At 42.1% G+C, this 56,285-nt stretch overlaps 1 protein-coding gene, 1 long non-coding RNA gene and 2 other non-coding genes across 4 annotated transcripts; 1 reads left to right on the top strand and 3 right to left on the bottom strand.

The window, feature by feature from the left end:
• Positions 1–12,833: 12,833 nt before the first annotated feature.
• HSPA9 (heat shock protein family A (Hsp70) member 9) lies at positions 12,834–29,368 on the bottom strand. Its single transcript, XM_036312973.1, has 17 exons — positions 29,184–29,368; positions 28,120–28,178; positions 27,801–27,888; positions 27,013–27,194; positions 25,973–26,097; positions 25,343–25,416; positions 25,157–25,263; positions 24,523–24,685; positions 24,009–24,101; positions 19,937–20,146; positions 18,390–18,617; positions 17,565–17,669; positions 16,222–16,339; positions 15,456–15,550; positions 15,021–15,113; positions 14,696–14,836; positions 12,834–14,397 (listed from the first exon to the last, which is right to left on the bottom strand). Exons 1-17 carry the CDS (start codon positions 29,262–29,264, stop codon positions 14,320–14,322), a joined length of 2,040 nt encoding a protein of 679 aa, XP_036168866.1. The 5' UTR covers positions 29,265–29,368; the 3' UTR covers positions 12,834–14,319.
• LOC118659449 lies at positions 17,995–18,063 on the bottom strand. Its single transcript, XR_004968567.1, has one exon. It is a non-coding gene; the product is annotated as a small nucleolar RNA SNORD63 (small nucleolar RNA).
• LOC118659448 lies at positions 19,319–19,393 on the bottom strand. The gene has a single exon (XR_004968566.1). It is a non-coding gene; the product is annotated as a small nucleolar RNA SNORD63 (small nucleolar RNA).
• Positions 29,369–29,393: 25 nt separating the features above from the next.
• On the top strand, positions 29,394–53,094 carry LOC118658065. The gene is made up of 3 exons (XR_004968194.1): positions 29,394–29,541; positions 39,583–39,705; positions 52,632–53,094. It is a non-coding gene; the product is annotated as an uncharacterized LOC118658065 (long non-coding RNA).
• Positions 53,095–56,285: the final 3,191 nt, after the last annotated feature.

Raw genomic sequence — 56,285 nt, 5'->3', positions numbered from 1 at the left:
CCATTCTGACAGGTGTGAGATGGTACCTCATTGTCGTTTTTGTTTTTTTTTTAAATATATTTTTATTGCCCTAGCCAGTTTGGCTTAGTGGATAGAGCTTCGGCCTGTGGACTCAAGGGTCCCAGGTTCGATTCTGGCGAAGGGCACATGCCTGGGTTGCGGGCTCGATCCCCAATAGAGGGCGTGCAGGAGGCAGCCAATCAATGATTCTCTCTCATCATTGATGTCTCCCCTGACCCCTCTGAAATCAATAAATATATATATTGATGTTTCTATCTATCCCTCTCCCTTCCTCTCTAAAATCAATAAAAATATATTAAAAAAAAATATATAAAATATATATATTTATTGATTTCAGAGGGGTCGGGGGAGACATCAATGATGAGAGAGAATCATTGATCGGCTGCCTCCTGCACACCCCCTACTGGGTATCCAGCCCACAAGCCTGAGACCCTTCAGTCCCCACGCCAAACCTGTCCACTGAGCCAAACCAGCGAGAGCCCTCATTGTCGCTTTGATTTGCATCTCTCGAATGTTAGCGACTTTGAGCATTTTTTTCATATGTCTCTTGGCCTTCTGTATGTCCACTTTTGAAGTGTCTATTTAGGTCAGTGATGGCGAACCTATGACACGCGTGTCAGAAGTGACACGCGAACTCGTTTGGTTGATTTTTCTTTGTTAAATAGCATTTAAATATATAAAATAAATATCAAAAATATAAGTCTTTGTTTTACTATGGTTGCAAATATCAAAAAATTTCTATATGTGACACGGCACCAGAGTTAAGTTAGGGTTTTTCAAAATGCTGACACGCTGAGCTCAAAAGGTTCGCCATCACTGATTTAGGTCCTTTGCCCATTTTTTTATTGGAGTGTTTAGCTTCCTTTTAAGTTGTATAAGTTCCCTATAACTTTTGGAGATTAAACCCTTATTGTAACATTGGCAAATATGTTCTTCCATGCAGTGGGCTCTCTTGTTTTGTTGCTGGTTTTTTTTGCTGTGCAGAAGCTTTTTATTTTGAAGTAGTCCCATTTGTTTATTTTCTCCTTAGTTTCCACTATCCTAGGAGATGTATCGGTAAAGATATTGCTACGAGATATGTCTGATATTTTGCTTCCTCTGGGTTCTTCTAAGATTTTTATGGTTTCCTGTCTTATGTCCATTTTGAGTTGATTTCTGTGTATGATGTAAGTTGGTAAAGAGGAGCCTTTTTAAATGGGACTATGACCATTCAGTGTCCAGGAGGAAACTCCTATGATATAAGGGTAATTTTTTAAATGCCATACGGCGAGAATAGAATATATAACCTCTCAAGGCACAGTCCTCTGAAAAATGAAGGATTTGTACTTGATGACCTCAGAATTTCTTCCCTAGCTCTAATGTTAGGTAATAAACCTAAATACTGTTTTGGGTATAGATGACATTCCTATTCGGTGGGGGTGGGAAGAAAGGAGAGGGATGGATTATTTTGATGTTGAAAACAATCAATAGCAGCTTGAGAATACAGTGCTGTTAGGTACAGAGATATTTAATTGCTAATGTGAAGGCCAGTTTGAGTAGCCAAGATGAAAAAGACAGGGAAGGGATGGTTGTGGGAACTTCAAAAACGCCAGTGTGCTGGAGCAAAGCCAGGAATGGGGAAAGTGGCTTGAGAAGGAGGCAGGAGGACAGATTGTATAAGGCCTTGAAAGCTAGATTTAGGTTGGCCTGAGGTTGGCCTCTTAAGAACAATGCACAGCTGAACAAAGGGTTTAGAGATGGGAGGTGACATGGTTCCCAAACTGTCCCACCTCCAAGGTATAGTCAAAGGCTATACCCTTTGGCTCTTCTGTAATTTGGTGGGGTTGTTAAGGAAAGACCTCTGGAACTACAGCTAAGTCACATCTTAAATCTCTCAGAATCTGAATTTTCTTATCTGTAAAATGGGAATGCTGCCTATTTTGTGGAACTATTGTTGGATAAATAACTTGCGTAGTGCCTAGTATCATTTACAGCAAGCATATGTCATCAGTGAATGTTTTCTTTATAGTTTCTCCTAGTTTGTTCTGTCCTCTAGGACCTGTGCTACTTACCTCATCATTCTCCTGCAGAAAATAAAGTTGAGAGAGCAGAGCAGAGGGAGCCAGTAAAATAGGTCTTTGGGATCTTTTGCCCTGCTTCAATGGCTGGTGTGTTAGAAATTTGGAATTTTTCAGAGTTGAAATTAAAATATTGGGTGTTTTTATACCCAAACTATATTAGTAAAATAGTAGTGATGTGTGGGTTTTCCCTGTCCCTGATCCATTAATCAAAGAATTTCATATAATATTTAAGAAAGAAAAAATGTTTCTGTGCCTAGAAAAAGAAATAATTTGAAAAATCTGAAGTGCTTACAATTTCACAAAGTAAATTACGATCACTAAAGGAATGGGCAGTCTGCCCTGAAGTTCCTGCTGTTCTTAAGCATATGAATGTGAGGAATGTAGTTCTTTTTTAAAAATTCTATTTTTTTAAAATTTTATTCTTTAAAAAAAATGTGGTTTTATTGATTTTAGGAAGGGGAGGGGGGAGAAACATCAAAGTGAAAGGGAAACATTGATTGGTTGCCTCACTTACACACCTGACTGGGGATCAGGCATGTGCTCAGTTGGTGTGGCTCAGTTGGTTGAGCATCATCCCCGTGCACTGAAAGGTTGCTGGTTTGCTTCCTGGTCAGGGAACATATGCCTGGGTTGTGGGCTCAGTCACTGGTGGAGGGCATGCAAGGAGGCAGCCGATTGATGTTTTGCTCTCACATGGATGTTTCTCCTCTCCTTCCTTTCTCCCTAAGAAATCAATGAAAAGTCTTTGGGAAAATTTTTGTGTAAGTTTTGTATAAAACACAGTTGCTTAACTTTGGAGGGCAATGTGTGTGAAAGTGATTTGAAATAGGCAAGTGTTAGTTAGCATTTACTCCCCTGTGGACACCCGGTGGTGAAATCTAACCCTTCAGTGGAATGGGAACTACAATTAAGGAATGTCTGCAGTTTCCTCTATGATCAAACATCTTTTAGAATAATTAGCCGGGTGAGACTGAGCCAGGCCCTTGCAATATCTGGGGAGAAAGTGAATGCTTAATGTTTTCAGTGGTACCTTTTTGACTCGAGAGATAGTCACAGAATACCTAGACAGATGCTAATCTTTTAGTTCAATTCCATAAATATTTATTGTGTACCATTCTTCTGCCTAGCACTGGAATGAAAATGCCAAAAAGGTTTAGAAGTAGTACAGTCCTTAAATTTACAGTCTTTTTTTAGAGGAAAAAAGGATGTAGGAAAGTTAAATAAATAGATGACAGTATAAAAGAAGTAGCTGTTTACAAGATTGAGGTAGAAATTAAGATGAGCCTGAAACACCTTGTTGTATCAGTAAGAAAGGAAATTAACAAATAGATGAAGTATTTTTTTTACTGTACTTTTATTACCCTGATAGACATTTTTTTATTGAGGTATAACTTTAAAAAAATATATATTTCAGATGTACAACATAATGATTTGATATTTGTATATAGTGAAATAATCACAATAAGTCTAGTTAACATCTTGTGATGAGAACTTTTCAGATCTACTCTCAGTAACTTTCAAATATGCAATACAGTATTATTAACTGCTGGAGGCCCGGTGCACGAAATTCGCGCATGGGGAGGGGGGGTCCCTCAGCCCAGCCTGCACCCTCTCCAATCCGAAACTCCTTGGGGGATGTCCGACTGCCTCTCGCAATCCGGGACCACTAGCTCCTAACCGCTTGCCTGCCTGTCTGCCTGATTGACCCTAAGCCCTCTGCCTGCCTGCGTGATCGCCCCTAACCATCTCTGTCTGCCTGCCTGATCGCCCCTAACCACCTCTGTCTGCCTGCCTGATCGCCCCTAACCGCCTCTGCCTCGCCCTGCACCCGGGACCCAGGATTCCCTCCTCTAGCTGGTCGCAGGCACCCAGGACCTGGGCTTCCTTCCCTCTGGCTAGCCGCAGGCACCCAGGACCCGGGCTGCCTTCGCCCGGGCTGGCCGCAGCTGCAGGGGACCGTGGGTGGGTGGCTTTGCCTGGCTGCAGCTGCAGATGACCGGGACCCCGGGGCAGGTGGCTTGTCCCTCTTCCAGGCTGCAGGTGCAGGCGCAGCCATTGGTTCCCCAGGACCACAGAGCAGGCGGCTTATCCTTCTCCCATGCCGCAGCCCCAGCTGCTGGCGCCCGGGACCGTGGGGCATGCAGCTTGTCCCTCTCCCGGGAGCAGGCGCAGCTGCTGGCACCCGGGACCGCAGGGCGGGCGGCTTATCCTTCTCCCATGCCGTAGCCCCAGCCACTGGTGCCCGGGACTGCGGGGCGGGCGTGCGGCTTATCCCTCTCCCAGGCCACAGGTGCAGCCGCTGGCGCCCAGGACTGAGGGGCGGGCAGCTTGTCCCTCTCCTGGGTCACAGCCTGGCTGGTCCCCATTCCTCTGTTGTGAGCTCATTTGTGCCTGGCTGATCCCCATTCCTCTCTCCCCACCCCAGTGTTGAGTGTCTGAGCCGTTATGGCATGAGGGTGTGATGACCATTTGCATATTAGCTCTTTATTATATAGGATAGGTTATTATGCTGTACATTACATCCCGAGGACTTCAGTTTATAACTAAGCTTGTACCTTTTGACCCCCTTCACTTATTTTGCCACCCCCACTCCCCATCCTCCCCCCCCCCCCCCACTTCTGGCAACCAAATCTCTGAATCAATGAGCTTTATTTTTTTATTTTTTAAAATTGCAAATGAGTGAGATAGTAAGGTATTTATCTTTCTCTGTCTGATTTATTTCACTTAGCATTATGCCCTCAAAAGTCCATCCATGTTATCATGGATGGCAAGATTTCATTCTTTTTTATGGCTGAATAGTATTCCATTAGTATGTGTGTGTATCACATTTTCTTTATCCAAGCATTCATCCATGGGTACTTCAATTGTTTCCATATCTGGGCTCTTGTAAATAATGCTGCAATGAACATTCCCACCAATAGTGCTAAAGTTCCATTTTCTCCACATTCATTTTTTTTTTTTTAATGTATTTCTTTATTGATTTCAGAGAGAAAGGAAGGGGGGGGGGAGAGAGAGAAGCATCAATGATAAGACTCATTGATCGGCTGCCTCCAGCAGGTCCCCCACTGGGGATCGAGCTCGCAACCCAGGCACGTGTCCTTGACCGGAATCGAACCTGGGACCCTTCATTCCGCAGGCCAACGCTCTATCCACTGAGGCAAACCAGCTAGGGCTTTCTCCACATTCTTGGCAGCACTTGTTATTTCTTGTCTTTTTATAATGGCCATTCTAGCCAGTGTGAGGTAATATCCCATTGTGGTGTTTTTTTTAAAAATATATTTTATTGATTTTTTTTTTACAGAGAGGAAGGGAGAGGGACAAAGAATTAGAAACATCGATGAGAGAGAAACATCGATCAGGTGCCTCCTGCACACCCCCCACTGGGGATATGCCCGCAACCAAGGTACATGCCCTTGACCGGAATCGAACCCGGGACCCTTTAGTCCCTAGGCCGACGCTTTATCCACTGAGCCAAACCGGTCAGGGCTCCCATTGTGGTTTTGCTTTGCATTTCCCTTACAATAGCCATTATGAGCACCTTTTCATGGACCTGTTGACTAATCTGTATGTCTTCTTTGGAAAAATGTCTATTCATATCCTCTGCCCATTTTTTTTTATTAGATTGTTTGTTTATTGAGTTGTATGAGTTCTTTATATATTTTGGATATTAACCCCATCAGATATATGATTTGCAAATGTTTTCTTCCATTTCATAGGTTGCCTTTTTATTTTGTTGATTTCCTTTGCTATGCAGCTTTTTAGTTTGAGGTAATCCCATTTGTTTATTTTTGCTTTTGTTGCCTTTGCTTTAGATGTCAAATCCAGAAAATTTATTGCCAAGACTAGCTCATTCTAAAGACAAGTATATAAAGAAGCCTTCCCCATATGAACTGTACCTTAGGATAACTATATACTTATGAGGGGACTTTTTCACTATAAATTTCAACTAAAAAATGAAGAAATGATAGTAGACTACTGTACCTTTAAAAAAAATCAATTTTTATTGATTTTAGCAAGGGAGAGGAAGATATAGAAACATCGATGAGAGAGAAACATCCATAGGCTCCCTCCTGCATGCCCCCTACTGGGCATTGAGCCAGCAACCCGGGCATGTGCCCTGACTGGTAATCGAACCAGTGACCTCTTGGTGCATGGGTTGACATTCAACCACAGCCACACCAGCCAGGCTATACTAGTATACCTTTTTATTTTTTTATTAAATATATTTGTATTGATTTCAGAAAGGAAAGGAGAGGGAGAGAGAGAGAAAAACATCCATGATGAGAGAGAATCACTGATTGGCTGCCTCCTGCACGTCCCACGCTGGGTATTGAGCCCACAACCTGGGCATGTGCCCTGACCAGGAATCGAACCAGCGACCTGGTTCATAGGTCAGTGCTCAACCACTGAGCCACGCTGGCCAGGCCCTTTTCAAAATATATATTTATTTATTTCAGAGAGGAAGGGAGAGGGAAATAGAAACATCAGTGATGAGAGAGAATCATTGATTGGCTGTTTTCGACACACCGATCAAGCCTGCAACCCGGGCATGTGCACTGACAGGGAATTGGACCGTAACCTGGTTCATAGATCGACGCTCAACCACTGATCCACATGGGCTGGGCTAGGCTAGTATACCTTCAATGAAGTTGGAGATCTAGGTAATGATCTGCTAACATTATAATAGAGCCAACCAGAATTACATACCTGCTGATACAGGCCACCTGTTCTTGTAAAACAGAACTTGAGCCCTGTCTGGTGTGTCCAGTGGTTGCAGGGGTCCTCAAACTACGGCGCACGGGCCACATGCGGCCCGCCAAAAACATTTATCCGGCCCGCTGGGTGTTTTTGTCACCGTTGTGTGCATAGGAATTTGTTCATAGTTTTTTTTTAAACTATAGTCCGGCCCTCCAGCGGTCTGAGGGACAGTGAACTGGCCCCATGTTTAAAAAGTTTGAGGACCCCTGGAGAGCGTCAGCCTGAGGACTGAAGGGTCTCAGGTTTGATTCCCAGTCAAGGGCACATACCTGGGTTGGGGTTGCAGGTTCAGTCTCTAGCCCTGGTTGGGATGTGTGCGGAGACAACTAATCAGTGTGTCTCTCACATTGATGTTTTTCTTTCTCGCTCCCCATCCACCCCTTCCTCTCTCTCTAAAATAATCAATGGGAAAAATATCCTCAGGTGAGGATTAACAACAAAAAGAACAAAACATCTGAACTTGAATCAGATCAAACAGGGATGGAAGAACATGTTAAATGACATTTACAAGAGTGTAGTCTGTGCAATATAGAATGTAGGAACTTATGGACCCAGTGGCCCATTTTCTTCAACAAATAAATTGCAAAGCTGGGGAAAAGAGGCGAGGAAACCTATACTTTGAGAGACTTAGGGGACATATCAACCAGTACAGGGTACGGCCTTTATTTGGTTCCTGAGTCTTTAATAGTTGAAAAAGTTATGAAACAATTTGTAAAATTTGAACATTCAAGTGTTTGCTATTAAGGAGTTACTACATTTTTTTTAGATGTGATCAAACTATATTTTATAGAAAAATCCTTTTAGAAGTACCTAATGAAATGTTAGAGTAAAATTATGATTTCTGTAATTTGCTTTAAAATAATCCAAGGGAAGGTGGGGAAAATAAGACCTACAAGAAGTTGCTGAATTGAACATTAAAAATTTGAAAAATACAAGTGTAAGAATTTGAGTGAAACAGCCAGTGTGGACTGAGGGATGAAGGCTTCATGGAAAAGGGTAGACCAAGAATTCTTAAGAAATGCAGAGGCAAGATTGAGGAGATGGCAAGGGGATGGGGACCAGGAGGGTATGACTTGAATTTAAGTCAGACCAGTAAGGTAGATAGATTTCCCTTTTAGGCAATCTATGGTTTTTAACCTGTTTTTTGTTTTGTTTGTTTGTCATAGATTCCTTCAAGAAATCAGTGGCCCATTTTCCCAGAAAAAATAATCTTGACCATTTTACATTTTATAGTTAGTGGTTTATGGGCCTCCTGAAGTCACTCATGTAGACTGCCCATCCCTCATCCCCATTGCCTTAAATCTCCACATTCTGGGTTAAGTGCTACAAGAACCTGTGACTTAGGTGGAACATTTTATTTCCTTGTTTCATGATCTCACTCAGACCAAAGTTGAAGCTTGTAATTATTAAAGGCTGGTTTGGCTGCAGCATTCTTTTTAGTGTAGATACTTTTGCTTCCTGACTTGCTCCTGCAAGTGGATTTGATGATGCACTGTATATGGCTTAACCATGTGGAATTGCTGATATTTAGTTGTTTTTGACTTATTGAAATGGCTGTTTCAGTGGTTTTCTGTATAATTGCTAAATTCTCTCTTTCATGCTGTTCACAGGTTCACAGGTTGAGTAATGTAGGTCACCCTGTAACACCTCTCTCTAGGGCTTTCACTTATTTTTTTAATATAAATTGATTTCAGAGAGGAAGGGAGAGGGAAAGAAACATCAATGAGGAGAATCATTGATCAGCTGCCTCCTGCATGCCCCCTACTGGGGATTGAGCCCACAACTTGGGCATGTGCTCTTGACCAGGAATCGAACCCAGGACCCTTCAGTCCACAGGCCAACGCTCTATCCACTGAACCAAACCAGCTAGGGCAACTTTCACTTATTTCGTTGTTCTGGTATTAGAGGGCAAGAAAGGAAGGTACATTGCCCTTACAAAGCAGCCTTAGGACTGGAGAATGCAGTTGCAGTGGTATCTGAAATACTGAAGGGTCTTTACTTGCAGCAGTTTATTTCCAAAATTTGAGTTGTCTCTTAATTCCCAATCTTGTCATGTGCCATCTGTAAGAACTTGCTTTTGTCTTTACTGCTCCTTGTTGCTATAGATAGAATCTCTAGTATAAGTGTTAAAATTAAGCCACTCTCACATATTACTTATTAAAGGATTCTTTGTAATGAAGAAGTGTGGAGCAAAGCATAGAACTGACATCTTATTTTCCCTGGTAACTCATGCATTGATAAAGACACATGCCTAGCCTTGGCTGGGTGGCTCAGTTGATCATCCCTTGCACCAAAAGGTTGCAGGTTTGATTTCCAATCAGGGCACATACCTAGATTGCGGGTTCAGTCCCGTCAGGGCAAGTATGGAGGCAACCAATTGCTGTTTCTTCTTTCATATTAATATTTCTCTGTCCCTCTCTCTCTTAATAAAAAAAGGCACAACACGTATGTGGTATTCCTACTAATGTATACCTGACTCTGAATGCAAGGCAATTATCATGTGAATCCAAACAAAGGGCCATCTGCAAAACAAATGGCCTGTAACCTTCAAAAATGTCAATGTAAAATAAAAAGGCAAAGGGGCTATTCTTAGATAAAACATAACTAAATCCCATGTGTGCTCTTTGAACCTTATATGAAAAATGTTAGAGGATAGTATTGAGACAATTAGGGAAATAAAAATATGGGTTACGTATTAGGTAATAGTATTATATCAGTGTCAAGTTTCCTGATGTTAATAGGTGTGGGGAGAAGCTTCTGTTTTTATGTGTGCTGAAATATTTTGGTCGAAGTGTCATGTTCAGAAAACAAACAGAAAAAGCACGCACAAGATCATGTGAGCCCTGGCCAGATAGTTCAGTTGATTAGAGCATCGTCTTGATACTCCAAGGTTGTGGGTTCGGTCCCTGGTCAGGGCACATACAAGAATCAAGGAATGCATAAATCAGTGAAATAAATCAGTTTCTCTAAAAACTCAATAAATAAAAAAAATTTAAATAAGTTTAAAAAAAAAGTTGAGGAAAAAGTTCATTTTACCTGTGCAAATCTATAATAATAAAAGCGTAATATGCTAATTAGGTGGGATGTCCTTCCGATGAAGCCGGGGCTTCGTGGGAAGCCCAGGTCCTGGGTGCCAGAGGGAAGCTGGTTCTGGCAGCCAGGGGAAGGCCTGCTCTTGCATGAATTTCGTGCATTGGGCCTCTAGTAGTAACGTAAGTTCCTTCAAGATCACATAGAATAAGTCTGCAACAAAACTGGACTCTTCATCTAGGAAGTATGAAAGGTTGCAAATTTATTCTGCTCACTCCTTTTACCTTACCCCCCACTCCCTTGCTGGCCCAGGAAAACTTAAGGCCTATCAACTTCTCCTTGGCTTTTTCTGATTAAAATTTTTTATCTTTTGCCAATTAAGTTTTAGATTCTGGATTTGGTATAAATTGCCTCTAGTATTCTTGACAGATAAGACATAAACTTAAAAAACAAAGGGACCTTAATCCACCCCGTTTTGGACAATGGGAGAGATCCACTAATTTGACAAAAGATTTGACTGCTTTTGTGTCAGCATTGTTCTAGGTGTTGGAAAATAGCAGTGAGCAAAAGTTTCTGACCTGTGGAGCTTGTGTGGTAACTGTCAGTCCTGGGATTTAACAAAATAGACTTGGGTAGCTTGTAAAGCAAAAATGTTTCTGGCAGTTTTGGAGGCTGGGAGTCTGACATCAGGGTGCCAGCATGGTCAGGTAAGGATCCTCTTCTAGGTCACATTCTGATTGTATCCTCACAAGTGGAAGGGGACAAGGGATCTCTGGAGCCCTTTTTATATAAAGGCACTACTCCCATTCCACCCTCAAGGCCTATCACTCCCCAAAGGCTCCATCTCCTAACACCATTGCCTTGAGGTTAAGATTTCAACACATGGATATGGGAGGTCGGAGGAATAACACAGATACTCAGATATCATAGTGGGGGGGGAGGGAAAACATTGGGTGGTAATAACTGCTAAGGAGAATAGGATAGAGCTGTGGTTGCCAAACTGCGGCTCGCGAGCCACATGCGGCTTTGGCCCCTTGAATGTGGCTCTTCCTAAGCTTTAGGAGTACCCTAATTAAGTTAATAATGTACCTACCTATATAGTTTAAGTTTAAAAAATTTGGCTCTCAATCATTGTACTGTTGATATTTGGCTCTCTTGATTAATGAGTTTGCTGACCACTGGGATAGAAGATGGGAAATGATAAGGACTTGAGAGGGAACTATTTTTTTTTAAATATATTTTTATTGATTTCAGAGTAAGGGAGAGACAGAGACAGAAATATTGACAGGAATCATTGATTAGCTGCCTCCTGCATGCCCTATGGTCAAGCCCACAACGTGGGCATGTGTCCCGACTGGGAATTGAACTGTGACCTCCTAGTTAATAAGTTGACGCTCAACCACTGTGCCAAGCCAGCTGGGCTGGGAGCTGCTATTTTATGAAATTTCAAAACCTTAGGAATAAAGTGAGTCAAGTGGAAAGCTAGAATTCCTGCAAGGGAGGACAAAAACCACAAAGTAAAATAGGAAGGTAGGGCGAAAGTAATGAAGGGCCTCATCACTGCTGTGGGGAAATAGCAAGGTGTGTAATTTTTTTAAATAGAAATTTGGATTGTTTCCCAAATATCCAACTTTTTTTAAATTTTAGATTATTTTATTTTTCTATATTTTATTGATTTTTTACTGAGAGGAAGGGAGAGGGGATAGAGTTAGGAACATCGATGAGAGAGAAACATCGATAAGCTGCCTCTTGCACACCTCCTACTGGGGATGTGCCCTCAACCAAGGTACATGCCCTTAGCCGGAATCGAACCTGGGACCTTTCAGTCCGCAGGCCGAGGCTCTATCCACTGAGCCAAACCGGTTAGGGCAAGGTGTGTAATTTTAAGGGGGGAAGACTACTTGTAATAATCCAAGTAGTAACTAATACTAAGTGGTAGAGTGGAGATGGTGATTCTGGATGCGCTTTGAAGTTTGCTAAGATTTGTTCATTCCAGGTTTGGGCAACCATAAAGCAGCACATTTACTGGAAAGACCACTTAGGAAAATCAGAAGTTCCTTTTGGGACCTATCAAGCACTTGTCACAAAAGGGAGACTATTTGAAGAATAAAAATCTTTTGGCCTTTCAAGACTGTTTGCACTAGTATCAGTTTTATTGGTCTGTATTGGGAATATTGCCATGTTCACTACACATGGGGAAGCTTGAGACAGTTGTGGGTATCTATCCAGGCAGCTCTTCTCCCTCCTTCCTAATATAACCCATATTGTTTCAGGGGATGTTTGGCTGCTCTCCGATACCAAGGATGGATCTTGAATCATATAAGATAGTTCTCAATTGGGTTGCTTTTGAAATCCTTGAAAGGCTTAGTTAACAATGATTAGGAGGTTCTAGAGGTGTTTAGTGGCCAAGGGCCAACCACAGGTGCTAAACATCTATCTATATACATAAAACCCTAATATGCAAATAGACTGAATGGCTAAACAACTGGTCACTATGATGTGCACTGACCACCAGGGGCACATGCAGAACATGGTGGGAGCCACAGTGGGATGGGCTGGGTGGGGGTATGGAGGATGGGCAGAGACCTACCCCTGTGCCCACTGCAGCCTTGTGGCCCAAAGTTCCTTTTAAGGTGCACGGATTCATGCACTGGGCCCCTAGTCCAGTGATGGCGAACCTTTTGAGCTTGGTGTGTCAGCATTTTGAAAAACCCTAACTTAACTCTGGTGCCGTGTCACATATAGAAAATTTTTTTGATATTTGCAACCATAGTAAAACAAAGACTTATATTTTTGATATTTATTTTATATATTTAAATGCCATTTAACAAAGAAAAATCAACCAAAAAAATGAGTTTGCGTGTCACCTCTGACATGCATGTCATAGGTTTGCCATCACTGCCCTAGTCTAACAATAACATGCCACAAAACAATCCTTCATAAATTATTGCACAGGGCCACTAGTTTCCCACCAAGTGTCCATCTGGCTGAGAACTTGAACCTAGAATTTATTTTTTACGAGAATCTCAAGAAAGTATTTACATGGCTGTCAATGACCAATTTTCCAGGAATGTAATTATCATGTAAACAATGTCCTTCACGTTACAGTACTGTATTAATTTTTAAAAAATGATTTGAGAGAGGAAGAGAGAAACATCAATTTGTTGTTCCACTTATTCATGCATTCATTGGATACTTCTTGTATAGACCCCAACTGTAATTTGAACCCACAACCTTGGCCTACTGGAAAGACACTTTAACCAACTGAGCCTACCCAGCCAGAGCCTCATTGTATTGAGTTTTAAATATTTATGAGTTACATTTCTAAATACCACCACAAAATAAAAGGCATGACCTCTGATGGGATCTAAGCCCTATGTTCTTAAGAATCCTACAGGCATGACATACAATAAATCTCTTGGGAGACTTTTGGGGAAAAATTCTTAACACTTAGATATAAGAAAGATGCAGTCACCTTTCTGCTTCTGAAGTTGTCAGCACGTGGTAATTAGAACTACATCATAATTTAAGATAAGACTAGCCATGTGCTGAGGGTGAAAGCAAATATGGTAATTACCAGTACCTAACATTGAGCCATTAAACTTGTAACTTAGGGTTTACTACTAGATTTATATACAGCTACTTAGAACTGAAAGCAACCTGAAAATAGTAGCCTGTTTTCATGCTAGATAGAGATCTAGACTTTTAACATTCCAAATGAAAGATGGAGCTAAAAGAAATCAACAAAAAAACCTCAAACCCAGAGTTGTACTTAGCCTCACCCCTCACAAACAAGAGATCAAGATGCTTTTCATATTTATTTTTTAAAAAAATCCAGAATGGATCAAAAAGAATAATCCAGGGTACATGTGCCAAAGGCCAGAAGGTAGCTATAAAAGTGTGCCATAGGAAAATTAGGGAGCCTTATTACCTTGTTTAAAAAGCTGTACCTAACATAAATAGCTTAGCTTCCCCTGCTCTACCTCTGAATGTGGGACAACAGGCTTGTCTTGCAAGGCCTCAGTTGAAGGATCCCATGTATACACACAGGCTGGTATGGCAGTACTTGTCTTATATCCCTAGTTGGTTTTATTCCAGGTCTGACTACCTTCGTTGTTGTGTGTGGGATGGTTTCACCCCTTGGAAATACAGGTATTTCAGCACAAAACAATGTTAAGTCTTTACAATCAATAAATCATCACCTTCCCTTTTCGTGCAGCTAAAAAATGATAGGCTAGGGACAGACAGAACATTGTGAGCTTTGTTACTGTTGGAATTACCACTCATTAAATGATCATTAGCTAAGTCACTAAATTTACATATTAAGGGAATTATATATAGAATACTGCAAAAACACAGTAAAAGACTGAAGTCTGCCCATTTCTGCTCAGGAAGTCCCTTCACTCCCAAGCATCATATGTTGTCCTTTTGGCTCCAAAGTTTACTGTTATTACTGTTTCTCTTCTTTTTGATCTTCCTTTTGTTCCCCAGCACTAGAACTTCCAGAGCCTTCTCGCTCAGAGGCCATCTGTTAAGAAAACATTTGACAGTCACTCATTTAATGTTAAGGCTGACAGCTTGCTTTCTGGAGCCATATCCCACCTATTTCACCCCCATCCTCCCACTACACTATTGGTGGTTTCTGTGACTCCTTCCCTTTGACCTCCCTCACAAAGTAGAGTCAAGAAGGAAGGATATTTTCAACATGCCCAGTTCTATAAAATGGCGATGTAGGGAGCCATCAGTGAGTCCTCAAGAGCAGTTACATCAAGATCAGATGAGAAGGAAAATAAGTCATTGAGCAAAACACCCTTCAGTCCTTGTACCTTTTTGTATGCCATTTCGAAGAGCTTCAATGATGCTTGCTGAAGGGAAGATGCTGCCTGCCTTATGTTTTCTCCAGTTTCACTATCTTTTCGAGCCAGGAGCTCTCTCATTTTGGAAATCTCCTCTTTTAGTTTGTTGCACTTAAAAACAAAATAAAACAAAGCCCTCACTTTTTGGGGTTTTCTTATCCTATTACATGAAACAGTAATATTCAGAAACATTTTTTAAAAACTAAATTCCAATCAGGACCCACACAAACTTCATTGACATTGGTGACAATGCCTCCCAACTTCTTGAACTATTGTATTATAAAAGAGGGCTCACCTCATCAGCAGGCAATTGGTCCTTGTATTCCTCCATCTTGCTTTCTGTATCATGGATGATTCCTTCAGCCATATTAACTGCTTCAACTCGTTCCTAAGAGACATTAGAAATTGAAGACTTCCCAAATGGTTGGCTGAAAGTCCTCACTGAGAAAGACAACATGCTGACTGCTACATATAGTTAGAGTAAAAACAGTAAGGGGGAGAAATCACTGTGGTTGGTGTGAGCTAGTCTGATGTCTGTGAAAGATTTTAGCTGAATTCCTATAACAAAAATCAATATAGGAAGACTTGGAATAAATAAAGGCATTCCACATAAGTTACAACAAAGGGGTAAAGGGAATAGATTGAGGGTAACAGAAGATAGAAGATCAAAGATAAATGTCTAAACTCCTACTTTCATCTCCAAGCTGAAAAGACAGAAAGTACCAATCACCTTCTTTCGCCTGTCTTCCTCAGCATACTTCTCTGCGTTCTTAACCATATTTTCAATATCATCTTTGCTTAACCCACCAGAAGACTGGATCACAACTACAGTGAAAAGAAAGCATTTTGTTACTTCCCTGGTAAAATTATTTATCTCACCCTCTATTTGTATTGAGAAGAACAATACGCCTGCTCAGAATAGCCTATCTTGATGTAAATTACGAAGAGGAATACCCTACTGTCCTATAATAGACAGAAGGAAACAAAGGTCTGATATACACAAAGACCAACTATCCTGCCAATCCCCCAAGACTTTAATAAGCTCAGCAATCCAGAGGCTCAGTGCTTGCCTATTTGGGGGAATAAACACATCTGTTAATGTGAATCTGATAATTGAGAAAAGGGGCAAAGAGGACTCATTTTCCCGAGGCTAGAAAAAGATATGCACAACCTAGAGCAGTGATGGCGAACCTTTTGAGCTCGGCGAGTCAGCATTTGAAAAACCCTAACTTAACTCTGGTGCCATGTCACATATAGAAATTTTTTGATATTTGCAACCATAGTAAAACAAAGACTTATATTTTTGATATTTATTTTATATATTTAAATGCCATTTAACAAAGAAAAATCAACCAAAAAAAATGAGTTCGCATTGTCACCTCTGACACGCGTGTCATGGGTTCGCCATCACTGACCTAGAGGGTCAAGTTCTCAACAGAAAGAAACTCCAAGGCCTCTTACCTCATCCTAACAGTCTGATAAATAAGAACACTTACTCTGCTGCTCGCGTCCTGTACCCTTATCTTTGGCAGAAACATGTACAATCCCATTGGCATCAATGTCAAATGTAACTTCAATCTGAGGGACTCCACGTGGGGCTGGGGGGATTCCAATCTAAAGTAAGTAAGTAAGTAAATACACAGATTAAGCTCTTCTCACAAAGAGGTACAGTTCTCTAGTTTCAAACCTATACGTTTTTCTGGGGAACAAGTCACTTGGTTCCAGGGAGGAACCAGCTATAGTTTCACTTAAATGTACAAAAACAGGTTTATAAGTAAAGGTAGTACTTCATTGCTACCTGAAATAAACAGGGCTTATACCAATAAAGGCTGATTATAGCAAGTAATCATAATTATTATGTACTTGGGGACACAATGAATAATAGCAAATCTCATTACTGTTCATCTCACCAAGAACCAGTAAGCAATACTAATTAGAAGTCAGTAATATCAAATGTCTCTTAAATTAGTAACCAAAAATTTCTCCTAATTAACACTGTCTATGAACACTTCCCTGTCTTATATCTTCTATCTATATATATAAAAGCCTGAACAACCAAACGCTATGACGTGCACTGACCAACACAGGGCAGATGTTCAACGCAGGAGCTGCCCCCTGGTGGTCAGTGTGCTCCCACAGCGGGAGCACCACTCAGCTGACTGACAGGTGCCAGACACTGGGCCCATGGCTGGCAAGCGCAGCTGTGGTGGTGCAGCCTAGCCTGCAGGGATCTGGCTGAAACCTGCAGTCCAACATCCCCCAAGGGGTCCCAGATTGTGAGAGGGCGCAGGCCAGGCTGAGGGACCCCACCAGTGCACAAATCTGTGCACCAGGCCTCTAGTCTATATAATAAAAGCCTAAGCAACCGTTATGGCGGAACAACTAGTTGATTCAACGCAGGAGCTGCCCCCTGGTGGTCAGTGTGCTCCCACAGGGGAAGGGGCCTCTCAGCCAGAAGCCGGGCTCATGGCTGGCGAGTGCAGCAGTGGGAGCGCTAAGGAGCAGCGAGCCAAGCGTTAAGGAGCAAGGGGTCTGGGACTGCAAGAGGGCACAGGCCAGACTGAAGGGAGGGATCACCCCCCCCCCCGCCCCCCCTGAATTTCATGCACTGGGCCTCTAGTATATTTATAATATTCTTAAAGTTCCTAAGGCACAAGCAAGGCTTTCAGGTAAAAATTGAAGCCAAGGGCTCTTCAGTTGCAGAATTTGTATGTACACTATGTTAAGATAACAGACTACCTGTGTTTCAGCAATTTATAGTAATATTAATAGGGGTTGAAATATAGTCTAACTGTACAATAAAAAAGAAAGGAGCATATTTAGGATTCCCAATACCTACCAAAGTAAACTGTCCAAGAAGTTTGTTGTCTCCAGCCATCTCTCTCTCACCCTGGCACACTTTAATCTCCACCTGAGTCTGACCATCAGCAGCTGTAGAAAACACCTAGGGAAAAAGAAACTTTCTGGGTTGTCTATCTAATTAAACTACTCCCCTTACACAGAGGACAAGCCAAAGAAAGAAACTCACACTGTAATACTGGAAGAGTCCTAATGTACACAATTTTCAGAACAAAGGCTTATGTCTTTTGCTGGGAATAGGAGTAGGATTAGCACAGCAAAAGGGCACCAAATAGCTATTGTTTCTCTAAGCAAATGCACTGTAAAAAGATGCAGCATTGGCACAGAAGGCCTCAAGAGAAGGTGCCAAAAAAACGAGATGTTGAAACATGCTCATCTGAGGAAACAGGTCAGAGATAGGACATGCATTTTGTGCTCAGTCACAGGACGTCACCACATACTTTTCTTCAGAATGATGTGTTGACAATACATCACAGCACAAATACAGCAATAGCCAGTTTTTCATAAAAACATCAAAATTAGAAAAGTCAAGACATCATTCTTAATCCAAAGACCCAAAGACCCAAGTCATTGTCCAAATAGCCCTGCCTGGCATCGCAGGACACCCATCATTCACCCATAATAGAAGCTCATTGCACTGTCTTGGTCAGGCCATTCTTTTTATTGCCTTTGAGAACAGAAGAATATAGAGAATTTAGTCCCAAATGATGAGGTTTCTTTTGGTAAGTTAAAGAGTGAAGTTTTCTAGGAAAAGCTCACAAAACCTAGTAATCTCTGTGACAAGGTAGAAAGGGGAGGCTCTTACCTGACTTTTCTTGGTTGGAATAGTGGTGTTCCTGTTAATAAGTTTGGTAAATACACCTCCCAGAGTCTCAATACCCAAAGAAAGGGGAGTGACATCCAGGAGCAGCACATCTGTGACATCACCAGCCAACACACCTCCCTGAATGGCAGCTCCCATGGCCACAGCCTCGTCAGGATTGACAGCTTTACTTGGGGCTCGGCCAAAGAGATCCTGCACAGTCTGCTGAACCTGAGCACCAAGAGAAAAGAACCTGTCACCCACTACTCAAAGCAACTAATTGCCCAAGATGGAGAGAGAACACACCTGTCCCAAGATCATAGCAAATCACAGGACAATTTGCTTCAGATCCAAGAATTTCACTCAAATTACTAGTATTTCATAGTTGAATTCTTGTTAATGATCCGAGTATATCATGTAGGTAACACTCATATACTTTACTCACATATGTCATTCATAGCCCTTTAAATTTGGGAAGAATTAGTGTTAAGATTGTTATCTGGTTTCCCATACAATACATTGCATTAGAAATGGTGTAGCCCTGGTCGGTGTGGCTCCGTTGGTTGAGCAGTGTCTGTTACACAGAAAGGTTATGGGTTTGATTCCCGGTAGGAGGCATGCAGGAGGTAGCTGATCTACATATCAACTAAAAACCAACTAAAAGGAAGCAGTGCAGAGATCATACCATGACAACAGTGGTGCTAACATGAGACATGCTCTTCCCTCCTTTTTTACATAATGCTAGGGGAAAGTGCTATTTAAATAGCATCTAGGATATTTGCTAACAGAATATCATCCAGGTCCAAAGCCTCTTGTTTTCTCTCCAGATTTATTCTGTGCATGTTTTCCTAAGCCCACATACTTGAAAATTTAATATCAAGGCCCAAGATAATTCCATGAAAGTCATAAAGAATTGCATCTTCAACAGTTTCCGTGCTCAGTCATTAACTTTCTACACACCTGTCTTTTCAGAATGATGTGTTGATGAATAGAATGCATCATTGCACAAATCTCTGTTGAAGAGTTACAATTAAAAGCCTTAAACACTATGCTGTAAAGACACATGTCCAAAATTACTCCACAGAGGCCAGTTAGTGTCAAGGTTTTATACTTTTTAACTGAATTTTTAGAGAGGAAAGGAGAGAAACATCAACCTGGGCATATGCTCTACCTGAGAATCAAACCAGCAAACTTTCATGCACAGGATGATGCCCAACCAACTGAACCACACTGGCCAGGGCAGTATCAAGGTTTTAAGCTATCTCTGACCTCATGTTCATTCCTAAAAATTCTTCAAGACTGAAGTTCAGAATCCTCCCAGTCACCACCCCAAGGACATTTTTCCCTTCCTAATCCTTTTTCTTATATCCTTGAATTTAAAAAAGAGGTTGAAAAGAACTCTTCAGTTAAAGCACAAATTCCTCCTTTCTGGATTACCATGGAAGAAAGGCCACATATTCATATCCCTACACATAAGCCATTTGACTCCCCCCAAAACATGCAGGTCCTTTCTGCTTGCCATGTTGAGAATTCCATGGATCCATCCATACCTTGGGCATTCTAGTCATGCCACCAACAAGAATCACTTCTCCTATGTCACTCTTGCTGACTTCTGCATCTTGCATGGCTTTCTGGCATGGGGCGATGGTCCTCCTGATTAGCTCAGCGACAATCCCCTCAAACTGAGCCCGGGTCAGCTTCATATTCAAATGCTTAGGTCCAGATGCATCCATTGTAAGATATGGCAAGTTGATGTCAGTCTGCAAAGGAAGCAGGGAGATCAGTAGTGGTGAAGTTTCTTTCTTTTTAAAAAAAATATATTTTATTGATTTTTTACAGAGAGGAAGGGAGAGGGATAGAGAGTTAGAAACATCGATCAGCTGCCTCCTGCACACTCCCCACTGGGGATGTGCCCGCAACCAAGGTACATGCCCTTGACCGGAATCGAACCTGGGACCCTTGAGTCCACAGGCTGACGCTCTATCCACTGAGTCAAACCAGTTAGGGCAAGTTTCTTTATTCAATAAATACTATAGGACAGTAAGACTTTGAATGCCACAGTGGTCACACCTACTTTAAAGGAAAAGCTACCAAACACAGTGACTCTTATAAGAGTCCAACCCTTATCTCTCCAAAGGTAAAAACACTTCAGAATTTTATTATTAAACAATGAAGATCAGAGGAGAGAAGCAGGAAAAAGCCCTGTTCAGGAGACAAGAAATATTCTACCACTAAATATATAGGGTGGGGCAAAATGACATTTATAGTTGTGAGTACACGAAACAGTTCATTCCTATATTAATTACTATATTTTCTATACAAACAACTGTAAACGTACCTTTGCCCCACCTTGTACATTAAGAACCATACTACAGCTTGGCCAGTGTAGCTCAGTAGCTGAGCATAGACCTACGAACCAGGAGGTCACAGTTCAATTCCCAGACAGGTACATGCCTGGGTTACATGCTCAATCCCTAACGTGGGGCATGCAGGATGCAGCCAATCAATGATTCTCATTGATGTTTCTCTTTCTCCCTCTCCCTTCCTCTCTGAAATCAATAAAAAATATTTTTTTAAAGGAAAAAGAATTACACTACTGTTTTTTCCACCAAGTTTTAAAAAACTCCACGTACGGTAGTTATAAACAACAACAACAGATCCAAGATATGCTCCGAACCAAATAACCTGCCACCAGCCAGGGCTTTGTTTCAGGAAGACGATTAGAAAGCTATGAACAACAGAGATGCTCTTTAACTGCAAGGACTGACTTTACTGCCATCATATCCACAGAGAACTGCTAACATGGCCACAATCAGACCATGTAGTATCTAATATTTAATAAAACCCCAAATCCTAATAAGGCATGGATTAAAAATATTTAGACCTGCTCAACGTGGCTCACTGGTTGAGCATTGACCTATGGACCAGGAGGTCACAGTTCAATTCCTGGTCAGGGCACATGCCCGGGTTTCCGGCTCCACAGCCAGTAGGAGACACGCAGGAGGCAACCAATCCATGATTCTCTCTCTTGATGTTTCTATCTCTTTCCCTCTCCCTTCCTCTGAAATCAATAAAATATATGTATTTTTTAAAAAAAAGAATATTTAGACCAAAAAAATCTCATCACTGAACATGCTGAAACAGATGACCTAGGGGTGGACCCCCGGGAACAGAATTACCTTACGCCTCTCCGCTAACTTCACATCAAAGCAAGGCCTGCAGGGATTAAAGACTCGGGAGTAAATCCTTAAACTTTTCCTTGGGTAAAGTACTGGGACTATTAAATGCTTAATATGAGAGTTAACACATCTTCTGTAGAAACAGTGTTACTGGGTTTTGCCTTAAAGAATACCATTGACAATTTCCTTCTTTCTTTGCAAAATGTCAATAATCCAAATTAGAAGATAGAATTTCATCATCCAAACCAGTATGATTCAATAGAACTTTTTGTGACACCAGCAATGTTCTATAATCTGCGTTGTTCAATTCAGCAGCCACTAGCCACTTATGGCTGAGCTCCTGAAACACAGCTAGCACAACTGAGGAACATAATTTAAAATTTGTATTTAACTTTAAATATCCATAAATGGCTACTGTTTTAGTGTAGTTCTATATGCTGTAAGTTAATGACAACCTGAAAAACTCCAGGACTCTCAACTCTATAAAATCAGTTCATCACAGTTTTGTCCTTCATTTTCCTCAAATCGAAGTATCTTTCACTATCAGTCCTCTCTTACCAACTGATGTGCTACCATAACCTCCCAGGGATTTCCCACATCCACTCAGGTTGCCTTCTGCCACAGAACCCTTCCCCACTGAAAATAAAACTGTGCTCTATCGGCCAAAGTGCTTTTCATAAACCCAAATCTGACCATGTTATTGGCCCCCACACAAAGTTTTTACTGGTTTATACTCAGAACAGATACCAAAACAAATCTATAAAGCTAGGGCTCTAGCCTCCTGTCCATGCCCGTCTGCACTTCGGCCACACTGACCCCTTCTCAGCACTGCATACTTGATTAATTCAGCATTTCCTAATTAACTCATCTTTCAGACGTCTCCTTGCTATGTCCAACATCTCTGTCAACTGTCAGGTTCCTCTAATATAAATCTAACTTTGCCTTTCTCGTACATTAATAACTTACATTCAGAGTACTTATTACTACACGTTCTAAGCACGTTACATGTATGTATGAATTTAGTAACCCTTGAAATTCTAAGAGGAAAAGTAGTACTATTATCTGCATTTTATAGAATGGAAATGTTAAGTCATTCACCCAAGGTCACACTGCTAAGTGATGAAATAGGACCTGAACCCCAACAGTCTACTTGTAGAGCCACTCTTAACCTTTCTTTACATGACTTCTGGCTTGACATTTTAAATATCTTTGACATTTTATATAATGTTCTAAATAACGTCCACCTCCCACAACACACTAAACTACACGAACAAGGGTAGTGTTTCTCAGAATTTATCCTAAAGGTTTATAATCACACATGCACAAACATTAATGTACAAGGATGCTCAATATACCTTGCTATAATGACAAAATGCTGAGGGAAAAAAAAATTCTAATGCCTATCAATAGGATACAGCAGGTCTTTGAATAACATTTTGTTATAACATCGATGAGATGTCATAGGAATTTATCAAATAGCCTATGAAAAACTGGTTTCCTTATACAACATTTTGCTTAAAACTCACAGACCTATTGATGATATCAAGTGAGGACTTACTGTACAGCCACATAAAAACCAGCCAACCTTCCCCTCCAAAAAGTGTCAGACCCCTGGGAGGAATTATAAGCTATTCTCTGGCAGACTGCAATATTTCAACCCTAACCCATCATGCTGCAAAGTTCTGCCACTCTGTATGATAGCAGGAAACAAAGCAACATCATCATCATCATGGGTGACTTTGTACAACTTTATCATTCCTCATAGCTACTTAAAAAAAAAAAAAATTCCAGGTTTGACTCAAGTTTAACACCTCTTCTCCTCCCATTGGTAATCAAACTACTAGAGTAGTCACAGGCTCTGTTTCTCTGCCACCTAAGAACCTGAAATTAAATCTCTTGCCTTCCACCTTGTTTCGTCTCTGATCCGGATCTACCATACTTTCTACATTTCTCTTCTTGGTTATTAAAGCAAAGTGAAGCTTCATCTCTCTGCAATGAAGCAGGATAGGCTGACACCTTAAAACCGACGCTGAGCAAATCTGATGCCCAGAGGGAAAAACTTGCTCAGGTGCATAAAGCCCAGCCTTCATAGCTCACTTTCTAGATCGGTGATTCAAATTAAAGGAGAAACTATTAGAGACACACACAAAGAGGTACCTTGATTAAGTGAAGACAGCAGTGCTGAGAGTCTCCTGGTATTTACAGGGTAGCAATTATAGCTTTGCACACTGCTAGCCTAGATTTTAGCTCCAGTACACATAACCTCTGATTTGGATGGTTAACAAATTAAGGTCATCCATTAAAACACACAACACCTACTCCTTTGCTCACGGAAAGGTTTTTACCACCAATCAGCAAACAGTAAGACAATTAAAATATGCTATTCAAGTAAGCTCAGGCTGAAAAGATCCATCAAGACTGCTGGGATTTGTCCATGTCTCACCTGCACAGATGAGGAGAGTTCACACTTAGCCTTCTCAGCAGCTTCCCGAACTCTTTGAAGTGCCATGTTGTCTTTGGTCAAATCAACTCCCGTCTACAAAGTGAAGACATTAATGCTAGTATTAATGAGGTGATAAATACTCTTAAATTGCAGTGATACGCTGTTAACAATTCAAAATAGAGCCATAACTTTATAAACAAGCATAAGTTACTTCTTCCCTTTAAAATTCTGTAGGGAAAAGAAAACCTATTCTAAAAGGGCTATCTATGCCTGGAGCCAGAGGGCAGAACTGATCTCAGTTCTTTCAACCGTAGGAGTCTAGCTCAAAAAAAGGAGTTCCCAGAATTCTTTTTTCAATATTGTACAAAGAGTGCCATATCCTTTAAACGGAAGCACAAACATTTCAGTGTTCTACTCAGGGCAAAAAAATTTAGTGCTCTATTCAGGGCAGCTACCTGAATAAGGAAATTTTCACTATCCCGATGTCTACAGATTAACCACACCAGTAACTAACCTCTCTTTTAAACTCCTTCACAATGTGTTGTAGCAAGGCCTGGTCAAAGTCTTCACCACCTAAGAAAGTGTCTCCATTGGTGGACTTCACCTCAAATACTCCTTTCTGAATTTCCAGGACAGAAATATCAAAAGTTCCACCACCTAAATCATATACAGCAATGCTAGAAAGAAAAAAAAGGAAGGCCTTAAGGAACAAAAGTAATGCTACAACATGAACAAACCTTGAAAACATATCTGACCAGCACATGGTGGAACCTATGCCAGCATACATTTCAATAACCAAATAAACTTGCCTATTTTCCCCAAAATATAATTATTATGAAATTTGATAATTGTGTGACATTTGTATTAACATATGGCCCTAACATGTGAAGTATACATACAGTTGAAATGAATAAATTCACTTAAAAGCAAAACCACTCTTTTGGAGGGGAGGGAACGACCCTATTAGACCAGTACTTAGGGAAAAATAGTAAATAAATAAAAAGTCTTGAAATGAATGAAAAACAGATTATACAGCCTTGCAGAACATCAAGGCAGTATATTTTTAGTCTAAATACAAGAATCAATCACTAAAAAATCAAAATGATGACTTGGGATAAGTCTTGGTGGAGTTTATTATATAGACTTACACTTTATCTTCTGATTTGTCTAGACCATAGGCCAGAGCAGCAGCTGTGGGTTCATTAATCACCCGAAGCACATTCAGTCCAGCTATCTGACCAGCATCCTTAGTGGCCTAAAAAAGAAAAAAGCATTTTCCACCTTTGTGTCCGCAATACCACTAATTTCCTAAATAAAAATGCTAATTGACTCACCTGTCTTTGTGAGTCATTGAAATAAGCTGGGACTGTGATCACAGCATTTTTTGCTGTATGCCCCAGGTAATTTTCTGAAAAAGAATCAAGGAATGAATCCAATCATGCGATTGTCAGTTGAAATAGGTAACAGAATTACTAATGTAACCTAACAACCTATATCATCCTTTTGGAGCCACAAATAGCACACACCAGTTTTTCAGCATGCTAAGACCTAACATGTAGAGACCTTGTAGGAAAATACTCCAACTGAAGATAATAATTAAAAACCAAGACCTCACCTCTAACACTTCAGTGAAAGTTCAACAACTAGAATGACTTAAAATGACTACTAGTTTCATCAATGGGAAGTTTTAAACTTTTACCTAACAGACAAAAGCTTATGTGTCATCTTTTGGCTTTCAAAATACTACTCCCCTACTGGAAAAAAGGAACAAGAAAGCCACCATTAGGAAAATTTGGAAGATGTATTCAATCTGCAGAGAATAGTAAGAAGAGTTTTGCCATCCCTAGGTTTTCTGTATAAAAGCCACCAGACTCATCCAAGGGACACTGGGGTATAAAAGCTAGTGATCTCAGATAAATCACCCAGTTCTTGATACTTTCCCAGACGTAAACTAAACATCTCACCTGCAGTCTCTTTCATCTTCATCAACACAAATGCTCCAATCTGACTTGGAGAATAGAGTTTTCCATGAGCTTCAACCCAGGCATCACCATTGGAGGCGCGGACAATTTTAAAGGGAACATTTTTACTGCAAGACACAAAAATTGTATTTGAAAAAACAGGGCAGGGCAATCTACCATTAATATCCACCCCCCCATCCCCAGAAATCCATGGTCAATGAGAACTTCAGAAATGAATTTAATGAAAGCCTTTAGAAAGTAAACATTAACATGTCAAAACACCCTGATGAAACCCAAACATTCTCTACTTCCCACCCAACAAAAAACTTAAGCAGCTACTTTGGAAAATGATTATAGTTATCACTTATAGGACCCAGAAATTCCATTACTAAGTATCTAGCCAGGAGATATGAAAACGTGTGTTCACACAAAAACCTGTGGCAGATTATTCATAATAGCTAAAAAGTGGCCTGGCTGGTGTGGCTCATGGTTGAGCATCGACCCATGAACCAAGAGGTCACCGGTTGGATCCCCAGTCAGGGCACATGCCCAGGTTGCAAGATCAATCCCCAGTTGTACAAGAGGCAGCTGATCAATGTTTCTATCTCTCTATCCCTCTCTTTAAAGTCAAGAAAAAAAAAGGGGGGAAAGCAAACAATGTCATTAACATAAATGGCTAAACAAAATGTAGATATCCAGACAATGGAATATTATTTGGCCATATAAAGTAATGAAGTATTGATAACATGCCACAACACAAACTTGGAAAACTATCTCATCAGCACATGCCACTATCTGCCTTACGAATTTAACACCAATTTACATGGCCTAGGAATGACTAGCCAAATCTTCATATACCACATCTATACACAGCAAAGACCTAATCTGTGGAGGCAAAAATAAATTTTTTGAAGGAGATATCCTTTTGGCAGGAGAGGCCTTGCCCCCAGGGACACATAAAATTACTAATGTGCTCAAGGGAACTTGCTAAAAGGTTCTTTTGTGTGGCCTTCGAAAATAACTATGCTTTTGTAATTACTCACATGTCTTTCTGGACTTCAGGGTCGTCATATCGCCGGCCAATAAGACGCTTGGTAGCATAGAATGTGTTGTTTGGGTTGGTGACAGCCTGTCGCTTGGCAGGCATGCCAACAAGTCGCTCACCATCTGTTGTAAAAGCTACAACTGAAGGGGTGGTTCTGGCACCTTCAGCATTCTCCAGCACCTAAAACACCCAAAGAAAGACAGAGAATGAGGTTCCAGTGACCACCACTGTCTTTGTATTAATCATTTAAGACAAAACAGATGTCAACTCACAACGTAAATGCTCAAGAATAGTGGATGTTCAAAATATCTTTATTTTGAAACAACAGAAAGAAAACCAGAATAAATATAAATCAGAGCTTTCATAGTCAATGTAAGGACAAGGTAATCTTTCCTTCTAGAAGAATTAAATTCATTTCTCAATTTTTTTGGTAATGGCTAAAAAGTTTCAGGCATATAAAAATTGCCAAGAAACAATTCAAGAATCTCAGGTGCTCTAAATATCAAGAATCTAGTGGGAATAAAAGTGTCATAAAAAGAGTAAGGAAACTTCTGGAAGAATAGCTACCATAATAGGAATCTCCTAAGATGCTTTACTTAGGTTGCAGCCCATGTGTTATGTGGAGCTCCACTTGGGATTGATAACAGAAGTAATCTGTAATCTATCTGTAAGCCATCCCAATGGTAATTTAGTAGTCCAAGAGGACACACCTAAATCCTTGGAAGTCAAATCCATTCAATTATCAGCACCATGCAATTGTGACCCAGAGCTTCAAGTCATGCTCACCTTTGCTTGTTTACCTTCCATAACGGCCACACAGGAATTGGTAGTACCCAAATCAATACCAACAACTGCTCCCTTGATTGCTTCTGATCTGTAAAACATTTAAAACAATGCTATAGTTATCATTTTAACAGTGATCTCCAAAATGGTTACAGGAATAGTACATAAGAAAATATTGGGTACTGTGAGAATAGTGGCACATTACATAATCTGAAAATATAGATGTGTCATTTTTTCTGAACAGAATCATTAATCACAAAGTTAGAGACCACTGCTCTGGGGTTTAGAATTTCTCTCTCAAAGGAAATAAAGTTACACTTACGCATAGTCCCGCTTTGAAACAATTCTAAAAGTCTCATGACTAAGGCCATTCCAGCCATCCTAAAAAAGAAAAAAGTTACATCAGCCATTATTACATATGAAAACTTGAACTTGTTCCAATTATTCTTCTGAAAGTCTTGAACTCTCATTCCACTTAACTGAGTGGCTATCATGTATAAAATATACTGAAATGATGAAGCGTTTCATGTATAAGAGGCATCGCGGTACTGAAACAGCAAGTTTAATAAAGCCCTACATATAGGTGTGTATTGCAGGTATAAGTTTATTTAGAAACATTCACCCTGATCCTGCGAAGCAACTGCTTTAAAGAGATAGGATTAGAAATCTTGTGGAGTCAACTCAGAAAAACAATTTTTTTCCCAGGGGTAGCCTCCAACCAGGATCAAAGAAAAGACCTTTGTTACGACCTAATTTTAGGCCACTTCCAAGCCTTTCTTTAACCCCAGTAAGACAATTCCAGTTCTTCAAAGATGTAGGCTTTTGTTCGTACGTGGTAACAAGCACCAGGGCTTTCCCACAATTTGCTTACTTTTTTTGAAATAACAGAGGACAACCTTAACCCCAAAATGTGGGGGAACTAACTACATAAGCATTCCTAAGTAAAAGAACGGGAACTCGATTCTGGATTTATTAAGGTGTGTCCTTGCACACATGTATCTTACAGAAGAGAAGAGCAGTCGTCTCCGACTCGTTGGTGAGAATACAAACCCGAAGAGCGGTTCCCTCCTAACTAGAATTGCATGCCTCGCCCCAAGTTCAGACCTGTTTAATCAGCCACAACACGGGTCGTCAGGACCACTACCTACTACTTCGTGAAATAAGACTCCGCGCTGGCAAGGGGTGTGACTCAGCAGGGCTCGAGACACGGAGATAAAACCTGAAATGGGCCTTGAATCGGCAGCCCTGATTGCGGAAAACCCGTTACCTTTCTTCCCACCTGATCTCTCCCAGAGGATTCTGACCCCGAAGGGCGCGTGGCCTGCAGCTCCAAGGCCCAAGACCATGAGCCGTGAGCCCCTCGGGGAAGGCCTGGAAGTTTCTTACCTGGTGGCGGGCGACCGTGGGGCCCCGGGAGACTGCAGCGCCGACGAGACGGGATGCCGCGGCTCGGCTGGCGCTTATCATGGCGGCTAAACGGTGAGAGTACGAGGCAACAGTCACTCGGACAGCCGGGAGCTGCGCTGCGCTCAGTGGGAACGCTTCTGGAAACCTCCAACCACGTGGGGTGGGGAGGGCGGGGGTTGGTCGCTGGAGCCCGGAGGCCCGCTCTTCCGCTGAGGCGCTGCCTGCACTGCCTGACCAGAGACTACCTGACCGCCGCTGCCGGAGGAAGCGCGTACGGCCAATACGTTCCGCAGCATGATGGTTGAAAAAGTGCGTCCTTCAGTTCTGGCCGTGGCAGGTACGGGCTCAATGAGAGGCGAGGGGGTTAAGAGAAATATAAAGGCAACCACCTTAGACAGCCCTGGTCCTCGGAGGCAGCTAAGACTCAAGGTCACACGGGATAAACTGCGAAACGATTACAGGCTCCTTGCGTCAGTTGCGTGAGAGGCGGGGCCTCTTGCGCTTGCGCAGCTGGCGCCCGGCTGAACGCCTGGAGCGCATGTGCCCAGGGAGTGGCGGAAAACAGGGGTGGGGTCTAACTACAGCTCTCATTGGATGTCCCACCGAACGTAGCCGGAGGCGAGCTCGGGCGTGTGCACGCTCCCTGCGCGTGGACGTTATCCCTGCTCCCGCTCCGAGCGGAGGGCGCCATCTTGTCCTGGGTGTTTGTCCTGTGTAAATCTCAGGCTCGGAACCTTCGTTGCTCGTCCCCGTCCTTTACTCGTTTTCTGGCTGCCTGTTGGTATATATATATATATTTTAACCTTTATTTTTATTGTTGACACTATTACACATGTCCCCAACTCCACCCAGCCTCTGCTCCTCCTCCCCTCTGGCCATCACGTCACTGTTGTCTGTGTCTGTGGGCTATGCATATATGTTCTTTGGCTAATTTCTTCAGCTTTAATCGAGTCCCCGGGTCTGTCGGTACCGCAGTAACTGGAAATGCGCATACACACCCTGGGCTGGCCCTCACTGAGGGTGCTCGGGGCCTTCTCAAACCTTACGCTGGTTGCTAGGGACAGAGACTGGGTTCTGTAACAAAATGGCAGTGGCCACCGCGCTGTGACCAGTTTCAGATTTTTGAGAAAAAGAATTAATTCATTGATTCAACAAATATGTACTGATGTAACAGACACTAAGTATACAGTGGAAACAAAATGTGAATTCACTATCACAGCTTGAGCTTACTTTTGCAAAGGAAGCAATTTATCCTTCAAGCTTTAAAGTCCTATTTCTAAAGAGAAAGATACTCCACTGTTACGTGATCACTGTGAGGAATTGTAAAGGAAATGTCGGGGGAAGTTGGGGGAGAACATAACTGGAATGTGCATTGTGAGGGGAATGGAAGTAAGAAACAAAAAAAAACCCCACATTGGTTATAGGTGATAGAGATTCTTTTTCATTTACTTAGTATTTATTTATTTATGAGAACATTTATTGGACAAATTACAGAGGAGAAAAAGTAATTCCTAGCCCTAGCCGGTTTGTCTCAGTGGACAGAGGATTGGCTTGGGGACTAACAGGTCCAGGGTTCGATTCTGGTCAAGGGCACGGTCAAGGGCACTGTTAGGTCCCTGGAGGAAGATGGAGGCCAGAGTGGTGCAGGATTACAAATGACCCGCACACCAGGCGGCTGAGCCTGGATGGCTCCAGCACCCAGTGATGGAGTCAGTGGCTTTCTTCTGGGCGGAGGCTTCTTTATGCAGACCCGGAGGGGAGATAATGGAATGTGGTCTCAGCAAAGGGCGTGTCCATAGTGAAATGACCTGAAAAGCCAGTTGGGGGGGGGGGGGGGGGGGGGAGGTATCAATTCAATTGCTGCATCAAACCTAAGGAACATGCGCGGATTGCGGGCTCCATCCCCAGTAGGGGGTGTGCAGAAGGCAGCCAATCCATGATTCTCTCTCAGCATTGATGTTTCTATCTTCCTTTCCCTCCTCCTTCCTCTCTGAAATCAATAAAAATCTATTAAAAAAGAAAAAGTAATTACTAGAAAAAAGGGGCTTAGAAATGAGTTATGGAGGTAAAGGAACTTGGAGCTTGGGAGTGAGGAAGCTAATTGTAATAATAAAAAGATATTTTTTAAAATGTATTTTAAAAAAAGAATTGCCAAATTATGGAGGGATTGGATAGGGAGAAAAATATAATTTACCAAATTGCTTTATAAAACAGTCTTCTGGCGTCTGGAAAGAAGGAAAATCCTGGACTTTTTTTTTTCCATATATATATATATATATATATATATATATAAAATATATTTTATTGATTTTTTTACAGAGAGGAAGGGAGAGAGATAGAGAGCCAGAAACATCTATGAGCGAGAAACATCGATCAGCTGCCTCCCACTGGGGATGTGCCTGCAACCAAGATACATGCCTCCGACCGGAACCAAACCCAGGACCCCCCAATCCACAGGCCGACGCTCTATCCACTGAGCCAAACCGGTCACTTCATATATATTTTTATTGATTTCAGAGAAGAAGGGAGAGGGAGAGAGATAGAAACATCAATGATGAGAATCATGGATCAGCTGCCTCCTGCACGCCTCCTTCTGGGGACCAAGCACCCAACCGGGTGTGCCCTGACCAGGAATTGAACCGTGACTTCCTGGTTCATAGGTCAATGCTCAACCACTGAACCACGCTGGCTGGGTCCTGGTCCTTTTGATGAAGTGGAAAAGAACCAAATTCTAACTCTGTATTAGCTTACTTTTGATCTTTAAATTTATTTCCTTAAATTTATTATTTAGGGAAGTTCATGCTGGGCCTTCATTCTGAGGGGTTTTAAAGACTGGGCATTTTCAGGATGTCTTGGGCGAGGATCACAATAGAATAAATCAGCTTTATGCTGATATACCAAAATGAAGTTTATTCTCAACTTCATTGTCCTTGGGTGTGGTCAGCAAATGACACTAATTGGATTTCTGTTATCTGTCTCTCTGAGTAGGTTGATATTTACCCTCTGGTTGGGGAGGAAAAGTGTAAACCATTTACTCTTAAGTGTCCTTGGGAAGATGGGATTTATAGATGGCTGTATACTGCTGTTTAAATATCTGTCTCTTTCTCTATTCTGCTTGTCCTGGCTTACTAGACTGTGTCATTTAACATTTCTCTTACAAACCTTCCATAACTTTCACAAACCTGTCTTCAACCTTCACAAACCTTTTAACCCATTCAGAAACAACTAGCTTTAGAACAATTCACTTTTTCCTTCAAAATATGTTTCCATATTCCATTACCAAAACCATACAATTTCTTTCCAATTAATGTGAACTTTTAACTTGTAGAAATCTCAATTTCCAATAATAACCAAAAAGCAAGCAACCAGCATTCCTTAAATTGACTTTTATGAACATTTTAAACACTCTCAGTTTCAAGCCCAATACACCTTCAAAATACAAGATATTATACCAAGATTTCCAAATCAATTTTCTAGCTCTTTTGTATTAAGAGGCCCAAAGTAGGTAAACTTAAGACTTGTCTAGCAATTAATGTTTAACAGCTGAAATGAGTTAATTTGATCTGCTCACATGGCTAAGGTATTTTTCCTTTCAATAAGGGTTACCTCCCAGAAACTTGCATTTTAAAAGATGGCCTAGATAAGAGTTTTAGACCAGTTACTTGCATTTCAAAGCTCCTGGGACTTTGGTTTCATAAAGTCAATTATCTATAAGTATTTTGAGCTGAACTGAGGAGGTTTATGGGAAAGTAAAAGGATTTGGTGGCTTGAATTGTTTCTGGAGCCATATCTCTGACCCTGTAAAGATTTTATTTATAAAACAAGGACAGTCATTTTTTAAAAAAATGTTGTTATTATTTTTTAAATCCTCATCCAAGGATATTTTTTCCATTGATTTTTAGGGAGAGTGGAAGAGAGAGGAAAGACAGAAAGAAACATCGATGTGAGAGAAATGCATCGATTGGTTGCTTCCTGCCCGAGCCCCGTCCAGGGCCCGGACCAGGGAGGAGCCTGCAACCAAGTACATGCCCTTGACTGGAATTGAACCTGGGACCCTTTGGTCCGCAGGCCAATGCTCTATCCACTGAGTCAAATCCGCTAGGGCAGGACAGTCATTTTCAATACCTCAAGGATTGGCAAATGTTGACAAAGGACTGACAAATTCATTCATCCATTTTTAAAATGTTTCCATTTGAGTATATTTTTCTTTCAAGCTCTGTAGCAATTACAGAGAGATCTAGTTTACAGGTAGTATATAGCTGAGGGTCATTTCTTAGAGTCCTAATAGCTTGCATGTATGAAAAATACACATTTGATTTTAAAAGGCCTCATCCTCCATTCACTTCCCTTGGGAACGGCAAAAGAGGTCTAGCTACAGTATAGTATTACTCTTAATGGTGCCATTAACTGGCCAGATCTCTCTATTGTCCACTTTATAGTGGGGTCAGGCTATGTTGTAAAAGGAACTTGAGGGACTTAAGTCAAATTTCACCCAAAAGGGTAAATTGAGGGACTGTGGACTGGTTCCACATCTATGGAGAGACAGATCAATTCCCAGCTGAGAGAGGTATCCCAGCTATCCCCTGGGCTGTCCTGGGCCATTCTCCTGTGGTCTGACAATGTACCACAGTAGCACAGGTCCCTTTTCACCCTCAGAGGGTAGATTTAGACTTTGCTGTACAGACTTCAAAGTTGCAGGCTAATGACCCCTGTTTGTAGAGATTAATATTCTAAAAAAATATGTATTGATGCAAAAGAACATAGAGAGGAATGACAAAGACATAATATTAAACATTGAAGCAAAATCCTTATGTTGTACATGACGGAGGGAGGAGGGCGAGTGGAATAATTGGAGTACCTACATTTTCATCTCAAATGGTTCCTTCTCCTCTCAAATGGCTCTCTTAAGAGTTTCCTTTTTTTCTTCTTGTTGCATACATTTAAAAGCCACAAAATATCCATCAAAGGAATCCTGGAATCAAACAATGTTAGCTAAAGGGTGTCTGAGACCGTTTTCCTGGTGGTTTCTTCAAGAGCCTGGCAAATTCTCTCCATGACCACAAGGGGGATGTGGTAGCTCTAGATATTAAAAACAAGAGTCTGTGGGGATTGGGACTTGGGGATAGGGGGGAGAGAAAGGGTCAATAGGAGAAAAAAAGGGAACATATGCAATACTTTCAACAATAAAGATTTAAAGAAAGAAAGAAAAGCAGGAGCCTGAAAATGTATTGTCTTTGCCAGTTTTGGAGAGCAGCCTTATAGACTGCTTTGCAAATTGATTTGGCCTATAGCTCAAAGGCTTGAAGAAATGAGCCTGAGTCTAAAAATAAATAGGGTGCAAATAAATAAGAATGAATGGTTAGCCCTGGTTGGTGTGGCTCTGTTGGAGCGTCGTCTGTGCACTGGAAGGTTGCAGGTGTATACTAGTAATTCTTTACTATTGAGCACAGTATTATATTTTATTTCTGTTGTCATCTCAGTGTCACACTGGAAAGTGAAAGGAGTTGGTACATGATTTGCATCTGGGTAAATGCTTATCAGAAAGAACAGGTGGCTGTCTAATCCCTGTACATACTATATTTTAAATTGTATTCTAACTGGTATGATATTTTAGCATATTTGAAAACAGGAAACTAGTTTCAGTGTTTAACTCCTAGCCATTAATGGGAATTGTCATTAGATAGTAATCACTAATAATTGTTAAGTGTCTAGTTAAGTATTAAATTTATTAGCTAATGGAATGCTCCCAACAATAATCTCAAGTAAATATTATTGGTATTCCCATGTTGCAGATGTAGAAACTGAGGCTTTGAGTGGTTATATAGGTCACCTAATAGTATGTTATATAGGTCACATAATAGAATAAGGCTAGAATTTGAAGCCAGTCTCTATGACTCTAAAATCTGTAGTGCTAACCATTAGGCTTTGCTGCCTCATAGCCAAACTGGATCTTATCTTTTTCCTACACATATACAGAAGATGAATTTTATAATACTGGCCTAATCTATTATTAACAGTTATTTTAGTCAATGTAATAAAAATGTATTTAGAAATACTTTTTAAACATTTTAAATAGTTTAGGTTTCAGGACAACTATAAAGGAAATTCAATTTGTAGTATAATTCATAGGATCAAGTTTATATTTTTAAAGCAAAATCTCTTTAAACTGGTGACTCAGGTGATGTTTTATTCAGTCTTGCCAAAGATGACTATCATGCTGTGGCACCTTCCATCTTCTTGAAATGAAAATGTGGCATCTTGCAGGGATGTGTCACTTTTGTTCTCATTGGAATTTTTCATGTATCTGTAGCAAATTTCAGGAGCAGTTCCCACTTTTCCATTTTGGCATTAGCTGCACTATATTGAAGTGCATTACATGGTGTCACTGTAGTCAAGCCTGATTCAACAGAGCTTGCCCCAGTGAAGCATAGAAAGTGTTATGTCAGGTGATGTCTCTGTCCCTAGGGGTGGTGACAATTAGCAGGTTTCATTTTATACTGAACTAGAGGCCTGGTGTATGAAATCATGCACTTGGGGCAGGGGGTGTTCCTCAGCCCAGTCTGCTTCCTCTCACAGTCTGGGAGCCCTTGGGGGATGTCGCAGTCGGACATCCTTAGTACTGCTGCAGAGGCAGGAGAGGCTCCTGCCACCGCTGCTGTGCTCTCCAGCCGTGAGCCTGGCTTCTGGCTGAGCGGTGCTCCCCCTGTGGGAGTGCATTGACCACCAGGGGGCAGCACCTGTGTTGAGCGTCTGCCCCTTGGTGGTCAGTGCACATCATAGTGACCACTCGGTGCACCATGTGATTGATTTGCATATTATGCTTTTATTATATAGGATCCTGGTAACCCCTCAACCTGCCCTCCTTCTGATAGGAGAAAAAAGAAATAGAGGATGACTCTGAAAGAAAAGTGAGGCAGCAATAAATCAAAATAAAATGTCACCTTAATTTGATAGAACAGTTACATCCCAGTTATATTTTACCCAGTCTCATTGCACAGGGTAAAAATTAGTCAACTAATCTCACTGGATTTTCATTGAGGTTTGGAAAACAGTTGGCTATTGGATAGGTCAAAGACCTGTGTATGAAGTCCCTATTTGGAGTGGGGGAGGGCTGACAAAAGCAGAGATTTGCTCTTTATGAAGACCCATTTAATAGTTAATTCTTAAGGATATAGGAGACTTTTCTGAAATTTTTTGGTGTAAAGAGCCAGAATTTTAATTTATTCTTGATCAGCATGATACAGTAAAAGGAACCCTGAACTAGGAGTTGAGTTCAAACTTGGGTTCTAGAAATACAGAAAGGACCTTAAAGCATTTAAAGTCTAACCTTTTATTTAATAGACTAGAGGCCTGGTGCATGAATTTGTGCATGGGTGGGGTCCCTCAGCCTGGCCGGCAATTAGGGCCGATTGGGGCGTCTCGCCCAGTCCTAATTGGGGCTGTGGGAGGTTGGCATGCTGGGGGGAGAGGCTGAGGGGGAAGGGGCCACGGGAAGTTGGCTGGAGGAGGTTGACTGTGAGAGCACACTGACCACCAGGGGGCAGCTCCTGCATTGAGTGTCTGCCCCCTAGTGATCAGTGTGCGTCATAGTGACTGGTCAACTGGTCATTCCGGTAGTCCTAATGGTCACTTAGGCTTATAGATGAGGAGCAGAGAAAATAAATGATTTTGTCCAAAGTTACACAGACAGTGTTAGCTTCTGCTCTACAGACTTCTTTTTTATTTGGTATGCTTTTTAGAAATCACCCATGTGATTTCAGATTAAATGTTCAATCAGTACTGGAACCTTTTTATTATTTTTAAAAATACTTTTTTATTGATTTTAGAGAGGAAGGGTGAAGGAGAGAGATATAGAAACACCAATGATGAGAGAGAATCATTGATCAGCTGCCTCCTGCTTGTCCCACACTGGGGATGTCCCATACTGGGTATTGAGCCCACAACCTAGGCATGTGCTCTGACAGGGAATCAAACCATGACCTTCTGGTTCATAGGTTGACACTCAACCACTGAGCCATGCTGGGTGGGCTACACAGGAACTTTTAAAAATGTTTACAGACAACTTTAGCCGTATATTCCTTTCTTCCTACCTCATTCTCACTCCTTAAGGTACATGATTAGTGAAATTATGTCTGTTGTCTTTTCAGTTCCCTTGGATTACATGCTGTCTCTATGTGAGGGACTATTGGCTCCTTATACATCAGGACAGGAAGTACCCAAGTTTCCTTAGGTGATGAGGATTTAAATGAGGGCTAATTAGGGAAGTACAGGCATTGTCTCAGTACCTTTGGAGCCAGAGTTCTGAAAGAACAAGCAGGATGGCTCCTGCTTAGGCTCCAGGAGGACCTGCTTATAGCTGCCAGTTATTTGTCTTCCCCTCAGAATTGGGCTTCTGATTTTTCTGTCTGCACCTTTCCATAGCCCATCTTCTTTGTGTATGCTTCTCTAATTCTTCTTTTGCAGTAGTTCCCAAACTGCAAGAGTATCAGACTAGGAGGCTCCTTAAATTATTCCACTCCTGGAGATTCAGATCCTGTAGATCTGAAGTAGGTCAAGGAATCTGCATGTTTAACAACTTCTACAGGGGATTCTGATAGGAGTGGGTGGGGGTTAGGATCACACCTTACATAGAAACACCCCAAACATAAATCCACATAAAATTTTTGACTCCCGAGAAACTTAATTGCTAATAGCCTATTGTTGACTGGAAGCTTTACAAATATGTATTATATACTGTATTCTTACAATAAAGTAAGCTAGAGAAAAGAAAATATTATTAAGAAAATCATAAGGTGGTGGAAAGGCATGACTTGGGGTGGTGAACACACAATATAATATAAGATGATATATTATAGAACTGTACACCTTAAACCTATATAATTTTATTTACTAGAGGCCCGATGCACGAAATTCATGCAAGAGTAGGCCTTCCTTCTCCCAGCTGCCAGCACTGGCTTCCCTCTGGCACTGGTTTTGTCCAGAAGGACGTCCGGTCTAATTAGCATATTATGCTTTTATTATTATAGCTGTAACCCCAATAAAGTCAATTTAAAAGAGAAAATCATAAGAAAAAATATGTTTACAGTATTTATTGAAAAACAAACAAACACAAAACGTGTATTGGTGGACCCACACGGTTCAAACCTGTGTGTTCAAGGGTGAATTGTATATATATGTAGTACTAGTATTATTAAACATACTAGAGGCCTGGTGCATGAATTCGTGCACTGGTGGAGTCCCTTGGCCTGGCAGGCAATCAGGGCTGGCCAGCCAGGGGGAGGGACCACGGGAGGTTGGCTGGCTGTGGGAGCACACTGTTCACCAGGGGGAAGCTCCTGCAGTTGAGCGTCTACCCCCTGGTGGTCAGTGCATGTTACAGCTACCGATCGATCGGTCGTTTGGTCGTTCAGTCGACCGGTTGCTTAGGCTTTTATATATATAGATATAAAAATAGACAATAAAAATAGAAAAGATAAAAATAAATACATTTCAGTGTTTCCTTCCTGTACCTCAGTGTATCCCTTGGGCTGCTTGCACTTTCCTTGCTACTGTTCTGTGTAGCTTAAATTACACCATCCCTATAGAGTTCCTTTATTGGGAAGAGTAAGGAAAGTGCCAAGGTGTCTCAAGGATCAGCTCATAGGCCTTTGGTTTAAGTGCTAATTTCTTGTTTTATTCAACTAGCAGTTGGGGTGGGGGTAGTGACTGTGAGTCTATATTACATGATATTAAGCAAGCAATTTACTTGGAAGGAGACCTGTGAACCCTCCAGAGGGAAGGGGGAATCTGTGAACATGATAGCTGCCATGGGTCTTATGAACATGTGTCTTCCATCATAGAACTGTGAACTGTTTCTGAGCATGCCAAAGTGCAAAGGTGACTCCACAGAGGCTGTGTGTGCCCTCTGCAGCTTTGCATGGCTTCCCAGAAGGAAGTCTGCTCTGCCCCAGGCTGCTGTACCAGGATGTGTATGGCACAGGGAGGGTGGAATGCTGTTTAGAGAGCTCTGCAGAGGAGAGAGGGACAGGGTACTTCTTGGAATCAGGGCAGTTAGTAGTCATGTATATGTGGCTATTTCCTGATTGATAGGGATATGTGAAAATAAGTTACTTAGAATTTTATTGTTTTTCACTAAACTTTATATTATTGAAAATCTCTAGGCTGGAAACATTTCTTTCTGTCACTTTGCCTTTTTCCAATTGGTATGTGTGCCTACGATTTTTGTGTTCTGCTTTTTATGCTTAGCATTATCTTGTTTAAAGATATCTGCTTGTCAACCTGGTCCCATATACTTGTCATTTTTAATGGCTGTCTATATAATCTCATTCTTTCTTGAGATTCATAAGTTTATTCCACTGAATCTTCTATTTTTTTGCAGGGTATGCAGAGAGATTTGCTGCATTTCTAAAACATCTCTGAAAACAAGCTGCATTTCAGAATTGAAACCAGCATTTCCTTTTCTACTTTAGAGTGCACGCAGGAAGCCATTGGGCACACCAAGGTATTGAATTATCTTTCCATGTCTTTGGGTCTATAAGAAATCTCAGCAAGAGGTCTCAGACACCAAACTGGGGGGAAAATTAAACTTGATATTTCCAAAGAGTCACTTAAGTTTTATTATTGCCACGTTCAAAATGTAGACATAGTTCCGTAATGTGATTAAAGTGACTTTCACCGACAGCCACTGTAAGATACAGCGGTATGTGATAGCTGGTTTATCATTTGGGGTGTAACGATTAGCTAAAGCTATTTTTCTCTAAAGGGTCAGTTAGTTCTCTTGTTTTTCTCTACAACTTCAGCTTTAGCAAGGAGCCATCATAAATTCTGTGACATAGCTGTCTGCTTATCTGTCTTGGGAGTTATAGACTGCACATATAAGACAATTCATGTGCCTTTGCATAATAAATTGAGTTTTATAAATTATAAATCTTCACTTAACATGAAGGTGGTGTTGGGTGCCAGGCTTAGAAAAGCTGATGTGGTTGCCAAGTTCATGAATGTCATAAATCATTCATGCTAAGGTAGCCCAGAATCATGCTGTCTTCTGAGGCCGATCAATATCAAGGTGGTATTGGTAACACAAAAAATGGGAGTCTCAATGATTGTTTTTCAAAATCAGATGCACTTGCCCTGGCCTGGTAGCTCTTTGATTAGAGTGTCACCCTGGTACACCAAGGATGGGTGGAACAACAAATTGATGTTTCTTTCTCTCTCTCCCTCTCCCTCTCCCTCTCCCTCTCCCTCTCCCTTTCCTCTCCCTCTCCCTCTCCCTCTCCCTCTCCCTCTCCCTCTCCCTCTCCCTCTCCCTCTCCCTCTCCCTCTCCCTCTCCCTCTCCCTCTCCCGCTTCCTTCCCTTCTCTCTCCCTCATATCAATTTTAAAAAAATCAAATGTATTTTTTATTTGAAGAGTTAAACTAAATTACCTTTCTCTTTTTAGTTAAAGTCAGTTTTCTAGGACCCTCTTTCACCCTCAAATAATCTATCAATAAAATTTTTCTTCGCTGAAACCGGTTTGGCTCAGTGGATAGAGCGTCGGCCTGTGGACTGAAAGGTCCCAGGTTTGATTCCGGTCAAGGGCATGTACCTGGGTTGCGGGCATATCCCCAGTAGGAGATGTGCAGGAGGCAGCTGATCGATGTTTCTCTCTCATCGATGTTTCTAACTCTCTATCTCTCTCCCTTCCTCTCTGTAAAAAATCAATAAAATATATTTTTAAAAAAATTTTTTCTTCCCTGACCCTTGAATTCTATCAGAAATCCATCACAAAATACATAACCTGTACATTTGCAATCCAGACTTAATGGGCTGAAAATGAGATTTAGATGTTTCAGTAAATCTTGAGGCACATTATTAGGAAAAAACCCTTTGAATTTGGGGGGGATTTTCTTCTTGTGCCATTATTTTACATGAATAGTAGGCAAACTTAGCCCTCTTTCACACACTGCCTATGTCTTTGGTACCAAAGAAGGGGGAAGCGTAGGGCTTGAAGAGAAATGATGCTTGGGACAGAAAGCTGTGTAGTATTTTGTGCCCCTTTAAGTTCCCAGGCTTTATCTAGACTGCTGGAATATGAATATTAAACTGAATTGTCTTCCCTGAGAGCTGCCCAGTCGGTGAAAATGAAGAAGGCTATGGATATTTCAAGAAAAACATAAGAGTGATTTTGGTAAGATCTTTAAAAAGAAAAATAAAGTTTTTCCTGAGGCTGTTAGGTACTCCAAGAGTAGTTAAGTGTCTGTATCCCTTTGTGTAGTCTCCAGCAGAGGGCCATGTGACTCATGGATAACATGTGACTTCTCTTTGGCGGACTACAGAGGTCCTTTTGGTGTGAATAGCTACCTTTTCTGTGTTCATCATGTGGATAGCCTATCCTTGGTTAAAGATCATAGGGGTCACCCTGATCAGGTAATTCAGTTGGTTAGAACGTCATCCCAATAAACCAAGGTTGTGGGTTCAATCCCAGGTCAGCAATGAATGCATAAATAATGGAACAACAAATCTCTCTCTCTCTCTCTCTCTCTCTCTCTCTCTCTCTCTCTCTCTCTCTCTCTCTTTCTCCTCTCATCAAGAAATAAAAACTAGCTCTAACTGGTTTGGCTCAGTAGATAGAGTGTCGGCCTGCGGATTGAATGGTCCCTCTTAAACAAACCTATCTTTCTGACACCTGCTCAGAGTTGTTATCCTCCCACCAAGCTATGGTTGCCATCTGCACCTCCTTGGCCACTTCTATTAGGGTGTCTTCACACAAATAAGCAGGCTGATTAGTCAGAAAGTTCCAACTCATACTCTGGGGATGGAGAAGCCCTTGGGGCTCCATGGTACTTCACTTGCTCCCTTACACCAGCCTCCTGTGACCCCATGCCAAGCCCTATCTGGCCTCTATTCATGTGGATCCAGTGATAGGAAACAGGCAGAGAGGATTTCAGTATCATCTGGGTAGTTGGACTGAGGCCTTTAAGTTCCTTCAGTTCTACAATTTTCACTTGCTTTGTTCTTAATTAACATTTAAAATCCCCCACTTCCTGCTGATCCCTTTAGCCTTCTCAGTTTGGCCTCTTTCCTGCTTTATAGGTAGATACACTCCAGCCATACAGCCTTCTTTCAGTTCCTTGAATGTGTTGCTTCTGACTTTCCATATGCCCTTTCTTCTCCCTGGATCACTGTACTCCCCACCAGTCATTTGTCTAACCCTATTTCAGGTCCCAGTTTTAACGCCACTTGTGTTAGGCAAGCTTCTCCAACCCCCAGACTAGATTAGATTTTTAATATCTAAAATAGTCCTGCTTATTACCTTCCATAGTATGTTGTGCATTTGTATTAGTTAAACTACTTTTTATTTTTTTTATTTTTATTTTTATTTTTAAATATATTTTATTGAGTTTTCACAGAGCAGAAGAGAGAGAGTTAGAGAGAAACATCAATCAGCTGCCTCCTGCACATCCCCCACTGGGGAAGTGCCCACAACCCAGGCACATGCCCTTGACCGGAATCGAACCTGGGACCTTTCAGTCCGTAGGCCGACGCTCTATCCACTGAGCCAAACCGGTTTCGGCTAGTTAAACTACTTTTTAGTAAAATTTTGTTTAGTGTTTATCTTCCCAGCATTTTGAAAGCTCCACATGTGCAGGGACTCTGTCTGTTCTGTTCAATATTTTATTGCTAGAACCTAGTCCTATGCCTGACTCCTAATAGCTGTTCAGTAAACATTCATTGATTGGCCGACTCTGCTTCCCCTCTCAATCATGCATTTCTCCTGCTGTTCATTCATGTACTGGTTTTCTCCTGGGGCACTTTTGTGGGTTCTTCAGAAATCTGTACTACCTTACACACACACACACACACACACACACACACACACACACACACACTTGACCTGTACAAGTAAACTCGCCTCTGTCAGCTGCTTTCTTCCTCAATAGCCCCTCATAATGCAACAGTCTATTTTCAGTTTCTCCATGAGAAACAGGTCTTTGCTCACACAACCTCTGAGACTATGGGCAGATTCTAGTATTGCAAAGCAGCTGCTAGCCCATACAGTGATCCCTAAATTTCTTGAGCTGGAGTCAGAAATCAATTCAGTCTGCCCCTCTAACTTCAGGAGACCCCTTGAAGCTCTCTTAGAGGTCCCCTTGAAGCCCTTCTCATTAGGCTTGTGGTAAAATGCAGGTACCCCCCCCCCTTTTTGGAGGGGGTACCCACAGCACATCAACACTTCTAGCCCAATAAAACCTTTCTAAAACCTTTCTCTTAATATCCATCAGCTTCTTTTTCCCCTCGATATGGGGTGAAGGTTTTAGAGTTTTATAATTGTTTTTCAACTGATTTCTATGAAAATTTTTGTTGTTGTTGTTAATCCTCACCCAAGGATATTTTTCCATTGATTTTTAGGGAAAATGGGAGAGGGAAAGACAGAGAGAAACATTGATATGAGAGAAACACATCAATTGGTTGCCTCCTGCATGAGCCCTGACCAGGGCCTGGGCTGGGGAAGAGCCTGCAACCAAGGTACATGCCCTTGACTGGAATCGAACCCAGGACCCTTTGGTCCAAAGGCCGACACTCTATCCATTGAGCATTACTGGCTAGGGCAGATTTTTATGAAAATTTACATATTTGTTGGCACCTCCCTTTGGTATGACATGGATGCTACACAGTGAAGCCTGTCAGCTTCTAAATAGAGTAAGTAGTTGCTATAGTTAAACATGCATTTTAGGAAACAATTTATTTCTGAGTAAGGGTAGATAATGTCATTTTCTCCATCTCTCTCTGTTTAGGAAGTTTACTTGTCCTCATCTATAAAATGGAACCCCATCCTTTCTTTGCCTCAGTAAGGACAGAGAAATAAGAAATTGTGAGCATAAAATGACTCTGGATGGACAACAGGCCCTGGGGAATAGTTACATAATCTGCAGAGGAATAATTTATCATAAAGAAGGGAAGTAGAGATGAAGGGCTTAATGGAAAGAAGAAAAGAAAATACCCTGGTCATCAGTGTTTTTCTAAAACCCATCCTAACCCCTTCTACCCCTGCCCTGGTTTGGAGCTGTTTTCTTGTTATATACAGGTCCCTATTATAGCACTAAAACAATGCTTGTGCAGAGCAGAGCCAGCTCCTATTAAACCAATAATTCTTGGTTCTGTGTTTTCTAGATGTATTTGTGTCTGTGTCTGTGGGTTGTAGGTAGGAGGGGGTAGATGTCATCACTTTTGACAAAATGGCAGAATACTCTATCATGATGAAAAGCATGTTGGTCTCCTGGTTCAGAGCCAGAGCCTGCCTTGTAAGGAATTCAAAGGCTGCACCCCGGAGCTGCTGTCAAGCCAGCAGATGGAGTAGCAGTCCTTCTCTGTGTGCCTCTGGGCCCACCTGGGCTGGTATGCTGGGTGATGCTGGGCCCAGCCTGTGGCCAGAGGGGACAAGGAAATGAATACAAATGATTGCACCTTGTTGCCAGCACTGTTGTCCTGTCTGCAGGGAAGTTTGGTAAAATATGATCCTGGGAAAGTCATTTTCATGTGCCTCTCTGGAATTGCTGCAGAAGCAATTATAAGGAATGAGTGCTTGTATGTCTGAGATAACTGGGGCATAAGAGAAGGGAAGATATAGAGATGACAGAATCAAGTCCTGAGTAGTGGGGGAATATGGCACCATCTCCTCACCCCTGAAAAACCTTAGGGAAGACACAGGAATACAACCAGTGGCTCTTAATGGGAAAGGGCAATCTTAAGAGGAAAGTTTGGACAATGAAGCCAAATTACCATCTGCCTAACTCACTCTTCTCTAAATTCCAGGCACTGGGGTCTTTGTTACTAAAATCTGTAGATTGCTTAAGAACTTTACTTTGGGGCCAGTAGTAGAATTTAAGCTTCCCTGAGATTATTTCTTTCTATTTTCTAAGAAGTAGCTGGATATATGGCAGTTCTTAATAAATAATGGAGGTATGAATGGCGCTCCCATTGAGAACTCTCAGGCCTACAGGCATTCTGTGAAATGGAGAGTCCTCCCCACTTTATCCCATAAGAATGTAAAGGGGCTTCACAATGGAGGATGGGCCCTGGCTGGTGTTACTCAGTTGGTTGGGCATTGTCCTGTGCACTGCAAGGTTGCCGGTTTGATTCTGGGTCAGAACACATGCCCGGGTTATGGGCTTGATCCCTGGGAGGGGATGTGCAGGATGCAGCTGGTCAGATCGATCTCTCCCCCACCCCCCACTTCTCCCTCCCTCCCTCCCTCCCTCCCCCTCCCTTCCTCTCCCTTCTTCTCTCTCTAAAAATCAATAAAAATGTAAAAAATTAATAAGGAGGATGGGCAGTGGATGGATTACTACTCTGAGGGCAGGGCCTATGACTCTCCCTCCTCTGGCTTCCTTTATCTAAATAACTCAAATTCAGAGTAGGGGTGGATTGGGGGACTCAGCAGGATAGCCTCTGCAACCCAAGGCCTAACCACTGCAGACTGCCCAGGAAGCCAGAAAGAAGGTGGCTTCCTAGCTGGTCCTTTGCTCCTAAAGTGAAGGGAGTTAGGGGTTCTTGAGTTAGCTGTAGAGCAGGCAGCACAATTTGTTCTTCGCTGGGAACCCAGAGGTTTCTGGCAAGTCCCTTGGCCACAGGCCTGCCAGGAGCCCAGAGCTTTTTGAAGAGAAAGAAAGGTTCTAAGAACAAGGAAGCTGCTGCTCTCAATGAAAAGATCAGGAGGGAAGAAAAATGAGACTAACAAGTGCTGAAGAGAACTGTCTGTGGCTGAAGAGAATGTTAATGGCTCTGCTCCTGAGCTTCGAAGTCTGAGCTGGATAGGATCGCACCCAGGTGCCTCTGCTGTCACCTACAGATACTTACCAATGACTGTTGCTTGCAAACAGTTACAGCCTCACTTTCCCAGGGTGAGAAGCACTACCTGCTGAGGTTGAGAAAAATGAGACTGTTGGGAGGTCCTAGGCCTGGCTCAGCTAGTAGGGGTTTATCTTGTCTCTTCTGCATCAGTCAATAAATGGGATTCCAGAGCTTAGGTGCAAGGGAAATTGAACAAATCTGGCTAACAGTTGTTTCTTTTTCCTGTTTGCAAAATGCTAGCTTCTATGGATTGGATTGTATCCCCCTAAAATTCATATGTAAGAGCCCTAACCCCCAATTTGCTAATATTCGTAGAAGGGCCTTTGGGAGGCAATTAGGTTTAGATGAGGTTATGAGTGTGAGGCTGCCATGGTGGAATTAGTGTTCTTATAGAAGGAGATACCAGAAGGCTTGCTGTCTACCCTTTCCCACCTCACCCACCCCATGTGAACACACAGCAAGAAGGCAGCCAGAAAGCCCTCACAAGAACGAAACCACACTGGCACCTTGACCTCCGATTTCCGGCCTTCAGAACCACGAGAAAATAAATTTAAGCTACTCAGTCTAGCAGCGGTTCTCAACCTGTGGGTCGCGACCCCTTTGGGGTCGAACAACCCTTTCACAGGGGTCACCTAAATACATCCTGCATATCAGATATTTACATTACGATTCATAACAGTAGCAAAATTACAGTTATGAAGTAGCAACGAAAATAATTTTATGGTTGGGGGTCACCACAACATGAGGAACTGTTTTAAAGGGTCGTGGCATTAGGAAGGTTGAGAACCACTGGTCTATAGTATCTTACTGTGAAAACCAGAACTGACTAATACAGTGGTTCTAATGGATGCTGTTGGTACCTGGCCCAAATCCCTTTACATACCAGTGTATCTATTTTCCCAGCTGCTGCATTGGGTTGTAGTGGCTCACAGATGCCTGCCCTTCTCCAGAAAATTGCTCTTGGTGGATGGAAGATCCCTCTGTACCTCTCTATAGCTTTTAGCCAAGGGGGAACAAAAACCAGCCACTTTACCTCAAGGAAGGATAATTTATTTTGGTGCTATTTAGGGTGCTGAGTTCCCCTGTGGGATCAGGCTGAAGCCAGATACAAAGCTGTGACCACACTCTTCTTTCCTACCATTTCCTGCTTCTTTCATTTTCTTTCTCCTGAGGGCACACCTCAATAAATCATGTGATCTGAATTTTGCCCTAAAGTTGGGGGGAGTATCTTGCCTCTCTCTAGAACTGTGTAGTCTTGGAATAACTAGGGAATGAGAATGACTGATCCCCTAAGGAAGTGAAGCTTGGGGAAGAACATGTGTCCATTACAGCATGCATTTTCCATTCTTCTGTTTGACCATAGAGTACATCTCGTTCATTCAAATAAAAGTGCTTATGAAATACAAATTTAGGGTTCACAGTCCATGGGAATGGTGCTTTCTACACTCAGATGTGAAGATAGGCAAGCTTAGCTCAAGAAAGGATTAAATCAGTCCATCTGGTTTGAGGAGCCTCTGGTCATTGTATCCAGAGAACCAGCTTGAGGGTGTTGGAGAACCATAAGGAGGAGGCAGTCTTGCCATTAACCCAAGGGCTGTGCCAGAAGGAGCAGCCTGGCACATAGTGGCACTCAGTTAATATTTGTGGAATGGCTTCTCCGAGAATCACAGGTCAAAGAGAAAGCTGGAAGAAGCAGAAAGAATCAAGAGCTCAAAGCAGACTCTTGTGCTATGCCAGATTTCACTCTTTGACCAAACCATGTTCCCATAATTTGCCAGATTATACATAGCTGATACTCTAGGATTTTCCCATACTATGATTCAAGTTATTGCTTTGCTGTTGTATGTAAGTATATGACCTTCTAATAACTCACAGGGCAAGTACCAGATAACAATGACAGGCAGATGCTGGTCTCAGTCCAGAGTCTTAAGAAAACAATGTTCCTCTTTTTTTTAAATATATATATTGATTTCAGAGAGGAATGGAGAGGAAGAGAGAGAGAGAAACGTCAGTGATGAGAGAGAATCATTGGCCGACTGCCTTTTGCACACCGCACACTGGAGATTGACTCCGAAACCCAGGCATGTGTCCTGACCAGGAATCGAACCATGACCTCCTGTTTCATAGGTCAACACTCAACCACTGAGCCACACTGGCCAGGCTAAGCAATGTTCCTCTTTAGAGTGGCTTTTAGACTTTGTGATATTGTAGCAAATTATCACAATTATGGACAAGTGTCAGAGAAAGATCCCACAATTGTTTTTTATTAAGCAACATTTTCTTGGACATGGGTGGGCTTCCGCCATCCTCCCTCCCATGATTCCATGCACTGCTGTGGCTGGTAGACAAGTGCGGGGCCTGACCAGCAGACCCTGAGCGACAGATGAATGGATTACTCCGACACAACGTTTGCTGTGAAAGAGAGGGCTAAGGGACTGCTTGGCTAAAGGAACCAGACAGCCTCAATTGCCTGCCTCATTAGGCTTTTATTGTAACAGCAGTTTGAGATAAAGTTTATCTTTAAGATACAATCAGTAGGGTAAGTAATCTTGGGAAGACACATGTGTTTGTAGGGTCCTTTAAGCAAGGACACCCAAAGATTAAGCATAAGGATTTCAGTAAACACCTGGGGGTCTGCATGTGCACAGACTTGGTTGGAAAAGGTCAAGGAATAATTAGGGGTGCTGCCTTTGGCACTCCCCTAATTGGAATTCTGATAAATAGGGTGGGTGGCCTTCTGCACACTTCCCTTTTTTCGGAATGTCCTCCTTACAAACTTTCCAACCAAGTCTCATGCTTTTCCACAGACAAGCAGGCATCAGTGTGTGTTCCAGGGAAGCATGTGGGCTCTCAGACCGGGAGTTGGCATTTAGCGACCTGGCTGAGAAACAATGTAGAAATGAAAAGATAAAAACGTGAGATATGTGATAGGGGCTATAGTTTGGAATAAATGGGTTCAGGCCCTCTGCCCAGTCAGCCTAACACTCTGGTAAGCTGCTGCATTTAATGGACAACTCCATTAACATCTTATTGGATGGAGGGAGGGAGAGAAAGGGAGAAGGAGAGGAAGAAGGGGCAGCAGAGAAAGAGGGAAAGAGAGAGAGGAGTGAGTGTATGTGTGTGTGTTAGGAGAAACTAAAAAGCTTGGAGCTTTCCTCTATGTCCCCAGAGGGATCTTCATGTGGTTTTTATAGTCTGTGTGTCATCACAGGCTCTGAAAGCTGAGGTAGAGCTGGGAAGGGTAGCAATTTGGATAGGGAAGAATGAGAACTCATACCACCTGTCTTCACCTCATTCCCACAGGATAGGGAGGATGAGAAGGGATATATCTTTCCCCCTTATAATGAAGAAATTGTAGGTCCTAGAATTCAGAAGATAAAAACATGGGGTATTGGAGGATGCCCTCTGAGAGCTTCTGTGATAATGAAGGTGGATGAGGAGAAAAGGGAATGGAGAGGTAAAGTGAGTCCCAGGATTCAGAAACTGGTTCATGAGTGAAAATAAACTGGTTCCCACTGCAGGAAGAGAGGAAGGACAAGTCTAAAGAGGAAAACAAAGAACACCATCTTCTGCTTGAGGGTGATTAGGTTCAGGCCCTCTCTGGAGGCAAGAGAAGGATGAGATGGCTTTTACCATGGCTAATGAATGTCCCTCAAAAAACTATCAGATAATCGTGGTGCCTGACACTTTCTGGGTCCCTGGTACCCAGAGAACACAATGGGTAGTAACATGAAATCACTTTTCTTTCCACTGAGTGATTTTTATTCTTAGTATCTTCTCATTGCAACCTTTTAGCTGCTTTCAGACTGTATCAGGGCAGAATATTGAACCTAACCATATCACAACTGCTAGATTTCCCTAGGGGAGAATGTGCAATAAGAATGGGCAGAGTAGCTCTGACCCAAGACTTCGCTTCTGGCCTTCCTGAATTTGCCCTTGCCAGCTCACCTCTTCTCAAAAGTCACTTCCAGAGGCAAAGCTAGGTATTTAGGGTGCTGCCTATCCACAGATACACAGAATTGAGTATGACTTGCCCAGAGACAAGTTCTAGGTCAGATCAAGACTATGATTCTCAAGTATACAGACCTGACCCTACATCTTAGATTGTAGTGCATGCCAGATTGGAGGGTATGGTGAAGAGGCCCCTGGCTTAGAGGTCAAAAGTGCTGGGTTCAGGTCCTGTGTGACCTTGAGTTATTACTTGAGTTCTTTAAATTTAGTTTTTTATCTCTAAAATGGGGGTAATATACCTCCCCCAAGAGGGCCTTTGTAAAATGCTGTTTTGGTGGAAAGAATTATTTCCTCATTTCTTTATTCTGTCTGATAAAGACAAAGATCTCAGCTTGGGAGGTGTGAAAGCTATTAGGTTCAAGATAGGCATCAGGAAAGGTATGTATGTGTTGAGGGCAAGGAGGGATGAAGGGAGAGTAAAAGATGTGGTGAAATGGTGTCCCCTGTAGTCATGGAGGATGTGACATGAGCTTCTTACACAGTTAAGAATCTGTAAATACCTATTGAATTGCTACCTGTTGTATAATAGGAAATACTTATTTTATTATTGTCCTCAGTTTCTGACAAAGAGCTCCTCAAACCTTTGGAAGTTCCTGAGTGTGTGCCTGTGTGTGTGTATGGGGGGAGGGGGGCGGGCGGTAATAGCTGCATCTTTTATTTCTGACACAGAGCTCCTAAATTCTGTGGAATTTCCAGGGTGATAGAAGTTTCTTTTAAATATATATATATCTACAATAATAAAAGTGTAATATGCTAATTAGGCCATCCGTCCTTCCGGAGGTCCTTCCAGACAACCTTCTGGACAAAGCTGGGGCTGCAAGGGACGCCTGAATTCCAGGTGCCTGCCAGAGGCCGGAGGGAAGCCCGGGTCCTGGGTGCCAGAGGGAAGCCAGTGCCGGCAGCCAGGGGAAGGAAGGCCTACTCTTGCACGAATTTTGTGCGTTGGGCCTCCAATATATATATATATATATATATATATATATATATATATATATATATTTATATGATTTCAGAGAGGAAGGAAAAGGGAGAGATAGAAACATCAATGATGAAAAAGAATCATTGATTGGCTGCATCCTGCATGCTCCCAACTGGGGATTGAACCCACAACTGGGGATTGTACCCTAACTGGTAATCAAACCATGACTTCCTGGTTCATAGGTTGATGCTCAACCACAGAGCCATGCTGGCTGGGCAAAGCTTCTTTCCAGGCAACTCTTAGTGGGACCCTAAATAGTTTCACAATGGAGGCCGGTCACCAGAAAGACTAAGCCTTGATTAGAAGCCTAGAACTTGCAGCTCCAATTCCCTCAACCTCTGAGGAGGGGAGAGGGGCTGGAGATTGTGTAAATAACAATCTATGTGATGAAACCTCCATAAAATCTCCTAAATGACAAACTTCAGAGAGCTTCCAGTTTGGTGAATGCATCCACATGCTAGGAAGGTGGTGCACTACAAATACATGGGAATAGAGGCTCCTGTGTTGGGGACTCTTCCAGACTTCGTCCTATGTACCTCTTCATTTGGCTGTTTGTTTTATCCTTTAGAATGTCTTTTATAACGTACCGGTAAATATAAGTAAAGTGCTTTCCTTAGTTTTGTGAGCAATTGTAGCAAATTATTGCACCTTGGGGGTGTGGGGGAGACACACCAAATTTATAGCCATGTTCCATTCCTAATTCCCCAAAGAAAGTATCTGACCCCCTTACCTTTTCCTACTAGGCCTCACCAGACTGTCTGAGTTCAGAGCTATGGTCAGAGAGCTTGGACTCCCATCATAGAATACTTGGCTGCATAAAATAAAAAGAGTAGATCACATTTACTGAGGTATTACTATGCACCAGGCACAGTGGTCAGTGCTCTTTACCATTTATCTCAGTAATATAATTGTCCAAACAACCCCACTAAAGTTGGTTGTAATATTTTCCCCATTGTGGAGATAAGGAAAACTGAAGCACAGAGAGGCTAGACAACTATTAAGTGTTAGAGCTAGTATTTGAATTCAGGCCAACTGGCTTCAAAGCCAGAGCTTGCAAGCAGCTTCTATACAGCTTCTGAGGTAGGGCTGTGGGAAGCTGGTCCTCTAAGCAAAGGTGGTGGGCATGCAGGCAATGTGATCTACCTGTGTAGTCCAGACACATCCTGCAGGACTCAAGGCAAACAAATTTGATTCCAGAGTCTTCCAGCTATTTTATGAGTGCTCCTTTAAGAGCTGGGAATGGGTGTGGTGTGAAAAAGGCTCCATTGCCATTTAAGGTTGATAAACACTGTGGGGTATATGGCACTCTTGAGATATTACAGTAAAGAAATGGCTTTGTGACCCTGGCCGGGTAGCTCAGTTGGTTAGAGCATCATCCTGATAGGTCAAGGCTGTGGGTTTGACCCCTGGTTAGGGCACATACAAGAGTCAACCAATAGATACATAAATAAGTGGGAGGGCAAAAATTGATGTTTCTGTCTCTTCCTCTTTCTCTCTCCCTAAAAAAAAGCAATTCAAAAAAGAAAGAAAGAATGGTTTTGTCCTTTATTGAATCTGGAGTTTTCTAAAATTATTTCAGCAGAGAACTCATTCTTTTCTTTGTTAGATGACTACTAATGTACAATAGACCACTATTCCAGGACGACTGATTTGAAAAATGCTCTTCTAGACTTACTCTCCACCCCACTACCACTCGGTCCACTTGAAGTAACAGCTGCACTTAGGATGGCAGCTAAGATTTCTGTGGAGAGCAAAAAGTGTTCAGTGGCCAGCCAGCTCAGATGGCAACAGGAAGATGCCAATTAACCAAGGTGGGCAGCTGCTGACATTCCTGGGCTTCATAAGGAGGCCATCCAACAGACTTGGGTGGTTTATTTCTTGTTTTCATTTCCCCTTGTCACTGTTGTTGTCTAGAGCCTTTACATGTCAATTCTGGACTGTCAAAACAGCCTCCTGACTAGTCTCCCTGCCAGCTGGCTCTCTGCTCCAGTCCATCCTGCACACCTGGCCAGATCAGTCTTCCTAAAATGCTGCTTTGAGCTTGTCACTCTCCTGTCCCAAATGTATTAATTCAGCTTTCAAGATGTTTTGATTGTCCCCAGCCTACCTTTCCTGCTCCCTCCTCACATCCTACATTGTAGATGAAGCTGACTCATTCTGGAGCCCCTCTGTGCTGTATGTGTGCTAATTTTTCCATCCAATGCTTGAAAATCTACCTCCCACCCCCAGCCCCCATCCCGTTTCCTCCTGTCAGATCTTGTGTTCTCATTTGTTCACTTACTCCATTCAACAAGCATTTATTTTGTGCTACCTGTATGCTAGATCCTGTGCTAGAATAAGACATAGTCCTTAACTTCAAGGAGCTAATAAATGCAGATGAATGCATGCTGGGTGATGCGTACTATGATATAGTGATATTTAGGGTTTCATGGACATGGCACCTATCCCTGCCTAGGGCACACCAAAGGCAATTCAGGGTAGATTTCCTGGAGAAAGGGATGTTTACACTTAAAGGGTGAAAAGACATGTGGTATGCTGGGGACTGGCTGAGGATGTGGTACCCAGGTCTTTGGTGCTGGGCTAACAGACAGGTTCTCCCTACCTCAGGGAGCATCCTCACAAAGAATCTCAGACTGATCCTGTTGATAGGGGGACGATAGATGAGGGGAAAGCATGCATACTCACCAGGAGAGTGGATTCTGGGGCTGGGAGGAGGGAAGGAGGACAATGACTGATATGTTCACTGCATCCTATGGTTTAGCAACTTCCCCCAATTCCCAAGTCGCATCTAAGCGATACATGCCACTGGAGCAGCTTGGTTGCCAGGGGCAACCCCAGAAGGCAGCCTCATTTTAAAGGCAGTCACTGAAGCCCCTTGCCCCAGGGCTCTGATAGATAACCCACAGGTCTCAGTCAGTCCCCCCTAGGAAGTGACAGGACAGGGTCAATGTGCACAGGTGGGTCTAAGTGAAGGGTGTGGAAGATAACCCTCCAGCCACGCAGCAGGATCTTGAGAAAAGAAAGGATTCAAAAAACAGATGGCATTTTAATCCGCCCGAATGTTTAATATGAGTAACATAACCTTGTTTTTCTGAGACAGCCTAATTTACTTCAGGCCTCAGGCTTAGTAACTTAACCATTGACAACCTGCAGGTCTATGTGTGTACGTGTGGGTCTGTAGTGCTAATGAGATTGCAGAAATGGTGAATTTCTCTTGGTCGCAGTTTTCCTACTCTGTTGAGGCTGCCCACCAATAGGTTTCTCCTTTTCTGATCTAGGATTTGTGATCTGGGAATATGAGCACTTTCTAGGGGAGGAAGCAGAACATGTAGGGAGATTATATATATGTAAGATTATATATATACATATACATATACATATACATATACATATACATATACATATATATATATATCTCCTGGTGCAACTGACATTAATTGGGTTTACCAAGGCTCCCAGCTTCTTTTCTCTGGTTCCTGCTGTTTTGCCTGCTGCTTTCCCCACAGAAAGGGAAGCCTGCACTATGTAGATTCAAAGCACCTGGGTTTCAGTTTCTGCTCTGTGACTAGACTAGAGCAACGTATTTAATCATCCTAAGCCTCGGTTTCTTCATCTGTAAAATGGAAACCCTGCTCAATCACAGGGTTATTATTGTAAATGGCAAATGAAGTAATTTATGAGAAAGTGTTTTTGTAAACTGTTAAGTCTTAATAATAAAAGTAAGAAAAAAAAAAGAACAATAAGCAGTTACTGCCCAGTATTGAGTGGTTACTGTGCCAATTGCTGTCTCTCTATTCATATTATCTTTTTAATCAATATATTTTTTTATTGAGATCCCCCTGTCCTTTAAGACTCAGCTCACAATTCACTTTCTCATAAGAACTCTTTTGACAGCTCTTGCTTGCGTTAGTTCTTAACTTTTCTAAACTAGTTTGCACCTTCTAAATAAACCCACCATTATTTCATAAGCTCAACTTTTCTCTCCCCAGCTGGAGTCTAAACTTCTTCAAGTTGCTCTATTTCACTTGCCTCCCCCAAGATACTGAACACATAGTAAATGCTCTAGAAAACTTGAGATTGAAATTTCTGGCCACATAGTTATTGCATAAATTGAGAATTCCCTACATTTTACAAAGCAAAGCCCTGAGTCAGGAGTTAGTTATTGCTCTTTGTGTTGGCCACTAGGAAAGGACCCATCTGCTCCATTCAGGTTAATAGCCATCATCTTTACAAAGCCTTTACCAAGCTCCTAGATAGAATTCTTATTGCAGGACCTGCCTCTAGAAATGCTAATCATGTTACCCTCCCCTTCCCCCCTTCCATCTCCTTGTCCTGCTCCATACCTTTCTCCATGTTCATACAAATACATACAGCATATACAGGTGAATTCTGTTATTAAAGGACAGAGTGGCCTTTCTTTAAGATTCAAGAGGATAGTAAAGAAGACTAGAGCTAGATATCAGAGCCTTTAAGAGGAGACTTCCTGCTTCTTCATTTCTCTCCAACTTACCTCAGATCACTGCCCTCTGGCCCAGTGCGCCCCAAACAAATGAGCCTCCTTTCTCACCTTAGGATCTGCTATGATCAGTCTCACAGCCTAGAAGCTGTTGCTCAGAGATCTTCGCCTGGCTGGCACCTTCATTTCATTTAGTCTTAGCCTAGATTACAAGTCTTTCCTTATCACCCAATTTAAAATAGCTTCCTTGTGGGGGGGGGGGGGGAGGAATATAGACTATACACATGTACCTGATTTTTTAAAATCCTCACCTGAAGATATGTTTTTTCATTGATTCTAGAGACATTGACGTTGTAGAGAAACATCAATCAGTTGCCTCCCATACGCACCCCAACTGGGGTTCAAATGCCCAAGCTGGGAATGTGCCCTAATCCCGAATCAAACTGGAAAATCTTATGTGCACAGCACAACATTCCAGCTAACTGAGACACACCAGTTAGGGCTGTATCTACTTTTTATATGAATAAATTTCTCTGGATGGATGCACAAGAAACTAACATTTGTTGTTTACAGGGAGGGAAACCAGATAGCTGGGAAACAGGGGCTTCTCTGCATATCCTTTTCTATTTTTTCTTTTAATTTAGACTTACTATATTATCTATTTAAAAAATTAATTCAGCCGAAACTGGTTTGGCTCAGTGGATAGAGCGTCGGCCTGCAGACTGAAAGGTCCCGGGTTCGATTCCGGTCAAGGGCATGTACCTGGGTTGCGGGCACATCCCCACTAGTAGATGTGCAGGAGGC

Source organism: Myotis myotis, unplaced genomic scaffold, assembly GCF_014108235.1.
Source record: "Myotis myotis isolate mMyoMyo1 unplaced genomic scaffold, mMyoMyo1.p scaffold_m19_p_6, whole genome shotgun sequence".
NCBI classification, from domain to species: Eukaryota; Metazoa; Chordata; class Mammalia; order Chiroptera; family Vespertilionidae; genus Myotis; species Myotis myotis.
The sequence above is the reverse complement of the archived record's forward strand: the minus strand, read 5'-3'. Positions and strand labels throughout refer to the sequence as shown.

What these genes read in the sequence shown, in the direction of transcription:
- HSPA9 (XM_036312973.1), bottom strand. Translation starts at nt 29,264, where the DNA reads ATGATAAGCGCCAGCCGAGCCGCGGCATCCCGTCTCGTCGGCGCTGCA. An exon ending in TCAATGACTCACAAAGACAG is followed by an intron (nt 25,264 to 25,342) that starts GTGAGTCAATTA and finishes TTTCTTTTTTAG; the next exon opens with GCCACTAAGGATGCTGGTCA. An exon ending in TACAGGACGCGAGCAGCAGA is followed by an intron (nt 15,551 to 16,221) that starts GTAAGTGTTCTT and finishes TTTTCACTGTAG; the next exon opens with TTGTGATCCAGTCTTCTGGT.